Source organism: Plecotus auritus (assembly GCF_963455305.1).
Source record: "Plecotus auritus genome assembly, chromosome: 1".
NCBI lineage: Eukaryota > Metazoa > Chordata > Mammalia > Chiroptera > Vespertilionidae > Plecotus > Plecotus auritus.
In genome coordinates this window covers 231,413,884-231,485,972 of record NC_137770.1, presented here as the reverse complement: position 1 = coordinate 231,485,972, position 72,089 = coordinate 231,413,884, and positions in this window count along the sequence as shown.

The window sequence follows — 72,089 nt, the reverse complement described above, 5'->3', positions numbered from 1 at the left end:
ATTTCCAAGAGTACACTTGTTTTCCTATTCTTATCTCAGTGAATGCATCAGCCCCAATGATGATGAAGCTTTGATTGTCTATTTGTAAGTCCCTGGGAAGGATGAGAAATCAATCACATCCAGAGTGTTGGTATAAATATGAGAAATATCAAAGGCAGGTTTCTGTAAGAATCTCAGAGATTGTGGTGAGGGAGGGAGTCTGATGGTTGAATAGAGCTTCTGACTGTGTTTGAAAAAACCCTTCCAAAGCCTAAGGGGTAAATTGCTTTTATATAAAGCCTTCAAAATGAATGCATAATGCAAAAGGATAAAATCGGTAGACATTAGCAAGTTGGTAGGTGAATAATTATCAAACATGCTTTCCAAAACCTAAAGGTCATCTGAAATGACCATAAATGATATTTTACTTCTGAATTGATTTTGGACAGTTTAAGCAATGCATCAACCAAAAGTATGACTCATTTGAAGAAATCAAATTATTTACAGAGTCCCTACCATAGAGACTCAGCTTCTCATCTCCACCCCTTTAATAGCACTTGCTGAGCCAAGTAGAAGAGGGGAAACCTTGATAAGAGGGAAACAAGCCTAGGCTGGAAGGGTGGACAAAATTTGTTTCTTGAAGCGGACTTTACCAAGAGTCCAATTAGCTGACATTTGTGTTTTGTAGCAGACATTGTTCTAAGGAAGAGGAGGAAGGCAGGGCAGGAAATGTGAAAGACAAACATTCCAACATATATTATGTGCCAAGCAATGCATTAATTGTTTTACTTCAGAATATTAAATTCTGAAGTGTATCTGAAATTAAATTTATAATAGACACCCATATAGGGTTTCATTATATATTTAAGCTACGGATATTAATCATCTATTAACTTGAACAGTATGCCTCAGTTTTGATGCGCTGTTTGTGATTGCTCCAAGATGTATACTGAAGCCTGTGTTCTTTGAACGACACAGCTCTGTGCCTCAGGCCCTGTTTTCCTGACCTCGACTTTGGGTGCTCCCATTAGGTTTGGGCTCAAGAACTCTTTTCATCTAACTGAGAAGTAAACCCGTTTTCTTTTCTTCTCACTTATACACAGATATGAAACAAACAACTTTAGGAAATCAATTTCTATTTAATTATATAGTTCTAATTTGGCAGTTCTTTGACAAAGAGCAGCATTGATAATGTTCTTCCCAAGGTGGTTATGATAATTACAGAATATAATTTAAGTTAGAGGTATTAAAGTATCTAAAAAGAATAGAGGACCTGGGGATTATTTAAGTGCAAGAATCCAGACTACTATATTTTATGCTCTAACTTTCAGAGTTACCATTTAATGATTAACAAGAGATCTCTGTAAAAACAACAGATATACTCCAATTAAAAGAATAGGAGGTGGGTTTTTAAAATAAAATGCGTTTTAACCAACTTTTGGAAATAAGAAGTGAGTGGAAGAATAATGAAACATAGAGGAAAATTGTAGTTCATCATAAAGGTAGAGCAGGGTCCATTTATGTTCTGGGATGTTCATAGATACATCCCAGAAAGGCCCAGAGCCTAAGACGTTCAGTACAAGAGAGCACAGTAGAGAAGCATGGTTAACAGGTGTTAACATTGTGTGTGTATTTTCACACACAATGGGAAATGGGAGAGTTCCCTGAAAATACACACACAATGGTAACACCTCCACACACTTGGTTCAACAACATTCCTTCCATAATACCACTTTCCAATATACAACAGCCCAGCCTTTGGCAAATCAAAAAGAAATAATGATGAATAAAATAGCGAAGAATTCCTTTTCTGGCAACATGTCACTCTAACAATACACAATATCTCAGAATCACACACCTAAAAATGTTATATAAACCATGTTTACAAAAAGATTTTACATGAAGAGCGGAGGTGGCAATAAAAGTAAGGGTAATTCACTGCGCCAGGTGGAGGAGAGTAATTATGCTAAGTGATGAGCTGGTTCTGAATCTGGGCTCTGTCCTGAGAGCATCTTCAGGTCCAAGTGTGGAGTGCTAGAAACAAAGGTAGGGCCCAGGCTCAGCAGAGAGGAGCACTTGGGATTCTACCTGCTGCCAAGAACCAAAGACGATGCACTGTCCACGAAGGGATTTTGAGAAAAGGAAATCTACCCACTGAAGAAGACAGAGGTGCTTGCTGGAACTTTCTTAGATGAGATAAAATAGTATACCTTAAAAACATAACACTAAGCCAGTCCTCCCATAGGTTTTCCTTTTTTTTTTTCTGAAATCAGAAACTCTTAGGGCAGGAATGTTGTTAAAAGTGATTGACAGTTCCTATCCCCTGATGCCTGGCAGAAACAATAAACATACACACTTTACAGTTACATATATCACATAAAATAGATGTCACATAAAAAGTATGTACTATGAAAAGCAAGTCACAGTAGAAGACACACAATATGTCCCTACTTACAAGAAGCTTACAAATACATAAAACACAACATTATTCAAGGATATGCATACATATTGTGATACCCTTCATAACCTCTGGAGGGCAGCATGGGTTGTGATATTATAATCATCACATTGGGGGCTTCAAATGATAAAAATCCCATTGGTGTTGACATCGATGCTCTTTTTTACTATAACTAATAACTAATTTTACACTATGAGAAGTATTTTGTACAGAGGATATGTTATAAGTAATTAAAAATTAACTACCCGAGAGTCAAGGGCATTAAAACAATATGGTGCTGCTGTAGCTACCTGCCACTAAATGGGCCCGCTAGTCAAGCAGCCTCCCCCACATACACAGAGCCTCCCGCTCAGCTCGCTTCTTGCTTTATTTGTAATCATGATTAATCTACAAAGTTTCTCCAGATATTTGAGCAAAGGATGGAACCTGAAAAAAAAAGGCCAAGAAAAGTAAAGAGAAGAACTCACCCCAGGGCCAAGTGATACAGGGAATTAAATTGAATCAAGATTAAAAAAATATTCTAAAATATGTTAGTATCTTCAAAATTCAATAATAAAAATCATCTATAAAATGAGAATGGCATGAAAAATTAGAATACATAGGAAATTAATCCAATTGTTGAAAAAAATGCACTTGCTATATTATGATTATGGCACAAATTCAGGTAATCTAGAAATGAGAGCATAAAAATAAGAAAAAAATCTAAAAGGAAAGTTAAAAGACAAAAGAAGATCAATCCAGATCCATCATTTCATTAGTAGGAAGAACAGAAAAGGAGAAAGATAAGGTAGATTAAAGGAGATTATTACAAAAACGACAAAAGAGAAGTTCTCAAAAATGAAGAACATTGTCTTAAGGCAGGAAACACCCATTTCGTATTCAGAAAACAAAGCAAAACAAAAGAATTATCTACATCTTAAACATAGCATTTTGAAATTTTATAACACACATAAATAAATTACCAGAAAGCACTTGAACAGGAAACAGACCCTAAACTCACCTCAAAGGAATAGAAAGTCAGACTGGAATAAAAAAATTTTCAAACCAAACTAAAAGTAAAGGAACAACACCTTTAATGTTGTGAGACAAAAGGGTTTTTACTAGTAACTTACAATTCCAAACTCACTCACCCTGACAATTTATCCCTCTCACATTTTTACTTAGGAACTTATTTGAGGGTGTGCGCCAGAAAAAGCAGGGATGAAATCATGAAACAAAAAGACAGGGGATCTAAACAATAGTGGAACACCCTCAACGGATGAGTGCTGGGAAGTCCTTGGGAACAGGTGCCAATCTAACCTAGGAAGTGATCAGTGTAGATTAAAGATGAAAGCAAGGAGACATGCATTTTTCTAGGATAGTATGTGGAAACAAAGGAGAATCTGCAGTTTTGATAGTGTCCTTAAAAATGATAAAGGTAGAAAATGCAAGGAAATTTAACAGTGAAAGAAAAACAGAGCCACACAGGTGAATAAGTGCAATCATAGTACGTAGACACTTAGTTCTACAGTAAATGTTTTAATAAAAATCCCAATAATGTAAACATTATTTATAAGGTTTCCAATATAAGAACAGCACAGAAGATAAATATTACTAACTTGGTGCTGTAAAAGTTAAAGGGCGTGTAATGGGGAAACTCTCTTCACTAATATTGGATTTCTCATTGCATCATTGTATTCTTGTTGCCTTCCATCTCTGTGTGAGGTTGAAACTCAGAGGTAGGGAACATTCTTCAATGAGGACAGCAGGGTTCATGATAATAAATATTTCTTCCATAAAGTATAGAAGATATTAGTGACAATAATACATAGCGATATACATATAAGAAGGCATATATGAGTGAAGAAATTCAGAGGGAAGTGTTACTTCATTCTGGGCCTGGAGAAGTATATGTTGGAAGAAGCAAAGATAGAGACCCAGAGAGGTAGGAAGGAAATCAAGTACTTACATATATTCATTCATCATTCATTTAACACATAGTGATTGAATACAGATTATGTTCTAGGCACTATCCCAGGTGCTGAGGTGTAAGCATCAAATAAAATGGACAGCCAAAACCGGTTTGGCTCAGTGGATAGAGCGTCAGCCTGCGGACTGAAGGGTCCCGGGTTCGATTCCGGTCAAGGGCATGTACCTTGGTTGCGGGCACATCCCCAGTGGGGGATGTGCAGGAGGCAGCTGATCGATGTTTCTCTCTCATCGATGTTTCTAGCTCTCTATCCCTCTCCCTTCCTCTCTGTAAAATATCAATAAAATATATTTAAAAAAAATAAAATAAAATGGACAAAAATCTCTCCTCTGATGGAATTAGATTCTAGAGACTAGTGAGTTAACACCACTCTTACTGTGCAGTGGGACTGACTCAAAGCACTTTGTAAGTGCCAACTTGCTTGGTACTGGCTTTTCACTCTCTAGGACAGAACCAGGATTTAGAGATGTGAGTCTTAAATATACTGAAGGTATACTGAAGGCAGGAGCTTTCCCCATTTCCCAGTCAGAAGGAGATGGAGTGTGAACTGCCTTATTCCCCAAATAATCCTCTCATCAACCAATCGAGGCATGGCCCTACTGGCATGGTTGGCAAAGGAAGCAGTTAGTTCTCCCGGCCCAATCGCACTTTCCTTGTGGCATTATGCACTAACTCAGGACAGTCTAAGCTTCATTCAGAAGCACTCACCATGGTTCAGTGGTTTCTTTTTTATGGATGTTTTATTTGCTGCATTAGTGTGTCGAAGCCATGCAGTCACCCAGAAACAGTGGATGGAGACTCCACCCCTGGGAACATACAGAAACTTTAATTACCTTGGAAGGAGAAAAGATATTCTAGAGAATTCTGTATGGACTTCTCAATGCCTAATTTTAGAGGTTAATCATATATTTTCTGCTTATATTTTATTGGACAAAACTATTCACAGAGCCCAATCTACCTGCAAAGTTGGGAATTACAGTGGATTAATGAGAATAGTTAGTGAACAAACAGTAGTGCCCTCTGCCACAGCTACTAAATGAGGAAGCCTCCATGAAATTGAATTTCAAAAGCCAGCAAATTTGAGAGCCAGCATGAGTTCCAGGGACTTTCTAGGTAATAGATGCAATAAAGCAAGTGTTGAGCCAAGTGGCACCTGGAGGCTTGAGTAAAACAGCAGGCACAGGGACAGATGGATGGTAGGAGGTAGCCCGTATAACAGAGAGAGCCAAGATGACACCGAGTTAGCTGCTAGATGGAGATGGCTGATATAGGTCCAAGCCAAAAGATGAGTTTCATCAAAATCCAACCTCACCATCTAAATCCCACAGGTACTCAGAGCCAGTGAAGTTAGGGGAACTCTATGTGCCCCTCAGATGAATTTAAAGATCTCTTAACTTTCTGTAACTCCCTGACTGCTCACTCCCAAATGCAGTAAAATGCTTTCTTAGAGAGGAGCAATAGAGAGGAATGTCATGGGCACCAATTGGCACTGTCCAAATCCCCCTTCAAGGAAGGGTGCTTTGTGCCTGATGTCAGCAGAAAATCTCCAAAAGCCAGTTCTTTGCCTCAGCTGGAGAGAGCCACCTGGCCCAAGAGCATGTCCTACCCAAAGTGGCCCATATCCAATGACTGATGCAGGTAGGGGTTTAAAGAGCCAGGTATTTTGGCTCAACACAGGACACCTCTGATGGGCCATTTATTCTCCAGAGTTTCCTGTGGAATAAGCTGAGGCTTTTGTAGTCTAACAACAAATTAGACTTTTTCCTCTGCCTACTCTTGCTTTCTCTTCTTTCCCTTCCACAAGTATTGATTCCTTATAAACATCTTACATGCCATATTCCAGCTTCTGCTTCTAGAGAATGTAACCTTAAATAGATCTTGCCAGAAGTGGCTCAAGAAAGGAAGTGATAAAATTGGGCTATGGAGCTGAAATACCTTATGCCCCAGTCCCTAGTAGTAGGTGGAACTCAAATGACATCCCCTGGCACAAGGCAGGAGTTTAATTGTTAAAACTCTCACTGAGCCCTAGTCGATTTGGCTCAATTGAGAGAGCATCGGCCCATGGATTGAAGGGTGCCAGGTTCTGTTCCAGTCAAGGGCATGTACCTCAGCTGCAGGCTCGATCTCCGGCCCTGGTTGGGGTGCATTCCGGAGGCAACCAATCAATGTGTCTCTCTCACGTCAATGTTTCTCTCTCTGTCTCTCCCCATCCCTTCCACTCTCTCTAAAAATCAATGGAAAAATACCCTTGGGTGAGGACTTAAAAAAAAAAAAAACACAACACAAACACCTCTCACTGATGGTGAGTTGGGATAGTGTGCATATGGAAGGGAATGCATGGACTGTTATAATTTGTCAGATTGATATGTACAAGCAAAAGGGTAACTATAAAGACAGTGGGTTTGGAAGGCTATTGCTAAGTGCCATTGATACCTAGCTAAAGGTGACAAAAGATCCTAGGGATTCGGGAGCAATTAAAAATTGAGTGTGAAAGCCAGAGGGCCTTCCTGAAGTGTTAGAAAAGAAGTCCTCACCTCCTACAGGACAAACAGAGAAGCAGAGGACCAGGCCTAGAACCAATAGAGTGGCTGCATTCTGAAGTATAATAAATGCCCAAATGAAATTATCTGTTTGCCAAGATCAGAGCCCTAATTAGAAAGTGAATATGAGTAGGGCCATTTAGGTGGATGTCCCCACAGTTTTAAGTCACCTGCTGTCTCTGTAATGTTTGACACTACAGAAATGGCCTACCCCTTCCAGTTAGCACTACCTTTTAGCCTTGAAGACACTTCAAAAGCCTTCCCCCAGCCCACCACATAATATGTTCTCCTCAGGATATGCCCTTGTTAAATTGATGGTTAATCCAGGTGGGCACATGCTGGGACTAAGCAGGGAGAGAAGGGATTAAACACTAAGGAAGTGACATACTTAACCAGGCTGTGCTGGCGGGATCCTGGGGCCTGTGGGTGGGATGTGGGATAGGATTCTCAGGGTGATTGGTTGATCAAAGATTAATGATTATGTGATTAGATAGGAAAGAGTGATTTTGCAGCAGTGTTGTAATTCCACACTTCCCTATTCTCATATGAAAGGCAGATCAGAGATAGCTAGTATTCATGTGGAGAAGATAGTATGTACTTCCAATTTTTCTCCAAAGATATATTAACTCTACTATCCTCTGTCTAGTCTGGACAAAATGAACATTCAAGAGGCTATCATATTGATCCACAACATCAGACTAAATCAAATAGTTTATAAGATAAAAACCTTGATAAGACATACATGCTGCTGAGTGTGGGAGGTAAACCCTATACAAAGTCAGGAGCTTGATAATCAGTAAACATCTTAGGGTTCTGTTAATAGAGGTATAGGAAATTGTCTCCAAAGTAAAGATGAAACTTGACATCCTACAGATTCTTAACAATTAATGTTTAATGATATTCTGAAGGTGGTATTCTCCAGCTGAGAAATCGATCTGACCCCTATGCTGGGAGTAATAGAAGTCGGCCATGTTCAAATGGTGCAAGCTCTGATATACATCTTTGCTGCGGTGCAAACAGCTGTGATGCTTGGTCCATACAGTTTGGAATAATCTATAGTTTTAGAACTATTAGTGAGGGGGCAAAATGTCATGCGGAGCTAGTAGGAAGCCCCAGTGATAGAACTGAAGTGCTCAGGTTCTGGAGCAGGGCCATGCCACCTGCAGCAGCAAATGAGAACTCTTTTGTAGAACAGCTCCCAGAATGCTATTGGGCCCTGGTAGAGGGAGAATGCTTGACCATGCAAAACCAAATTACCACTTATATGGGACGTCCCATTATGATTTGGGTTCTGTCAGATCCACAAAGATCAGAGGAGCTCAGAAGCAATCCATCATATGAAGGAAGGGGTGCATCAGAACCAAGCAAAAACAGCATCAATGAACACACAAAAGCTAGCTGTGTGAGTAATAGCCAAGATCCCCACTACCAAAGCACAACTATACCTCCCTCAGCTTATACCTATGTCCATGTGGGGGTCAACTATAGGAGGAGAAAAATGCCAGAGCTTGGTTTTTGCATGGGTCAGCTTGGTATGTTTTGGTGGAAACCAGAAATAGATGGTCGCTGCATTGTAACCTCACATACTTGGAAGACAGTAGAAAAGGAAAACCCTTTCAACCTGGGCAGCCTTTGTGTGAAAGGAGATGGGTCCTCCTACTCTGGACTCTAAAAGTGATGTCAAGGAGATCCGAACCAAGATGGCAGCATAGGTAAACACCTAAACTGCTGCCTCGCACAACAATTTAAAAACTACAACTAAAAGACAAAACGTCTATCACCCAGAACCATGGGAAAGCTGGCTGAGTGGAAGTTCTACAACTAGAAGGAAAGAGAAAAGAGCATTGAGACGTGCACAAGCTGAAAAGCTGAGGTATAGAGGCACATGAATCGGGCTGGTGGTGGGCCACTGGGTGCGCTGCTTTTTTCAACCCAAAGGGAGACATGCTCCTGATTACTCTAAACTCCAGTTTCTGGGGAGACACTGGGGACCCAAACTCCTACAGGGAGAAGCTGGACTGTCTGCCATCAGGTTGGAAAGTGAGGGTGGCTTTCTTGCAGAGGTGCGTGCAGCAATCATTGTTTACTGCGCTAGGGCGCAGGATGTGGGGACTTGGAAAGGCGGAGACGCAGAGACAGCTGACTGGCAGCCATCGCTGTTTGCCACACCCTAGTCTAGTGACTCCCTGAGACCCCACCTCACACAATCTACAAACCCACCCAAGCTCCATGCAGCAGCTTTTGCATATAAATGGTCTGCCCTATCACAGCTTAACCTAACAAACTGCAGCTCTGGTCAGACAGCTCCAAAACCTCCAAACCCCAAGCAAAGAGGAGAAAACTGTAGTCCTTGCTGTAGCTCCTGCTGGGTGGCCTCAGACAGTAGCTGACCTGCATGCCATTGGAGATCCAGAAGCTAGTGTATCTAGTGGTCAGTGTGAGACGACACCAGACTTTAACTACTCACATCCATAAGTGACACATTCAAAAGGCAGACTCAGTGAGCACCAAAGCCCCACTGAAGCAAGTCCTGCCCCATAAGCGTGTCTCTAGCACAGCAGTTCTTCCATTATAGTCACAGCGGGTCCTCACAGCCAATTGGCCTGGAGGTCAATTCCTCCCAGTATATCAACAGCAATCAAGGCTTAACTACACCAAGACTTTGCACTCAGCCCACAAAGGGGTGCACCAAGAGTGTCCACCTCAGGTGATAGGCTGAACCACTGGTCACCTACCACAGAAAACCACTCCATCAACATAGGGAAGCAGCAAAATGTGGAGACAAAGAAACTTGTCACAAATGAAAGAAATGGAGGAAAGCAAACTACTGGACATAGAGTTTAAAACCACATTTATAAGGTTACTCAAGAATCTTCTAAAAATTGCCGAGAAACTTGATGAGACCTCCGAGGAGCTTAGTGAGACCTTCAAGGACCTTAATGACAATGCTAAAAAAATGGAAAAGGACCAGTCAGAAATTAAGCTTACACTGTCTGAAATAAAGAATATACAGAAATTCAACTGTAGATCAAAGGACCCCAAGAATCAAACCAAAGATCTGAAATATGAGGAAACAAAAAACACCCAATCAGAAAAACAAAAAGAAAAAAGAATCCAAAAATATGAAAATAGTATAAGGAGCCTCTAGAACAACTTTAAGCGTACCAACATCCTAATTATTGGGGTGCCAGAAGAAGAGAGAGAGCAAAATATTGAAAACCTATTAGAAGAAATAATGACAGAAAACTTTCCCTACCTGGTGAAAGAAATAGACTTACAAGTCCAGGAAGCGCAGAGAACCCCAAACCAGAGGAATCCAAAGAGGACCACACCAAGACACATCATAATTAAAATGCCAAGGGCAAAAGACAAAGAGAGAATCTTGAAAGCAGCAAGAGAAAAAGTTAGTTACCTATAAGGGGGTACCCATACGACTGTCAGCTGATTTCTCAACAGAAACTATGTAGGCCAGAAGGGAGTGGCAAGAAATATTCAAAGTGATGAATAGCAAGAACCTACAACCAAGATTACTCTACTCAGCAAAGCTATCATTCAGAATTGAAGGTCAGATAAAGAGCTTCACAGACAAGAAAAAGCTAAAGAAGTTCACCATCACCAAACCAGGATTATATGAAATGCCGAAGGGTATTCTTTAAGAAGAGGAAGAAGAAGAAAAAGGTAAAGATAAAATTATGAACAACAAAATGACAACAAATACATACCTACCAACAAGTGAATCTAAAAATCAATTGAATAAAAAATCTGATGAACAGAATGGACTGATGAATATAATAGAATCAGGGACATATAAAGGGAGTGGACTGACAATTCTCAGTGGGGAGGGAGTGTGAGGGGTGCGGAAAGAGATTGGACAAAAATCTTATACCTATGGATGAAGACAGTGGCTAGGGGTAAGGGCATGGGGTGGGGTGGGGAATCAGGTGGAGGGAAGCAAGGGGGGGGGGGAAAGAGGAACACCTGTAATAATCTGAACAATAAATATTTATTTAAAAAAATAAAATAAAAGTGATGTCAAGCTATGATATGAAGATATGAATGTAATTAAGAAAAACCACCCCCTAAAAAAGAGAGAACTAAAAAAAATAAGTATGATTGCTTCTTGAAGTTATAAACTTATTTGTATCAAGAGACAGCTGATAAATCATTACCTCTACAAATCATTATAATTTAAATATTCATCTTCTTGCCTGCATTAGGCTGAGCAACAGACAGGCACTCACACAGCCTAGCACCTGCCAGGCACACTTGATATTTACCTTACTTTACTCATGTCTTTTCTATTTCCCAAATGTATCATACATGCTACATTGAGTCTTACTCCATCATATATGTCACTGTTGTCCACTAGAGCAACAAGTTGCTAACTAGTTCTCCTGTAAATATTGCTGTCTGTCCTCTTTTTATCACTGCTCTAGACACCCAAGCTCCTCATTGTAGCTAGAGTAATTTTTCAAAAATACTATTTTTAATATTAGTGCTTCCTTATTTTACGGTTTCCTTTTCCAAATAAAGTTCAAATATATAATATATGGCCCATACTCTGCTTCCTTCTCAACCTCCTAGCCTTAGCTCTCACCAAACTTCGGACTGATCTCTCCTGTCCAGTAATTCTGAAATGCATTTAATTCTTGAAGTAAATTTAATGCATTTAATTCTTGAACCTCTTTACCCTTGAATATGCCATTTATTCCTTCTGGAATATGTTCATCACTCTCTTTGCCTCCATTTCTTTAGGTCCTCATTTTAAAAATGACCTTAATCCAGAACCTTCCTTCCTCTGCAAGACTAGGTTGGAGCACCTGCCATATGTCCCTGAACATTTTGAAGGTTCCAATGAGTAACAGCATATCCTTTAGTACTTGTTAAATACATAGCTCAATTCTCCCAACAGTAAGCTTTTTTAGGACAGAAGCAATTTTGTCCATAGACATGTATTATATATTATACTAGGAACCCAGCACGTGATTCAAAATTGCATGGTGCCGCCCACCCTCAAGTCGCCAGTCTGGCCCTGCCTCGCTCCCTGGTCCCCACAGCAGCCATGGCCGCTGCCGGTCTGGCCCTGCCTCGCTCTCAGGCCCTTGAAGCAGCCTGTCCGCTGCTGATCAGGCCCTCCCCCAGCATAGGTGCGTGAAGGCCCCTGCTGCCCCTCCCCCAACATTGTGCGTGCAACCTCCTCCTGTCTGGTCGACCCATTATGGCATCCTGGTTAATTAGCATATTTCTCTATTATATATAGATATATTCTTATAGAGATTATATATGTGTATATAGAGTATACATATATGTACATATGTTCATATTATTTATTTCATATGTGCTCATATGCTTAGAATAAATAATCTTTAGGACAAAGTTATTATTTAAATGTATAGGACAAGTTCAATTCGTAGAAGACTTGAAATCAAAAGCAGAGCTGAAATAAACATAAAGAACTACATTTTAGAGGGCCTACAATGCTTTCCAAATCTGTTTAACAAGTTCTAAATTAAATATATTAATTATTGGAATTATGCTTTGCTGAGTAAATGTTTGATATTTAAGAACTCCTTAACTTAACACTTTAGTTAAACTCTCCTGGTGGAAACGTATTCATATGAAGAAACCCATTTTGTAAGTAAAATAAATAAAAAATAGAAATTTTATACTAGGTATAAATTACTCAAACGACTTAAGTGATGAGTAAATCAAGTATTTTTATAATGTTCTTCAAAATAAAAAAGTTTTACCTTCCTGGAGAATGCAACTGGCAAGTATAGTCACATTTAATTTACATGGTTCACTAAAAATGGAAAAACACACACAACAAAAATGAAAGAAAAAAAAATCAGCTAAATTGGCCTCCGTTCCCTCACACCAGGTGTCCTCAGTTATTTAAATGGAGTGTTTTGGGGATGCAGTCAGTTCTTTCTCTCCATCAGTACTTCCCACCTCACAGCCAACAAGCCACAGCAGAGCTTTCCTTTTCTTTGATTATTATGTGGCTCATCTGAATCTGTATGAAAAGCCCTAGTGATAGATATATATGGGCATCATCACTAATGCTCATTATTACAGTCTTCACTTCTCCTTAGCTTGGTAAAACAGCTCATATTTATTTTCTCCTTGCTGCAATGCATGCATGAATATTATTAGACATATCCCAAAGGCAGGATTTATATCTTATCTTTTCTTGGAGTTGATTTTTAATCTCTTGTGTTAATTTAAGTTCTACAGTCTTTCCTTGACTTTCCTTGTCCTTGTCCGTCCTGACTCCTTCAATGCAGAACACTAGAGTATGTCAGAAGAGTTGTCCATAAAGAGCCCCTTTATGTAAATTTTAGTCCTGCTTTGCTTCTATGTGTTTTTTTTTTAAACACTTTTGCAAGGTTTTTATTTCAATTGAAATTTCTGTTTTTAGGGAGTACAATATCCCTGGTGATTCTACTGAGTTCTAATCCATCCTCAGAGGTCTGAGATAAGATGCATAAAGCAAAACAATTTCTAATATGTTTCTTTAAAAGTGTATTTTTCACAGCTAAGGCAAGATGAAGTCTGAGCATCCAACTGAATTTCAAGGAGGATTGAGAAAAATTAAATTTTGGCCCTTTATGAATTTCTCGAGTGCTTATTATGCTCCCAGTACTTTGCTAACAAGGACTTTTGATAGAATTTAAGCAAGGCCGATGGTCATTCTGCAGTTGTCAAGACCCCAAAGTGAATGTGCTGATCTGAATTTTTGGAATAGGCTGCTGAGATATTTTTAGAACAGAAGATAATTGGCGTCTCTACTTCAATTTGTGTTATATAGGGATGGCTTCAGGGACATTTAATATTAAAAAATTCAGTTCTTTAGAAAAATCACACAAATTAAAATAGTTACTCTGAAAGAGTTTTATGGGAATACATTTTGGGGTTTCAAGATGTTCTGCACACTCTGAGAACCAATAAACTTTGTGATGCCATAGTCAATACCATATGAGCACTTCATGATATATAATGAAAGAATATGTGGGAGATGACTATAGAAGATGGAAACGTGATGGAGTGGAATCAGTAAAGCATGAGTGTAAAGCCTGGCTTATTCACTGAACAGGCCTTAGGGTCATGTGACAGGGTAAAGGTCATTGAGCCTTAGTTTCTCCTTATATTAAATGAGATTATATCACCTAACTCCCAAAGCTCTTGTGAGTGTAACTTCAGTAAAATAACTGTGCCAGTCTCCTGTTTAATAGTCAGCTGGTCAATAAACATCACTTGCCTTCACGAAGATTCACTGGTTACATTTTTTTAGAAGTCATACAAAGGTATGCTAGTGCTTTGGTGATTTTCTTTGAAATAAAGATTTGTTTTCATGTGACTTTTTAGTGACTCCTAAGGCTGCTTCCTGCTGGAATAATAATGTACTGCTCTATGCATTCTCATGTGTCTCATCCAAGCACCCATATATTGGGTGTAAAGTAACTGAAAACTCTTTCTGGGTCCAGCTGGGCTGGGATCCCTTCTCCCTAAGAACTCAGCTTGTAGTGTGATCTGTTATTCTTTATAGGTATCAGGCCAGACAGGTTCCAGAATTTATGAAATGGCATTCTACATGTAGCATCAGTTTTATTTACCACATTCTTCAGGAAGTACTTCATACCGTATTAGAGTTATAGTTTATGTCTCACTGAGAGATGTGGCATGCATCACCTATTTCCTTTTTTCTCAATTTCTACAGGAATGTGGAAAGGCTGAAAGAGTGAAAATACCCGAATAAAAGTCGATATGTAAATTTACTTAATGTCTTTATGCTCCTATGGACGGGTTGTAATATTAAACTAATCTTTTCATTAAACTCCACTGTTTATCAAAGCACTTTTTCATTGTACAAGTACTGTAACAAAAACAAGTGGTTAATAAGTACTGAATCTCCAAGAAGGGGCTCAAGTGAGGTTAATTGTAAGAAAATATTTATCAGATATGTCTTTGAGATATTAATTATGTCAGTTTCCATAGGTTTTGAACATTTTTTTTGTTCTATCTGATTGGATGCAAATTTTTAATAAATATAGAAAAAACAGGTAGATACATATTTATGTATATAAATACAAATGCATATTATTTTTCCTCCTTGTTTTGATAATACTATTTCAATGTTCCCTTGAGGATTTGTTCCTTTATATTGACATCAGAGGACATGACAATAACAGAGTGCAAATATGTGACTAAAGTTAGGCCAAACAGATTCTACTTCCTGGATTTTGTGCACATATGTGTATGTATGTGGCATGTGTTTGTGTGTGTGTGTGTGTGTGTGTATTGAGTCTAACTTCATGCATGTAGCTTAATCATTAAAGTTATCTGTTTTGAAAGTGTGTCAATAGTTCATTTCTTTTTAATGCTATGTAGTATCCTTTTTTCTCTGGGTCTTACACAGCTTACCTATTCAGCAGCTGGAGGCAGATTTCACTTTTTAGCATTAATGAAAATTGCTACCATAAACTTTATTTGGAAATATGTTTTTTGTTTTTATTTGGTAACATTCACAGGAGACCCCAATAAAGGGTGTGAAATAATGAAAAGTAATGTATACATATGTCATTATATATTAATCTATAATATAATTCAGTATAATATTAAGCTACCCATTGAATGAGCTTTATGAGCTTTGTTAGTTTAAGTTGCTCAAGGAATTTGTTGACTACATTTATGTTGTCAGGTTATAGGTGTAAGATTTTTCATAGTATAACCTTGTTATAGTTTACTAGGGTCCCAGTACACGAATTCGTTCACCTTGAAAGAACTGTGGGCCACGAGGCTGCAGTAGGCACAGGGGCGGGTCTTGGACCATCCTCTGTGCCCCTGCCCAGCCCCTCCTGCCACGGCCCCCTGTCTCCTGTCTGCCTACAGCCCCACTCATGCCACTGCCGCTCCCATGCGCTGACAGCACCAACCCTGCTCTCACCCGCTGACAGCACAGAGTGATTGGGGCCAGTGTCCGTGGTGGGTACGAGCAGGGCTGGTGCCATCAGCAGGTGCGAGTGACGGCTGCTGCCCCGATTGCCCCTCAGGAGCAGGGGGAGGTGGAGAAGCCCTCAGGGGCGATGAGAGCCAGCAGCCTCTGCTCGCACCTGCTAATGGTGCCCAGTGATTAGGACCAGCGCCAGGCACCGGCAGTGGGTGCAAGCAGTGACTCTGGCACCTCCAGCAGGTGCAGTGCCAGGCAGGACCACAGTGCTCGGGAGCAAAGAATTTCAGGGACCACCAAAGTCTCGCCCCGATGACAGCAAATGGCACCCCGCCTTGGTCTGGCACCCCACTCACCTGCTCCACTATCTTGCCATTGCCAACGCCTGCCATGTTCCGCATACGCCCCCCTGGTGGTCAGCGCATGTCATAGAAACTGGTTGTTTGGTTGTTTGGTTGTCCCGGTTGTTTCGGTCTATTTGCATAATAGCCTTTTATTATATAGGACTAGAGCCCAGCGCACAATATCACATGGCCCTGCCCACCTGCACACGCCTTGCCCACCCACCTACCGCCCTGCCCGCCCACCGGCCACCAGCCTCACTGTGACCGGAGCCTGTGGGCCACGGGGGAGGGCCCAAGAGGTGCTCCATGCACCTCATGGTGACCGGTCGTTTGGTTGTTTTGGTCGTGACTCCTCTTGACCTTTTATTACTATGATATCCATAGGATCCGAAGCAATGGCTTCTAGAGTTCATTTCTTATCGTGTGTTGATAATTTACATCTTCTTTTTTATTCTAATTTAGTTGATCAATCTGGTTAGAGATGTATCAATTTCATTGATTTAATCAAAGAACCAGACTTTAGTTTCACTCATTTTTCTCTCATATTTTCAATGTCATTGTTTTCTTCAATAACCTTTATTTGGTATGGGCTTAATATGCTTTTGTTTTCTAATTTACTAATACCTAAATTTTGATTTCTAATATAAGAATTTTATTATTTCCCAATGAAAGCACTTATTGCTATAAAATATCCTCTAAGCACTGCTTTACTTACATCAAACAAATTTTGCCTGTTGTGTTTTAATTAAATTAAATTAAGAATATTTCTATTTTTCTTTGCCAGTTCCTCTTTTGTTCCTGGTTATTTAGAAGCATGTGGTTTATTTTTCAAATATTTGGCACTTTTTTCAGATAAATTTCTGTTTTTGCTTTCTATTTTAATTTTGTTATGGTTATTCAATATACCTTATATTATTTTAGTTCTTGAGGTTGGTTGCTATTTGTTTTGGGCTCAAAACATGGTAGCTCTTGGTGAATGTTTCATGTATACCTGAAAAGAATATGTATTCTTTTGTTGTTGATTGAAATGTTTTATAAATACATCTTAGATCCTGTTACTCTGATGGTGTTATTTAGACCTTCTAAATTTTTACTAAGTTTATGTCTACTTGTTCTATCAATTATTTACTTAGAGAAGAGTGTTGAAATCTCCAGATATAGGTATAGATTTTTCCATTTGTTCTAACAGTTATATTATTTTTTTATAGATTATTTTAGAGAGAGAAGGGAGAGGGGAAGAGGGAGAGAGAAAGAGAAAGAATATTGATTTGTTATTGCATTTATTTATGTATTCATTGGTTGATTCTTATATGTGCCCTGAGCAAGGATCGAAACAGAAACCTTGGCATGTCAGGCCAATGCTCCAGTCAATGGTTTTATGAGTTTGTGTTTCTATTTTTAATTGTCTACACATTTAGAATTGTCATTTTTTCTTGGTTAATTGCCCCTTTAAACATTACATAAAGTTTTTCTCTATCACTGGTAGAATTTCTTCTTCTAATCTATACTTTTTTGATATTATGTATACTTTTTTAATATCAAAGGTTCTTTGATTAAATCAATGAAATTGATACATCTGAATTACAATATTCAACTTAATTGATGAATTAAGTTGAATATTGTAAACAATATATATTTTTGAAAGGCTACTAATAATAACCCAACAGTGGCATAAAATGTAAACCATAAACATTATTCAATACAATAGTAGATTGATAAACAAGAAAAAAATCAAGGAAAGATGGAATACAGCAAAAAAAAAAATAAATTAATAAATTTTAAGTCAACCATATCAATAGTTACATAAAGTAGAACTGGCATAAACATACCAATTAAATGATTAAAAATGCCAGATTGAATAAAAAAAGTATCAAGGTCCAACAAAATGTGCCTAGAAGAAATTCACTTTAAATATCAAAACAGAGATAGTTAACAGTATCCAGAGAAAAGAGTAACAAGATATGAGATATGCCATGTAAACACATCAAAATGAAACTGAATTTTCTATTTCCATATTAATCTTCTAATAGTTTCTAACTCTGTTATAATTTCTCATTTGTCTATGTTCTTCAACTTTTTTTATGAAAAACTTAACATATTGTGTTAATTCAAATTCCCTGTCTACTAATTTCAATGTCTGTGTCATGTCTGAGTCTCAATTTGTTGAATATGTTGTGTCTTCACAGGTACTATGTTCTTTTTTTTCTTGATTTTTTTTCATGTGTATATCATTAAGTTTTATGTTAATTGACACTGCATAGAGTAGTAGGGACTGAAGTATGTAGTATTTATGCCTGGAAATGTGCACAATTCTCCTTCTCCTATGTTGTTAGCTTGGGAATTGAGTTAACCTAGACAGGAGTGAGCTAATTCTGTACTATGTTGGTATTATTTCTACATTCAGTTCACAGCAACTTTAAATTATTCTATTCTGTTTCATTCTCAGTATGGGGTAGTTTGTCAGTGTTCCCTCCCCCACAACTTTCCCAGGACCAGCTCTTTGCTTTATGCCTTCTATGTGAGTCTATATTGCAGATAAGCTCTTTCTCTCCCCTCTTGTACTTCTCCAGCCATAGTCCCTGCTTGCTTGTTATTTGCTACTTGCTAAGTTGGTGGTGGGTGGTCAGAGTTCTTTGTTGTCCACATTGGCCTTATTCTTAGGCAGAAACTTTGTCCCTATGCCCACTGGGTGGTAATTTCTCTGTGATTCAGCTCCTTCCCCAGTAGTGGGCAATCTCTAATGGTCATGGCCCAGGACGGTTTTCTGCCCCTCTGCTAGGGTTAGATGGGTTTACACTAGAGGCCTGGTGCCAGAATCTGTGTGTAAGTGAGGTCCCTCGGCCTGGCAGGCGATTGGGGAGAATGGGGCCTTCTCGCCCAGTCCCCATTGGGGCCGACTGGCTGGGGGAAGGGACCGCGGGAGGTTCGCTGTGGGAGCGCACTGACCACCAGGAGGCAGCTCCTGCATTGAGTGTCTGCCCCCTGGTGTTCAGTGTACGTCATAGCTACCGGCCAGTTGTCAGGTCGTAACAGTCGCTTAGGCTTTTATATATATAGATTTCCTCCAACTACAGTAGGTCTTCACTGTGCTCTGGGGAATCCAGGGTTTGCTACCTCTTCCTCACTGGCTTAAGGCTTTTGTTACTTTGGACTTTTGAGGAACTTCATTCCTTTTTGTATTGGTGGGTATTCCCCTGTCTTGACGTGCTTCATCAAGGAGGCTTTCTCCAGTTTCATTCCTACTTCTATTCTTTCTTGTAAGCTCCCATATATTGCTTCAGAAAAGATATGTAGATCTATCATCTCAGGTTATAGAAAGGGTATGAATAAAGGCCTGGGGCAGAGGCAGGCTAGAAGAAGCCAATGGGGGGGAGGGGACATATGTAATACTTTCAACAATAAAGAAAAAGGAAAGCTTAAGAGAGGGCAAGAATCAACTAAAAATGACAAGAGAAAAGATAGGTAAGTGAAGAGAACAACACAAAAGAAATAATATGGTTTTATTGGCAAAATAGGAAACAAGCTCTATTGCAGACAAATTATTATGTATCTCAAAGTGGTCAGTAGAGTTTGGGAATAATTGCAAAATGGGCCATGTTGAGACATAGTCAGTGCTGATATCTCAGCAATACCCTTCCCTAGGAATCTGGGGAGAGGTCTGTAAGCAGTATTTTTGGAGTATAAAATCTCCTCGGAATATATTCCTTCTATAAATATGAATCTATAAAATAGAGTACTTGCAGTGTAACTTGTATGGGAGCTACATACTTCTGCCTGAGCCTGCATTTAGTAGCAGTAGTGCTGTGTCCATCTATGCTAAATAAATAATTAATATGAAATCATTAAACATGTTTTTGAAGGGTTCACAGAGTTTGAATATAGAAAAAAAGTAAAATTTTTTATTCACACACAAAATTTAACAAAGGTGAAGGCAAGGATTTTTATTTTTATTTTTACTTTTTAAAAATATATTTTATTGATTTTTCACAGGGAGGAAGGGAGAGGGATAGAGAATTAGAAATATCAACGAGAAAGAAACATCGATCAGCTGCCTCCTGCACACCCCCTACTGAGGATGTGCCCGCAACCAAGGTACATGCCCTTGACCAGAATTGAACCTGGGACCCTTCAGTCTGCAGGCCGGTGCTCTATCCACTGAGCCAAACCGGTTAGGGATAAGGCAAAGTTTTTAAAATTTGTACATTGATCAATATAAGTGTGTGTGTATGTGTTTGTGTGTGTGCATGTGTTTTGATTAAGAGAATTGCTGAGCAGTAATTTAATCAAATAATAAAATGTGCTGATTTCTCATATTTTTGAGATCTTCAATGCATTTTTACATGTCCAACAAACCTTATAGGTATGTGTATTTTGATTATGTTATGGGTGCCAAAATCACCTGTAATCCTTTTTAGCATCAAAAGAATAGCCTTCCTATGTCAAGGCAAACTCAGAGAAAAATATTTCTCAAAAGATTTGCGGATGAATTTCATTACTGTTTTTTTTTTTTTTCATAATCAGTCCCAAATTTTTACCCCTTTTCATAATGTTACTATTAATAACAACTTTCAATAAAGAACAGCATAACCTATTTAAAAATAAATAGAAGGGAAATATTGATGTTTGGTTTATATGTGAGAGTTTTATCCTCTTCATAAATTAAATTTATCTATTCATTCTTCCATCTGAAAAATTATATTAAGCACCAGAAACTATTCTAGGCAGTGGAGATTTGCCAGTAAATAAATTAACTAAACCTCTGGCTTCATGACTGTCACATTCTACTTGGATGGTGCAGAATATAAACGAAGTATAATATATAATATATTAGTTGAAGATAAGTGTAATGGTGGAGGGGGAAAAAAAGGAGGACAGGAGCTGTGTTTTATGAGGGGGCATTGTATACTTCACTGAAGGATTAATGGAGAAGATAGAATTTTAGCAACATCCTGATGGGTCTGTGGGACCAAACTATGCATATACTTTGAGGAAGAGTGTAAAGGCAGTGGAAAAAAAAAAACCCACAAAAACAGCCAAACAGATTTTGGTTTAGAAGCATGCATAATTTGTTGGATTAAAAAAACGAGTAAATGATTGTCAGAATTTTGGAATTTAGTCTGACTGTGACAGGGAGGGGTTAAAAGGACTGTACATAGTGTAAAGGGATACACATGACTGTGTCTGTGGGATCACTCTGGTCGCTTCATGGAGCACAGTCTGTTGGCAACCAAGAGCAGAAACAGAGACCATTTAGCCAGCTAATGAGTCATGGTAATGGCCTATTTTAGTGTGTCTGTGTGGGGGCAGTGATAGATGTTCAAATTATAAATATGTTAGGAAGATAGAGGCAGCAGCTAACTTGATTGGTAGGATGTGAGGGAAAAAAACAAAGATAATTTGAAGTTTTTTCTTCCCTGGTAACTGGAAGTGTAGCGTTCCCATTAACAAAATAGAAAAGGCTATATAATAGCAGGTTTGTGAAGAAAATGTCAATAGTTAAATTTTGTATACATTAATTTTGAGTGCTAAAAGCAACTGAGTGCATGAGCAGATAGATATAAAAATCTCAAATCTTAAGGGAAATCTAGACTGAAGGTATAACATTGGCAGGGTCATCATCATCATCATCATCATCATATACAGTGTGGGGCAAAAGTAGATTTATAGTTCTTCATATGGAAAATAATATAATAATTAAATACTAATACAAGAATAAATTATGTTTTGCATGCTCACAGCTGTAAACCTACTCTTGCCCCACCCTGTATTTAGCATTAAAATCATTATGTTAGAGAAGGCTCTCAAGTTAGTGAGTATAAATTTTCAAGGAAGGAGAAACAAGCTGAAGAGGTCCAAGGGCAGAACATATTGGAGAGTCAGGAGAAAAAGAATCATCATCACATTATAATGAGAAGCAAAGAATCAAATTCTACCCACTGTCACTGATTATGTCTAAATTGCCAGGCATTTAATATGTGATTTAACTTAATCCTTAAAAAATGGTGTATAGGAAAGAATATTATAATCATGATATAAATGAGGGAAATAATTTTGGGGAAACATCTTACTCAAGGATATATATTTTAAGCAGTAGGATTGCATTTGAATCCTGGCGTTGGGATTTCAAAACAGGTCACTTTGCTCTGTTCTAAGTCACGGCCCTGTAGCATGTGCACATGCCCAGGTTGTGGGTTCAGTAGGGGTACATACTGGAGTCAGCCAATTGATGCTTCTCTTCTCTCTCTCTCTCTCTCTCTACTCTCTTCCCCCTCTCTCCTTTCTCTCTCTCTCTCTCTCTCTTCTCTCCCCCTCCCTTCCTCTCTCTCTAAAATCAATAAAAAACATAAAAAGATGCAATAAATTCCTGAAGTATAGAATAGAACACAATCAAAGGTTAGATGCGAGATGAATAGGGAAAAAAAAGGCAAAGAACACAATAGCAGTTTTAACAAAAGTTCAATAAACACTCATTAAATACCTGCTAGTTTATAGTCCATGCTGGCTCAGTCCTGTGATATGGGCACAATTCTTGTTTTTATGTTTCCCATTAATTACCAATTGCCATATTTCTCTCCTGGAAGGAATTTCAGAATACCATTTTATCCATTTTAGAGCTTCCTCATCCCTGTGAGTGTTTAATGTTAACTTTTATTAGTACTTATAAATAGAACCCTAATATTATAATAAATATGGCACATGCTCCAAAGTTTTGCTGTGTCATTTGGTTTCTGCAGCACATAAGCTTACCTCCCCCTCTGCCATCTTGGCTTCTACTGCACATGTGTCCAGCAGAGGAATTCCCCCACCTTTTAAAAAATATGTTTGTATTGATTTCAGAGAGGGAAGGAGAATGAGAGAGAGACAGAAACATCAATGATGAGAGAGAATCATTGATTGGCTGCCTCCTACAAGGCCCTGCTGGGGACTGAGCTGCAACCTGGGCATATGCCCTAACCAGAATCAAATCATGACCTCCTGGTTCATAGGTCAACGCTCAACCACTGAGGCATGCCCAGTTTGTGAGTGGACCAGTTATCCCCAGGGTGACTGGAAGGTGGGTCCTTGGTAAAGATTCCCCTGGGGTGTCTGAAACTGCAACTTCAGGGCTTAATCAGGCCTAGGCTTAGCCAGTTTTGTTCCCTTCTCTTTTGCTAATATCTAACTAGCTGCCTACACTAACAGTACTAGTATTAGTCCAGTTTTACAGACTGGGACACTGTGACACACAGTTGTATACGGTGTCCAACAGACTGTGAGGGCAGAGCCAGGTTTGAAATCCAGTCATTTCCTGAGACTGAAGTCTTTACACCTCTCTCCTAAAGTTATTCAAGGATATAAACTTCAATATGATAAACACCATATTCAGCTATTATTTATAATATCGTCTAGGAAAGGTCATAAAGATTCTTTCTGTAGTAATGCTCAGAAATTCTTCGGCGTTCCACTTTGATGGGAGGATGAGTGTTAGGGGAACATATTTAGCTGTAATCATTTCTTGTGAACTTGCCTGGGCACTTTTACATGCAGTGTCTAGCACAGTTAATATTTATACCCTGGAACAGTGGTCGGCAAACTGCGGCTATGTTGACTAATGAGTTTGCCAACCACTGCTCTGGAACATCTGTTAATCTCCTTGAAAATAATGTAGAACTAATGCCCAGATTTATTTTTTCTCTTTCCATCCTAGAAGTTAATCAGATAATCTCTTCCCAGGACTTCCAGGATAGATCTTGGGCTATACAAAGGAAATCATTCTTTTTATATCTCCCACTGCAGCATTTAACATCCCCAGTGTCTTCCCTCAAGTACACCTCCATTGTTGCAGAATTAAGGTCCTGGAAGTTAATTAGCCATCTTCAGAAAATGAAATCTTTTTTTTTTTAATTTTAGCATTGGAGAGTAATAATTTGCTTTGATTAATACAATATCATGAAGTGTTATTAGAAGAGGCTGTGAAAGCCATGTGGTCATCATGACTTAATAGAGAAAGACACTGAGACTCAGAGAGTTTATGAATTGTTCAAGGTCACGTAGCTAATTAATTGTACAACATGGATTGGAACATAGAGCTTCTGATTCCAAGTCTAGTGGTCTTCATCAGTATTATGTGATGTCCAACAAAGGGAACATTTATTACCATAATCACATTTCATGACATTCTCCACATGGTGGGTGTCATAGGGACTAGATTTAAAAATTTATCCTCCTTTCCCTTGACTTTCTTAAAATAAAGAGCTGCAGTGAAAGAAAATTATATTCCTTGTTTTTTAATTTAATGCTTTCTCTCATTTGAATAACAATCACAAAGCCATAAAAACAGAAGCTCTTCTTGAACTTAATTATAGATACACTAGTAGTTCTTTGCAGTCAGCTCTTCATTTGCATGCATTATGTTTTCACATTTAAATGTGTTAAGAGAAGAAAAAATGATTGTTAAGTCTACATACATTAAGCAGAGGTATGGTTTGAAAATACCCCTCTCTGTATTGGGGTTTAAATGAGTGACAACATTTATTAATTCACAAAGACTTTGTGATTATGAACAGGGAAAAATAAGAGAAAAAGTAAAGCTAACAAGAAATCTTTAAAGTAAGCAAAATTTCCATGTCAGTCAAGAACATTAAAACTTGATGCTTTGAAACTCCAATCGCTAAGCCTTGGGCATAAAACAAGAAAGCAATGAGGTTGGTTGAATAAAAAGACACACATTCACGAATAGTTGGCAGGTTTTGAAAAGATTAAGATATGAATGTTGGGCTTTCTATACACATAAATATGTATTAATGCTTGTCTATAGGTATTTTAAATTTCTTAGAGGTACCATTCTTCAGGAAAATAGGAAATACAAAAAATATGTATAAACCAAAACTGCAATAAAAGAAACACTAAATGCAATATTTGGGACAAAGTATTGACACTTGTGAAGACCATTAAATATCTACAACATGTTAACAGTACATTTCTTGACATTGGATATTGAGGTAGAGTTTGAAATTTAACTTTAGCTTTTAATGCAGAAAGGCATTTCCTTTTTCTTAATCAAATGCAGTGTTATGCCTACCAAGCAACACTCAGAAAAGGCAGGACTGTCATCAGAAAGCTAATTAGAGAGGGTGAGGCTGACTTGCTACTTGTAAAGAGAGCCTGGGAGGACAAATGCAGGATCTTGCAGCCAGGATTTTAGAGGTGGACCTTGAGTGGAAAGGCTCATTAGAGCCATTATCAATGCATCTATCTGTCACTTTGATAGATGCCAATTCTTGAGGAATATTTACTTATTTATGTATGTATTAAACTAAAAAAAAAATCAACTAGACTTATTCTGGTGATCATCTCACAATATATATAAATGTTAAGTCATTGGGTTGTACACATGAATCTAATACAATTCATATGCCAATTACACTTCAATAAAAAAAGAAAAAATTAATCAAGAAAGCTATAGAAAAGTACTAATTTCATTGCTTTCCCTCCAAAGGCAAATGTTTTTGGACTAAATTAAGAATGCTGTGAGAGATGGTGTGTGTGTGTGTGTGTGTGTGTGTGTGTGTGTGTGTGTGTGTGTGTTTAATGTGAGAGTCTCACCAGGCACTGGACTGGCCCCTCTTGATCCCACCACCTCTCCTTCCTTTGCATTGTTACTGTTTCTTAATTCTCCCCACTTTACTCCTCATTTCCTTCTGAATTTTTACTAGTATTTATTTATGGACTGTACCCTCATAGCTTCCTTCTGAAATAGTCTCATACTTGAACTGATCCTCTCCCTTCATCGTCCTTATATGAGGTTATTAACACCATATTCCTAGATATGTAATGGAGAGAATGAGTGTGAGTTAAAAACACACACATCACAGATGTCCCTTAAACCATAAGTTTGCAAGGAAATGCAGATAAATGAGCGCTATGCTAAACTGTTGTTGGTATTTTTACATATTTTGCTTCATAAAATTTCATAGTTTATCCATCATTCTTGGATTCAGCACTGGTGTTGAACATTTTACCAGATTAATGAGAAGAATTTCCAGATTAAAACAGCAACCAAATGACTCTGTCTTTGAATCGTATCCTCACATACTATTGGAAAAGACATTATAACTTATCCAATCTATTTTTCTTTCCAAAGTAGAAATCCTTAATTACCTCACGAAGGGTCAGCATCTTCTTCAAGGGTAAAAATGACAGAGATTTTCAATACTTCTCAAGAAAACCTTTCCCATTTCTGGTTCAATGTCAGAGTGTTCTTTTCATTGGTTTCCTTATAAATCTTGTATATTTGGTTATACTTTTACCAAATGGGACAAGATGCAAGTGAAACAACTTTGCATTATTTGAGTGTGCTTGGAATGCCTCTAATTACTTCTCGAACTTTTCCCTAAATTAACATTACCTGATGCCTCCACTGTTTTGGGTATAGTGATGCATTGACACTTTTATTATTGTCCAAGTATTTAATACTGGCACAGTTCCTCTCAATTAAGGAATTCTCTTTATTTAAAATATATGTACCCTGATAGTATTAGTTTAAAACAGCAATTTTCAACCTTTTTTATAAAACTCATGGGACACAAAACTAATTATTAAAATTCTGGGCTCACCAAAAAATATATGTTGTGCTTATCTGACAAAAAATAGGTATAATTTTTTTAAAAAAATTTTATTGATTGCAGAGAGGAAGGAAGAGGGAGAGAGATATAGAAACATCAATGATTAGAGAGAATCATCCATCGGCTGACTCCTGCACACCCCACACTGGGGATGGAGCCTGCAACCTGAGCATGTTTCCTGACCAGGAATCAAACCACAACCTCCTGGTTCATAGGTCTATGCTTAACCACTGAGCTAATGCCCGCTGAGCAAAATAGGTATAATTTTGATTCATTCACACTGGGCGGCTATAGTTGTTTTGGCTGTGCTAATTTTTCTTTTAATTTGACAATCTAAGGGAAAAGAGGTCAGTGCCTCTGACTAAATAGTCAGGTACTGCATGTTTTAAAAGTTCTTGCAGTATACTGGTTGAATATCGCTGGTTTAGAAGATAGGACCTCACGGGCTATGTTGACTGAAGGCCAGTTGGAAGAGAAATATTTGTGGCTGTTCTGCACACAAGAGAGAAATGAGTTTTACCCAAAGGATGAAGCTTTTATTGAGTGGAAGAGGGAGCCAGCAAGAGTAAGGGAAGCTGAAACAAGGTGACATAACACCAGTGAACTAGTATTACTCTCCTCCCCTCACAATGCACTAAATAATAATAATAATAAAAAAGACATTTTAAGAACTACAATGACTCCAGTTCAGGTTTCAAAGTATTTTCAGATACCAAGTAAAACTGCCTCCCTGTGCTTCTTGAGGTTGTCTTTAAATCTTGCTATGTGTTCCTATGTGGTGGGGTATTAATGTTTTGTGGAATATAAAATGGGTGCTGAATTTTACACCTGAGTATATGCTATGCAGCAGGAAGAACACATTCATATCAGAAAGTTATAGAAAACCATGTGAATATGAGTGCACTGGGAAATGGTAGAAATGTTATGAGAATACTACATTTTTATATTCCACCTAAAGTTTTTTAAATTAAATTATTTTATGTAATGCTATTTAAAAAAATCCATATTTTCCTTCTTTGCACCTCACTTAAAATGTGGTAGCCAAAAATAATGCGAAAGTGAAATAAAATGAGCCAATAGGCTCAGAGTTCTCATTTATTCTGCAGTTAATTGATTTCATTTATGTTTCCAGGTATTGAATTCTAAAAATCCAAATATGAAAATAAAGTCTAACAAATTTATGTGAATGCTCTCTCTGAATTTTGAGAATTTCTTATTTATCCTGTTCAGCTCCAAAAATAAGTTAGCATCTCTCACAACTCTTATTTAAATGATCATTGTACCCAATGATCATGTATGCATTGAGCAAATTATCTATTTACTCATTCAACAAATATTTACTCTTTGCCTCCTACATGGCAAACACTGTTGTAAAAGTTAAGTTTACAAAAATGAGAAAAACAGATTTTTGTTATATATATATATATATATATATATATATATATATATATATTCATGAACTTGTAGGATGAGAAGTGAACAAATTAATTTTTTACTTATTAAAGCAAATTTCAGATCAATACATGTAGTACAATCTAATTTGTTGAAAATTTTAAAAAGTCATAGATAGGAATTCTTGAATGAAAATGCTGAATAGATACATAAAACACTGTAAAATAATGGAAATAGGGCCAGGTTCGGGAGGGAGGAAAACTATTCCCAAAGGATGAAGCTGCTGCTGAGGCTTGAGGAGCTGATGGAAGCTGCAGGGCGTGCCTGCGACCTACCCGCCCCAGTGTGAGCGCCCCGAGCGGGCAGCACATTCCATCAGCAGCCACTGTGGCACACGCACATGGAGGTGAAGTCGCCGGTGCCTGCTTTCCCATAGGCCTGAGCTCCAGAGCAGCCGGGGATGAGCTTGTGATCCCAATGGCCTGACAGCCAGCCAGGTCCTCCCGCCATCCCCTCCAATTCCCCCGTTCACCATCGCTAATCCGTCAGAGCCTGCAGGCCAGGGGCAGTGACCAAGAGGTCAGCCATTCAGCCAGCTCGCCAGTCCCCAGTCCTGCCCCGCCCCGCTTGTGGGCAGTCAGGAGAGACCGAGAGGTGCTCAATGCACCTCATGGTGACTGGTTGTTTGGTCATCCTGGTCGTCACAGACACTGGCTTTTTATATATATAGATAACATATTATATAATATATAAATAATTGTTCTGGAATACCATTCAGGACATCAAATTGCAAATAGTCATGTGTCTTCTTAGGCTCTACTTGTCTGTGACATTTTCTCAGGCTTTACTTTGTTTTTGTGGATTTTGACCGTTTTGAGGATTACTAGTCAGATATTTTGTAGAACATCCCTCTATTGGCCTTTGTTCCTCTCAGGATTAGACTTGGGTTATGGATTGGGGGAGGAAGGCACAGAGGTGAAGTGCCATCCTCACGGCAACATGTCAAAGGTGCACGCTGTCAGCATGGCATCTCTGTTGATGTTAATCATTTCCCTGAGATGGTTTTGTCAGGTTTCTCTACTACGAAGTTACTCTTTTTCTCCCCTTGCCATAGCGTGATCTTTGGAAGGAAGCCAGTATGCACAGACCATGCTTGAAAACCTGTGCAGCTCCTGGAGGTGAAGCCCAGACAAGTACGTGTTGGGTGAGAGGGCTAAGACTGTGGCTCCCAGGAGTTGCTCATTGTCACTGAGGTCACACTAAGCCCCTGGCTATTTGCCAAAATTGTCGTTTCAGTGTGTCCATTGGTGTATGCCTCTAGCAGCTTCTGCTTCACATAAGGAGACCTCAGCTTTCTCGATCTCAGGCTATGCTTTCCCCACCATCTCGGTTTATTGATAGGTCTGAGAAAAGTCGATGAATTCTGGTTTGTCCAGCTTTCTCTTATTATAAGGACTTATTTTCTAGAGCTGCCAGACTGGGTGGCTTATACAACAGAAATTTATTGTCTCATAATTCTATAGATTAGAAGTCTGAGATCAAGACATCAGCAGGGTTGGTTTCTTCTGAGACATCCCTCTTTAGATGACAAATATCACTGTCTTCTCCCTGAGTCTTCACACAGTTTTCCCTCTGCATGACTCTGTAATCTCCTCTTCTGCTAAGGATGCCAACCAGTCATATTGGATTAGGACCCGCCCTAATGATATCATTTTCTTTGTTACCTTAGCTTCAGATACAGTTAAAATTTTGAGGTACTGGGAGTCAGAATTTCAACATATGAATTTTGCAGTGACATAGCTCACCTCTTAACAGGTGCCAATAACAGTTTTTAAGCTCTTTCCATGTTGAAGCTGAAACAAGTTAGGTGCCTAAGCAAACTTCCAATGTCAATGTTTTATGTGTAGTGTTTGGGTATGCTAACTAAATTATATTATACTAGAAGCCCAGTGCATGAATTCATGCACGGGTGGGGTCTGGCAGGCCTGGCCCCAATCGTGGCAGATCAGTGCTGGGCCTGTTGGGAGGAGGAGATGGCAGGAGGTTGGCCAGCTGGCCTGCCATGATCAGGGCCCAATCAGGGCCAGGCCAGCCATGGGGAGGGGTGGTGGGTGGTAGGCTGGCCGACCCCACCCCTGAATGGTGTGAGGGGGGCCAATTGGGGGCCAGTGGCTGGGGGAGGGGCCATGGGAGGTTGGCCTGCCAGTCCCACCCCTGATTGGTGTGGGGGCCGAGTGGGGGCTGAGCTGGCTGTGGGGAGGGGCTGTGGGCCGATCAGGGTGGTGGGAGCTGATAAGGGTGAGGCCAACTGTGGGGAGGGGCTGTGGGCGGTGGGCCAGCTGACACTGCTCCCAAATGGGGTGGAGGGGCTTATTGGGGGCCAGCGGCATGGGGGAGGGGCCATGGGTGGTTGGCCAGCTGTCCCTGCCCCTGATCAGAGTGTGGGGGGGCGATCAGGGGCACAGCTAGCTGGGGGGAGGGGCTGCAGGAGATTGAACAGCCGGCTCTGCCCCTGCCCCCTATTGGAATATGGGGGGCAATCAGGGGCGGGGCTAGCCGATGTGGGTGGGGTGGGCTGGTCTGGGGTGGGGCCAACTGGGGGAGGGGCCACCCCCTGATCGGGCGGTTCTCTGGCTGCAATAGGCATCATAGCTACTGGTCATTCTGGTCATTACAGCATTCTAGTCGCTGGCTTTTTATATGTATAGATTATTATGGAAAGTCTTTTTACTACTTTTAGAATCACTCAAACTCTCACCATTACATGAAATCTTTTAAATTTTTAATTGGTGTAGTTTTATTTAAACTATTTTTCTGATTTGAGGGATTTTCACTTTATATATACAAGGGATGCATTCCCGGAAATGGAAGTATTCACCACTCTATGGATTTCCTCTATTTATGTCAGGGTGGCCTTTGCACTTCATTGTAGCTAAAATGGATGAAAGATTGTTCATAAAAGAGCTTGACATTGAGAGAGATTTATTAATTGAGTACAACATTTGGAATGAGGGCTATCTTATGTTCCAATTATATTTTCACTTCTACCAAGTTAATTACAACCCCATGTGAATAAAAATGACCTTATATAAAAGACATGCATTGCATATAAGAGTAACCAACGGATGCAAAACATTGGGGGGTTAGGGCATGTATGGGAGTGGGGTCGGGGGGGGGGCAATGGTAAAATATGTACACATGTAATACCTTAATAAAAAATTTTTAAAAAGAATATTTTTGAGAAATACAAAAAAAAAAGACATGCATGATCAGAACTATGTTAGAAAGACCAACTGCAAATATTTTCATTTTTATAAGAAAATAAAAGGATGATGTTTCTTCCTCGTATAAAATTCTTCAATATCTAACACTTTTATTCAGGGTAAAATTCTTCATTCTTATAATTGCTTCATGTTCTTGTCCACCTATACCTCAACTTTCAGCATCCTTTGGCTCATAGAACATGTTCAACCTATGCTGAAGTTAAGCTCAGTTATATCTTCTAACATTTGGTTTACAAATAGAACCAGCGTTAGAGTAGATTGCTGTTTCTTTCATCACACACCAGATCAGACATAAAAACAACATTGAATCCACAAGTCCATTAACTGGCATTGCCCTTGTGTTTTATACTTAAAAGAAGAGTAAATCCTTTTTTAGTGGGGACAGTGGGATAACTCTCAAATTTTCTGTTTACATTCCTCGAATCAGTAAAAATTCATCCTGATTCCTCTATAAAGGACCCATGCATGACATGATAATTCATGTTTACTGTTATCTCCATTACCTACAAGATCCATACTCATAAAAAATAACAAACTTGAATTTTTTTTTAGTTATGTATGATAAGAAAGGCAGTGGATAATGATGGCAAAAACAAGACATTCCGGTGAATTCCTATACAATAAGTATACTACATACATGTAGACATATATGCTATATATGCATATGATACATATGTATAGTCTGGAAGTGTATGTTTTGCATGTACTCATACACTCACACTCACAAATAAGGCCATAGTACTGCACTCTAGAGTGTTCTGGTTAACAAAGTTATAAATTTTACTCTGATTATGATCAGTTGGTGAGACCCTGACAGTGTTCTTAAAAAGGTTGGACCAGTGGCCCACTACAAGCAGTAACATGTTATAATAAAGATAGCATGACCTGGTATCCAGAAAGCATAAATACTGATCATGACTGACACTAAAGTCTGTGTGACTTAAAGCAGGCAATAACTTCACTTCTCTGTGGTTCAGTTTCCTTCTTCATAAATTAAGGGTGTTGGAAATGTGTGGTTCAAAATGGATTTTTTCTAATGTCCTATCAGCTCACATTGTCTAAAATTTAGTACTTTAATTTTAAGAGTTTCCAAGCAGGTGTAAAATTATTCTTAAATAAAGTTTTTCAGGTAAGTTGTAAAACATTTGCTCAGGGTGTGGGAGTCTAAGGTTGACTTGAAATTTTTAAAACAAAGTACAGGAGTTTAAAAAAGTAGCAAATTTTTCAAGAGATGACATTAATGTGGGAGGAAGAATAAATGATAGAAAAAAAAAACAGCCAAGCTACATGAGGTTGTAGATATTTAAATGTTAAAAGATGAAAGCTAGTTCAATATAGCTCCAAATAAGAACAGAGACACATCTCTGCCAAAAGGAATATCAACACTTGCTTATTGTGAAGTCTAAGATATCAAAAATTAAAAGTATAAAGGTGATTCTGTGTATATTATTAAATGTGAGTGATTTGTAATAATAAGTAATAAGATTTTTGAAAAGATGTACAGTAAAAGAAAGAGCAGCTGTAATTAAGTAGGGCAGAAAGAATCAAAAGAAACACTGAACATTGATAATCTCAATAATAGAAAAATGTAAAAAGAAACTAGGAGAAAGAATGTCAGAAATGCTACTATTAATAAAACCATAATTGATTTCCATTAGGCATAATTTATTTTAGAAAAAAAAAAAAGGAAAACCTGGTCTATTTGCCAAAGTCTAGGAACCTCCCTAGAATTATTGTTCGTATTGATGTATAATCTCAGAATGATTGAGTATGTGAGTATAGCAGGAAAGCTCTGGCTATCTTATGTTCTGAAAGAAGATTCACAGATTTGTTATCTTTCACTAGTATGGATTATCAGAGACTAATTGCTAATAGTCAGTTGGAGGCTGTACCTAAACTAAGTCCTAACATTCATTGTACCCCAGATCCTCCCTGGGATAATCCTATAAAATATATCAGGAAATAACTGGGAACAGATCATATCAGAGTTGACATATGCTTCTGCATGTTTTAGAGTGTGCAGGTGTGAGTATGTTTGGGGAGCTGAACCTGAAATTAGATGCATTTTCCCTGAGAACTTTCACACCTACTCATTATTGGGAGGTTGAAGATTAATCATTTGTCTTCCTCTTAAATCACTCCTGAGTTTTGAGCCAATTGAGAAATAAGTCATGAAGAGCAGAAGGACAAAGATCAATTTATGGATTTCATTAGTGATAAAATTAATGAAAGGCAGAGACTTAGATCAGTAGGCAAATGATCTCCCTAATTAGTGCTTTCCACACTCTTCCCCCTCACTGTCTGGAAGATCTGCACACTGGAACAGGGGAGAAGAAAACAGAGGGACTCAGTAGTGTGAGTTCTCTCCTTTGCCCAACCAGATGAAGAAGGGTGGGGGTTAGAGGAGGCTGAGAGTGGTTTTCCCAATCCACTTTTCTAGGCAGTGGAATAGATTGATTCCATCATAACTATGAAGAACATGAAGTACTTTCCCACCCCTACTCCCCCAAATTTAGGACTAACCCATTTGGGGATATCTCAGGACATCAAGACAACACTGTAGTGGCATTATCACTTGTGTGAAACTGACTCCAACTGCTTTGACATTTTTATTTTTCCTTTAAAAAAATCACTTTACTTTTAACCTTTCTGTCATCTGTAAAGTGTGACTCTTGTAAGGAGCACCTTTATTCAATCATCTATATACTAGGATATAAAAGCCCAGTGACTGGAACGACCTGAATGACCAGAACAACTGGAATGACCTGTTGCTATGACGTGAACTGCAGCTGGCCAACCAGCCTGATCGGGGTTGGGGCTGGCCAGCCAACTTCCCATGGCCCCTCCCCCCAGCTAGCCCAGCCCCTGATTAGCCCTCCCACCCAAATCGGGGAGGAGGGGCAGCCAGCCAACCTCCCAGGCCCCTTCCCCCAACCAGCCTACCTCCCACTTCCCCTCCCTCCCAGCCCACCTGGCCCCTGACCAGCCCCCTCCAACTGGGGACGGGGCCAGCCAGCCAACCTCCTGCATCCCCACCCCACTGGTCCTGCCGCTATTGGGCCCCGATTGGGTGGTGCTGGCTGGACCCCACCTATGTATGAATTCCTACATTGGGCCTCTAGTATCTAATAATTGTTTCTCTAATTATAATAGACAATTTACTTTCAATATAATCAATATTATACTGAGCTTTGGTCTACCATCTATATTGTGGTTTTCTATTTATCTTACATATATTATGTCCCATACTCTCATATTGTTTTGGATTAATTGAGGTTATTTCATCATTTCTGTCAATTAGCTTGCTAGGGTTACATTATTGAACTATTGTTTTCTAGATAATCCTAGGGACTTATAACACTTAACTCTGCTTACATCTTCCCTGGCTTTCATTTATTGTAGTCATTATTTTAATCTTACATATATTTATTCATTTTTAGGAATATTACTATTATTATAAATGTTTCTTTATATCTATCCACATATTAAACTTTTATTTTTTGTTTTATTTTTCCTACGTTTTCACATTTCTACCTAGAGTAATTTTGCTTCTGCCTAAAGATATCTTGAAGTATTTCTGTTAGACTAGATCTGCTGATGACAAAACATATCAGTTTTTTATTCATCTAGAATCACCTTTATTTTGTCATTATTCTATGTAATATTTTCCCTGGAAAGGTTTCTATCTTGGCAGGTTTTATTCTAGCACGTTAAAAATGTCATGCAATTGTTCTCTGGATTTCATTGTTTCTGCTTTGAAGTCATTTCCTATTTGTTTTCAGTATATAATGACATCCACTTACCATTATAGTAATATACAGAATAGCTTCACTGCCCTTTTAAAACTCCTTTGAGCTCTATCTGTTAATCCCACCCTCTCCCCTGGCACTCTAGCTCCTGGTACTACTGACCTTGTTATTAGTTTTGCCTTTCCAGGAATGTAATATAGCAGGAATCATATAGTATGTAGCCTTTTAAGATTGTCTTCTTTCCCTTAGCAGTATTCATTTTATTTTATATTCTTATTGATTTCAGAGAGGAAGGGAGAGGGAGAGAGAGACAGGAACATCAATGATGAGAGAGAATCATTGATTGGCTGCTTCCTGCATGCCCCCCACTGGGAATGGAACCTGAAACTCAGGCATGTGCCCTTGACTGGGATTGAACTTGGGACCCTTCAATCCTCAGGCCAACGCTCTATCCACTGAGCCAACCCAGCCAGGACTTAGCAGTATTCATTTTAGAGGTCTTCATGTTTTTTCATGCTTTGATAGTTCATTTTTAGTGGTGGATACTATTCTATTGTATGGTAGTTCCAGGTTTATTTATTCTTTCATTCAGTGAATATTTTGGTTGCTTCTAAGTTTAGGCAATTATGAGTCAAACTGCTATTAGCGTATGCCTGGAGGTTTTTGTGGACACATAAGATTTAAGTGAATTTAGGTAAACACCAAATAGAAAAATTCTCTTTGTATGGCAGTGTGTGTGTGTGTGTGTGTGTGTGTGTGTGTGTGTGTGTGTGTGTGAGAGAGAGAGAGAGAGAGAGAGAGAGAGAGAGAGAGAGATTCTTCTCATCTAGTGCTTTTTCCCTATTTTCTCTCAATAGCATATTCTGGGACACAATATAAATGTGGGTTAGACCTTTTTTAACTTTATCCCAAATGTTTGTTACACTTTCCCCCGCTTTCTCTCTATAGTCCTAAGCCTGTATATTTTCTACTGATCTATCTTCCATTGCTAACATTTTCTTCTGCTGTGTCCGAACTGCAGCAAAACCCATACACTGACTTATTTTCAATCAGAGACTTATTTTCCTTTTAGATGTTTCATTTATTTGATTTATTTAATTTTTAAAAGATTTCAGTTAGTGAAATTTCCATCTTGTCATTTATTCTCTTGAACATATTTATTACAATTATTTTAAAGAACTATGCTTTCCAAACCTAATGCCTGGGTCTCCTTGGGTCTGCTTTTATTTTCAATTTTTTATGGTGATATAAATGAAAATTTTTATTAAATGTCTAGCATTGTGTATAAAATTATCTAGTCTCTACATGTATAATACCTCTCAAGACTTGAGTCTATCTTGCACTTTAATAGGTAGGTTGGGTAGGTGATGAGCACCTTCATCTAGTAAGAGACTGAACTGGCTTGTGAGTTGGGTTAAATTGTCCATGAGGCTTGGTCCATTCTTATTTCTTCGGTACCACGTTGTCTCTGGCTCACTGCCACTAATCCAAAAGAAATGATAAAATATAGAATGTTATATATGGGAAGTACCTTACAGATCACTAACCAAGTGCTTTCAATTTTATGGTAGAAGGAATGGCAAAGAAATCTGTATTAGTTGGCAAGATTTTGCACAGGTATTAAGTGGAAATTCCAAAACTGGAACCCAGATACCATGTAGCTCAGTGCACTGTTCTTAAAAAATCAACTGAAGTGGTCAATATTGTGCTCTCCTGATATGCCTTTCAAGATCTTGTTGCCTTATTTTGAAATGAACCTCTGTTAACTTAAGCTGATATGCAGTTTACTAGAGTTTTATATTCTAGTTCATAAATTTACTGGAAGGCTCAGGGCATGCTCAGGATCTAAGAAAGGCAGCAGAGAGTATGGACTGTATCAGTTGCAGGGGCCATCTAGTTAGGGCTCATTGCTGGTACCTGCAATGGTGGGCCTCCTGGATCCTGCTGAGGCTGCCAGGGTAAACACACTCAAAATACTTCATTGGTCTTTGCCTCACTTACTATTCAGAGTTCTGGCCAAAAGTTCCTTATAATCCAAGCTTTGGTCACATGACTTTTCCATAGGAGTCCAGAGTCTCATTAAAATATGTTTATATCTGAACCATTATTTTAGTGTGATGTTCAGAGATCTCTCAGAGGAGAGACTTGTTTTTTCATCTAGAACCAAAGTGTTAACACATTTAAATGATTAAGAGGACCACTCTATGTTCCTTTTTTCTTATCTATAAAATAGGGGAAACAATTCTTGCCTTTTTCTAACTCACAGAGATGTTGCAACAACCTTAAAAGTCATACCAACTACATGAAATACATAAACATAATTTTTTGGTATATGGTACCACAAGATAATAGCAGTCTTACTAAAAATGAATAAAGACATCATAAATTTTTATAGCTGTCTTACCTATAAATTAAAAATAAACCTTTTGGAAAAATCAGCAAAGCTTTATGAAAATTGGAGTAATAGATTCAAGTTGATTTTTAAAATATGTTCAGTGCACACACAATAACCACCATCTATGGTTAAGCTGAATGTTATTTGTAGGCGAATGAAGCCCATATTTTTTGTTTCGTTTGAAGTCCCATATCCAAAATTCTTTTCAATATTAAAGAAGCAGCATATCAATTTTTGGATTTCATTTTGTTCCATCGGTTGCTAGTAAGAAATTTTAGTTTTGAGGCCATCATTCTTAAATCCTCTATACATTGTCCACTATAAATATGTCTGTGTGACCAATTGCAAAGCAGAGTAGATCTCTGTGGCAATGGGATATTTATATATAAGATGAGACTATTCATCCTGTAGACACTCTAAGCAGAGAAGTCAATATGAAATTGAATATTAGACTGAACTCTTTTTTTCTCTGTCAGGTGTTTGCTGTGTCCAGACTGAGATTCATCAGCATTGTTGTAAAACAAAATTGCAGTACCATTACTACAAGTTGCTTGGTATTTACTTTTCAGATTCTTAGATTGAAAAGAATGGCTTATTTTTTTTCCTTTTAACTATAATATCTACTAAACTATAATATTATGTGGCAGAAAAGAAAATAGAAATAATGGAATAATAATGTACTCCGTATCATAGGCAACAAAAGTTTTAAAAGCTTTTCTGTATAAAAGATTTTCAAGAACAAACTGAAAGCTGTTACCTCAAAATAACCCTAGAATGTGAAACAAGTGATTGATGACTTTTCCTTGGCTTAATGAGTCATTAAAGTGACAGAAAGAAAGTGATATAATGAAATCCATATCATATTAACAATCCCTGTTTAACAGTTAACATTATGCCAGTAGATGAATACATTATTTTCTGAAACATTAAAATATTCCTACTACATTTTTAACAACATGGATAAAATATTGATATATTTCATTTGTTATAATAAAACATTGTCAATTTCTTTTTAAAAATATTTTTCTTGATTTTTAGAGAGAGAAAGCGAGAGGGAGAGAGAAACATCGATGCAAGAAGAAAACATCAACCTGCAGCCTCCCACAGACCCTCCACCAGGGACTGAGCCCACGAACCTGGCATGTGCCCTGACTGGGAATGGAACCAGCAACCTCTTAGTGCATGGTCGATGGCCAACCAACTGAGCCACACTAGCTAGGGAACAGGTTTTTTATTTTTATATGAAATCAATATGAAACAGAATTATTGGAAAATTTGGTTGAAAGTAAGAGTGTGTTTTGGGGAGTGCGGAGGCTACTTTTATTTTAATATTTAGTGGTAATGACTCAGCTGATATCTAGTATATACCTCAGAATACATAGCATAACATATAGGTTCAATGCTTAGAGGTGAAAGATGTACTCAAAAAACAACAAAAACCGAAGACATAAACTCCAAGGCGTTATTGCCAGAAATGTCTGTGATGAAGTACAAGTAAGCTAAGAATGTGTCTTCTAAGCCTCACTGCATCAAACTGAGATCATACCTTGTCTAGTCATTTGAAGCTATAATTATACTTCCTTAGTATGAAAACCAGTTCCAGGAAAAGAATTCAGAAGTTTCTCAAAGTTCGAGATTTTGTAAATAAATGGATAACTTAAGAGTCCACATCTGAAAATTCTACTTTGTATTAAAGATTGGATGGAGTTCAAGCCCTTCAAAAAGAACTAACAACTAAATGAAAAGGCTCAAAATTCTGAAAATATCACTGGCCCTAAATTTGACTTAGAATGCCAAGCAAGTCTCATCCTCCATCACACATTAAATGACTTTATGAATAAACATAAGTGATGATTTTTATAGAGATTTTTGAACTGAAAATGGTCCCTCTACATCACTGAGTCAGTTTAAGTAACATTGAAAAATACTTTTGACCATACCTGTCTAACTGCAGACCTTGACCTCCTGCATGGGACGGGGAACAACTCTTAGTGCCTGCCTCTAATCCTACTTTGCATATATTGTAATGCTTTGGGGATTATGTTCTAAGCCTTCTATGAAATCATACATCTATGAGATAAGAAGACTTTAATATGGTCTCATATTATGGCCTCATGGGATTTTCCTAGTGAAGTATTCTATTCCAGTACTGGGTAATGAGATTGTGCCAAATTTACTTGGGGCCACTAATAGTGCATGTCTTTGCATAAGATTATCTTCTGGGTTTCAGTAATCCTCAGATTATGGAAGCAACTTGCCTGGAGATTCAGCAGTATAGGATCTAATGAATCATGGTTCACCTGGTAGAGAATCTGCTTTGCATTCCAAGGCATTTCCTGTCTTGTTTACTTTTTAACTCAGTAGCTGATGAAAAATTAGAAAGACTGAATGAATTTTAAACCATTCAGAAAAACCAAGATGAATTTTGTTGTTGTTCTAGTATTTACTTTTTCATGTAAGGAATGTCCATGGTTCTGGGGTGGGCAAGAAAAGAAAATAATTTTGATGTTATTCTCATGTTTGGGGCATACGTAATGATCTGGAAATTGTGAAGATACTCATTAGAGCTGGAAATAAATAATCAAAGTGGAGATTTTCCTTGGAGTGTAAGGCACAATTTAGCCATTTTCTCACATTGTGTTTTTGTCAGAGGAATGAGAATATACATTCACAAATACATGACATGCAATCATTGGATGGACTTGACTCTGAGAAAATTAGCCATGTATCTCAGACATGAATTTCTCAAGTTACATATTTATTCTACTGAAATTCTGAGAAAAGAACTTGGATGTAATTTACTAGCAGTTGGGACTGGCTGGTGTTTGTGGTCTGTGCAGGTGCAAGAACTTGGGATTCGGAGATCAAGTTGCATTTCTAGCTGTTATATATTAGCTGTGTTTTTGGAGAAGTTCCTTAGACGATAGGAGCTTTGGTTTTGTCATCTGTCCAGAAGAGTTAACTTTGTACCTTGTTGGGCTAAGATGAATATCAAATAAATTGATATTTTTAATGGAAAAGCATCATATGACCATTACCTATACAGCCATGAAAAATGAATTTTGAATACACCATAATCATAAGGGTATCAGCATTGTTTAACTGTTTTCATTCAATCATTAAAAGGATTAAAATTGACTAAAAATCTGCAATCTTCTGACTGCCAACACAGGCAGCTTTGGCATTTTGAGACTTGGGGGTATTTTCATTCAGTTTGATCAAACATCAGTTGTTGAGCACTTTCTAAGTATACATAAAACCTGCACTAAATATGGGAAGAGAAAGAGGAGAGAGAGAGGGCCACAGGGTGAGGGAGAGAGAAAGCTTTTTAGCATAAAAATATCTGGAGATATAGAACCCAAATAGATGCCAATAAAATGATAATGATAATACCACCAGTTTGCATTTATTGTGTGCTTAGATAATGCCACCTAACTGCATTCTATTTTCCTTATAACCCTGATTCTTCACAGTAAATCTATGTTTGAGGTACAAATACATGCACAGTCTATGAGGAGAAAACTAAATTGTTAAAGATTGCACAGTTAGCATGGTCAATTAAACTGGCATGGGTTGTACCATTAGTGAGTGCTAAAACATGGCTCTTTCAGTAACTTTGGTTTGAAAGTTCAAAGGTCAGGTTTCAAAACCAAGCAAGGAAAGACTTGTGAAGGAGTAGATGGTTAAATTTGACTCCTAAAGGGAAAACAAGAAGCGAATGTGGAAGGGTGTGGTTGTAAGCTTGAAAAGTGTAAGAGCAGAGTCACTGGCTAAAGGATAAATTTATGTACCCGGGGTGGGGGCACGGTGCTTGGTGCTCCTGGTGATAAAGTGGGAAAGCTTGAATGGGTAAGATTTGCTAATGCCAGTTTATGAAGTGGTGTGCCCTGTTTGGAAGCTTCAACTTCAGCTCAAGGACAATAATGATGAGCTTAAAGCTATTTAATTTGAGAAAAGTGACAGTTGAATTTGCGTATTTAGCTTGAGCTCTGTCAGTTTTAGGGAGGATGAATTTAAAGGTGATGAGATTGGAGTTAGGGGGAATAATTAGAAAGATTTTCAAGTTGTCCAGTGGAGAAATGATTGGGATCTAATCTGAAACAATGATAGTAGACTTGGAAAGAAGAAAATGAATTTGAGAAATAGTGAGGAAGTCAAATCATCAGGATTCGTTGACGGTGTTGCGAATGCTCAGCTTGGGAGAGAAAGGTCTGCCGTAGTACTGTTATTATCATCTAAAATATTATGGTTTCTATTCCAGTGATTTATTTTGAAATGCCTTTCCTATTCTTTTGAATCTGTTTCTAATTTTGTATTCACAGTTTAAAGGGGGAAAAAAATCCCCCTGTTTAATATTACTGGTTTGAGAAACTGAGCCACTTTTAGTTAATAATTTTTAAAAAGAGCTCTTCAAAACTTGATATATGCAATATGAGTACCCAAGAGGGGGAAGTGATAGGCTACTTTACAAATGTGTTTGACCACAAGACCTTTCTGCTTGAATGCTTATTAAAATCTCAAAAAAAAGTTTGGGAACATTGCCTAAAGCTACAGCGGAGTTTACCTGAGAATTTTTTTGCATGTCATTTTCAGTTTGCTGTAATGTATCTATGCTTAAGCTATTGAAAAGCGAAGTGTTTAAAGTGTTGTGGGAGTGAGGGGAGTCCCAGGAGTGTACCTGGTCTCAAATCCTGACTTCACTATCTAGTGTTTGCATGTGCTTTAGCAAACTGCTTAGCTCTCCTGAATTTAATATTACTCATCTGTAAAAATAGCATAATGGTTTCTATCTCAAACCATTGTTAGGATTCAGCAAGGTGATCCAAGTAAAGCAGTTCAGCATGTTACCTAGGATAGTAAATAAACATTCAGTAATTCAACCTTTTAACTATTGTGAATTTTGTCCTTTTTAATTGACTCTGTTATTTGCCCAGGAAGTCTGAAATCTATGTTTGGTTTTAAGTTTTATATATTTAATAGTGGCCCAGTGCACAAAATTCATGCAGGGGGGGTGTCCCTCAGCCCAGCCTGCACCCTTTCCAATCTGGGACCCCTTGGGGGATGTCTGACTGCTGGTTTAGGCCCAATCTCACAGGACTGCTGGCTCCTAACCGTTCACCTGCCTGCCTGCCTTATCGCCCCTAACCACTCTGCCTGCCAGCCTGCTCGCCCCCAACTGCTCCCCCTGCCAGCCTTCTTGCCCCCAACTTTCCCCTCTGCTGGCCTTCTTGCCCCCAACTGCCTGACACTCCCCCCAACTGCGCACCCCCTGCCCTGGCCTGATTGCCCCTAACCACCTCTGCCTCAGCCCCGCCACCATGGCTTTGTCCAGAAGGACATCTGGAAGGTCTCCCGGTCTGATTAGCATATTACCCTTTTATTAGTATAGATGTATATCTAGGCAGTCCTTAAGTATTACACTGAGGCTTCTTACAATTAGAAGAGAAAATTTATAAAAGTGACATCCCTTCAAGGGCCTTTATGGAGACAATACTCAATACTAGGATTGACTCAGCTGCCTCCTCAATCCCATTCCAAGTGGTACTTTCAGCTCTGAGTACTTTTATGGGTTCTCAACTCTACTAATATTGTTTTTATTTCCCTATATTTATTTATTCCTTCTGGGTTATAGCTTGTAGTCATTTATTTATATTAAAGGGTACAGCTTTCAACTAACTTAAAAACACTATGAATGCAAAAACAATGCCATTTTATACTTTGTTACTTATTCATAACTTAAAAGGTAACTAACAAATGTAAATGTTAAGTACTTTTCAAAATAATAACACAAACATCTAAACCTTGTAAAATATTTCCACATTAAATATCGCTACAAAATGGTTAGCATAATTCTACATTTTCTGAATTTTTAGCTTGTCAAATACAAAAAGTACTTGAATTATTGATTACATTTCATGTGATTCTGTGCTATTACACTGTATTGGAGAGAGCCATGAGAATGGAATTGTAGGGAGATATGATATGGTTTTATGACTAGGATTTTAGAAAAAGAAATGGACCAAAGTGGAAGGATTCAGGATAAGGCTTGGATCTTGAGTCTTTAGGATTTTTTTCTGATAAACTTGATATAAGGTAAGGAATAGAGGGAATCTGGGATTTTTAGAGATATTTTACTTGAGTGACTTAATGGGCATTTGTATCTTTTACAAGATGGCAAAGACTAAAATAGAAGCCTTTTGGGTGGAGGTGAATTAGGAGTACTTTTTGGTATTGTTAATTTTGAGTTGCCTAATAAACAACCACATGGATATGTCAAGTAGACAAATGAGTACGCTGGAGTCTGGAATCCCAACCAAAGTTGAGGCTGAAATTCAGTTTTTAGGGTCATCGGCATCTAGATGACCTTAACGGTCACAAATTTGAATAGCCACTTAAAGTGACTATGTTCATTAAAATATAAGGGCTCCAAGAACAAAGTCCTATGTGAGTGTTTTGCAAAAATAGAGGCTGAATAGGAAAAAGGTAACTCAGAGTCAAAAACGTGGGTAAAGCTGATACCAAAGTGAAGAGTATGGCTTCCCAAAAATCAGACAAGAAAGCGTGTCATGGCAAAGGATGCGGCATCATGTATTGGATGCAGCACAGATGTTGATAAAATTTGAACAGAAAGGTGACAACTGGATTTGACCACATTCGTGTCTTTGATGGTCATGAGCAAAGTTGTTTCACTAGAATGTCTGAGCATGAAGTCTGGAGAGATTTGCTGAGAAAATGCCAGGTGCAGGAGGTAACAATGAAGGACCTGTTCTCAGGGCGTTTCCTTGCGTCGTGTGCCCGCCTCTGCCTATTGATAGCGAATGTGGCTGGATCAGTCCTTGTAGTTTTTGGTATGACTGTAAGGTGCCCTTAGAAATAACCTTTGGAAACTCAGAAAAAAGGGGGGGGGTATGACTTACAAGTTCTGGAAACTGCACGGCGCACAAGGAAGAGCCAAGTGAAGCAGGGAATGGAGGAAAGGTTGCATGCTCGCTGGCCTGGGGTTCTGCTTTTATTGGGGTTGAGCGAGGGAGCCTAGGGTTTGGGGATCACTTTTCATTGGTGAACTTAAAGGTAAGGGCAGGAAGAGGGGAGAAGCAGCCCCGTGGTCAGTTAACCAAGTCATTCAAGATCTCTGAAACAAATGAGGCCTGTGGGTGTGGGGGACGCAGCCCAGCTCTTCACCTAGTCTTGGGGCAGGCAGTGCTTTCCTTCCAGGTAGTCAGCCTTGCAATGCATGCTGGGCAATCGAAGCTGAAGTTAGGCGCTATCATTACAAACAAGAGAAAAGCCACTTGTCAGGATGCCAAGTTAAATGTGAATTTCAAATAAACCGTAAGTACTCTTTTTGGGTAAGTGTGGGACTTTATTTATTATTCATTTATTTAGTGTGTCTCATACTTACCGTCTATTTTTATTTGCTAACTCTGGCAAACTTAAGTTAAAGATTATTTTGTGTTTTCAGGTTATGAAATAAAGTATATATTGTGATTAGAGGTGGTCCTGTAGAGAGAGAGAGATCAGTGAAAAAATAGAATTGCAGAAGTTAGATCTTTTAGATAATTAAATTTAGACCCAAGGCACAAAAGGTGGGTTGTTTATTGAAGGGAAAGAAATAACATTTGCTCTGACTAAATACCCAATTTCCCCAAAAGGCTAACACTTTCTTTTTAGGTCAAATGAATTCAATGATATACTTGTATGATGTTAAATAGATCTGGGTTTGAAACCTGACTCCTTCAGGGAAGTAATTTCTCTGAACTTCAGTTTGTCAATTGTTAAAACAGGCATGAAAACACTATGTAGGCTCAGTTTAAGGATTACTAAGAGAATGAAGGAAGAGCCGAGCAGAGTGCCTGGTCTCTAAATTGGCATGTGATGGGGCATAATAAAAAACGTTAGTAATTCCTAGTCTGAGCCTGCTAGGGGACAGGTACTATTTAAATACTGCATATACATTAATTTAATCCTTGTTAAATTACCAGACTAGTTCTATATGGACAGAGACTGATGACTTGTCTGTTCATTTGTCCTCTGGCACATAATAAAAAGTATTTTGGTGAATGAGTGATCATGTTACAGAAAAACCGGAAAAGAACCAAGCAAAGCTCAGAGAGATGGAGTTACATTTATTATTATTATTATTATTATTATTATTATTATTATTATTATTACATGTGGGCCCAGAGAAAAATGTCTCTCAAATTCTGGGCAAAAAACATGGAGGAAGTTTCCCTATTTATATGTTTTTACCCTCTTTGTCTCCCAAATATGGGGTTTTCCGGTCCCCTTTGCAAGTTCTTAAAGAGCCCTATGTGCTGGGGCTTTGAGACCTCAACCAAAGGCCTGGCCTGGTGCCAGCACTGATAACTTCGTCTGGGGAAGGTTTATGGCCTCTCTGGAATGGGAGTAGTCTTATTTCCTTATTATTCAAGCAAGCAAGCATCTACAGAAGCCAAAATAGCAGGGTTAAAATTTCAAACAGCAGTTTTTATATAAGATGGATGCTTCACTCAAAGTAAACAAGCCTGTGGAGGCATTGTTGTCCGGTATCATACAGAGGAGGAAACCTAGCAGGTGACTGTGTTCTTTCAGCCACCTAGCGATGGAGCAAGAATCTGGAAATGGCTAGTTAACCATCATGCTGATAAGCCCACAATTAATAGGAAAAATTACCTGGTTGGAAATGCAAGCTTTCATTCTTTGTGCATGTACAACGTCCTCTTTTCTCCAATAATGTTCCCAAGACTTGTTTATCTTTTGGGGCAGCAGTGGTGAGGGGAGTGGATTGCGTGGGAGGTGAAGGCTGGGACAGATTGATGTTGATGAGATGAAAGATCCTCTGTCCTCAATTTAGACAGTTCTGAGGGCAATTTGGGGGGTTTTGTTCTTTTCTATGTCTGTGACATTTTTGAATTATACTAAAAATTGCACACTGCCCAGGAACATTTAGGAAATATGTTTAGAGGTGCAGGAAGGGATGTGCAGTAGCTTCGTTTTGAGTAATGGGCATGGGAGTAGCTTACTCTGGGAGCCTTGTCTGTGTTTTGGTTACCTGATAACCATCCTATTTATAAATTGCATAAAGGTAGGAACTTGAAGTCCCAGGGCCATATTTTTACTTACACAGTGCCCCCGTGGTCTACTTTTTTTTGTCCCTGCTCTGCCCGGAAACATGAGAGGCAGTGTGGCACAGCAAAAAGCATATCAGCTATGGAGTTACACAGATGGAGGTAGTACATTTTTTATTTTTGTATTGATAATGGGAATCAAATTTTTAAAGTACCTGAGAGATTTTCTTATTTTCAGTACACATCCAGCCACAAAATAGAAAGTCAGAGTTTGTCTACTTAGCTATCTATTGAAGTATTTATTTGGCAGTTAGAAAAGAGTAATTTAGAGTATACTAGAATTTGGCATTTTTTCCCTAAATATTTATCTCACGAGCTCATAAGAAAGATGGCAAGAGCAAATTCATAGCAAAAATACACTATGATTACATATAATTGGTCATCAATCAGCAATGCCATTTCCCAGATATATCAGGTAAAATTATGTCTATTATTCTTAGGAGACATTATAAAATATTTCATATTGATGCAACCCTGTCAAGGAGATAGAAAGCATGTTTACTTCTGCATACATACACACACTCATACACACTGCAATTGTGGCTAAGCAGCACATTAAGAGAAGAAAATTAATGAGGTCATTTAACCAATGGGTTATTTAGAAATCAGTATGTTGCTAATTGACAATTTACTTGTTTGGTTCAGTTTAACTGTTTATCTTCAAAATAAACACTTAAAAGTCAATTCCCATTTTCTACCATGCTGATTTTTTGTGCAGAGACAAATTAAAGTGCAAAACTCATAATTAAGCTTGATGAATTGGCTCTGTGACTTTGGGCCATCTTTAACCTTCTTAAAAATGAATGTACCTGAATAGTGTAACAGAGTGATTAGTAACATAGTCATTTTGCCAGGGTGAATGGATCAATAAATCAATATAATAATGAATATTTGCTGATTGATTGACTTAGGCTTAACACTGTGCATGAAATAACATTGTTTTGTTTAAATTCTCCACATAGATCACCAGAGAAGAAAACAGAAGCCCTGATATTTTCGTCTAACTTTTCTACCAACAACTGTGTAGTCACTTATTTTTGCATGTTCACAGTTTTATCAATCATTAAATATCAATCTATGACAAGATAATCATAGCTTTTCTAAATGTTCTAATATTCTAAGAGATTCTATACATGATAGTCATGATTATCCTATATAATAAAAAGCCAGCCACCATAAGCTGTAACGACTGGAACGATCACGGCCCCTCGTCAGGCTGGCCCCGCCCCCAAGCAAGCGGTTAGGGGTGATCAGGCAGGCAGGCGGAGTGGTTAGGGTAATCAGGTAGGCAGGCAAGCGGTTAGGGGTGATCAGGTAGGCAGACAGCCCCTCACAGGGCTAGCCCCACTCCCCAGCAAAGAAAGTGGGAGGCCCAGGCCACTGGCAGCGACTCTTTGGCAGGTGTGTGGCCAGCCAATGATTGCCCCACAAAGGGAGGCCCAGGCCAGCCAAGCCATCGCACCCCATGCCTGTCACCTGCAGAGGGAGGCCACCAGTGGCAGGGGCGGGGGCGGGGGGGAGCAGTGCTGCACAGATGGCAAGCAGTGGCAGTGGCAGGGGTGGGGCCAGCTGCCTGCAGCCAGGGGAAGGAAAGGCCCAATAGGCCCTGATCTCAGGCCAGGCTTAGGGACCCTACCCAAGGGGTCCTGGATTGTGAGAGGGTGCAGGCCGGGCTGAGGGACTCTCCCCCCCCCCCCCCCCCGCACCAAGTGCATGAATTTTCATGCACCAGGCCTCTAGTCTATAATAATAAAAGCTTAATATGCTAATTAGACCAGATGTCCTTCTGAGATGAAGCTGTGGCTGTGAGGGAGGGATCCAGGCAGCCGCCCATGGCTGCTAGGGAGGGATAGAAGCATCCGCGGCTGTGAAGGCCTACTCTTGCACAAATTTCATACATCAGGCCTCTAGTAAGATAATAATAGTAACTAATGCATATTGAATGTTTATTATGTGCCATAGTATTATTATAAGCATGTTGCATGTATTCCAGTATTTAATCTTCACAAAAAAATCTCAGGATATAAGAATTGTTAGCTTTCTCATTATAGATAAGGAAACTAAATTTGGAAAACCACTAATAATTTAACAAATGTTTGCAGCTAGTAAGTGCCAGCACAAAGCTTAAACCCATTTCTGCTCACACACATTCTAAGTTCCTCTCCCTCTATTCTATGGCCACTCTCCACAAACATCATCCATGACAAAGTCTCTTGTTACAGGCATCAATAAAACAGAGGTCACTCGCTCAAAACTTAGCAAAAAATATAAAATAAAATAAGTCTACCATTAACTTGACCTTGAGTCAGTGACTTGTCAATCAGAATTACAGGAGTAGAAAAACTCTCACAAGTGGGGTAGGAATTGCCTCCTTGCCCAGCTTTTACTAAATGTGCATTATTCAAAAAAGACCACTGTCTACCAGACAATGGTACAGGCTTGGGAAACTTTAGAAACCAAGACACCACTGTGGGATTGAAACTCATTAAACTTAACGACTCTAACCAAGTGGTTTGACAGCAGCTCCTTCTCCAAACTCAGACTAATTAGGCCAAACATGAGGCTGCTTTGTAAAGAAGGCTTTCTCTGCTATTCACCGCTGATCTAGAATTTGAAGGCTGCTCATACAGATACTGGCAGAGCAAACTTGGCTCAGCTGATAGGTCTTCCCCGCTTTGCACAGGGCCGATCAGCATAACACCCAGCACTTCTGCCAATTCCCGAGGCGGCACAGACATTGGGAAGAGAGACATAACTTTTACCACCTACAGGTTTCCACTGGAAAGTGGGGAATGGAAATGAACCACTGAGACCAAGAGGAGGAAAAGATTAACAAGTGCTGTCATCACACGGAAAAATATTTTTCCAAACAACAGCTATACAAAGCGTTTCTAGGACACGTGTACGATATTCTTTCTTTCTTTTTTTCTACAAAAGGAAAAAGAAGTCAAAACAGAGAAGCAAAAAGGACTGGAAAAAATAGATAAATAAAATAACAAGTCAAGCTCCTGGAGTTGTTGTTAAAAAAAAGAAAAAGAAAAAATGAAAGAAGAAAATTTAGTTTCTTATTTTTTCATGTATTATGCATATGTGCAGGTATTTGTGAGTAGGGCCTTGTGGATATTGTGTATCTTGGTAGGAAACAGCTCTGCTTATACAAACAGATTATGCACACAGGAGTTTATGCACTCCCAATCACTTGTGTGCTACAGCCTGGCAAGGGGAGGCTGGCAAAAACACAGATTCCAAAGCAAGACTAAAAAGAAAATGGCAACCAATTAATTGATTTACAAAAAAGAGAAACAAAATGTTTATCTTTCTAATTGCTCCACACCAATAATTCATTGTTTATATTTTTCCGTGGCATGTATTAGTTTTCCTCTCAAAATATGTCTCTCTCTCTCTCTCTCTCTCTCTCTCTCTCTCTCTCTCTCTATCTCTCAGTGTGTGTGTGTGTGTGTGTGTGTGTGTGTGTGTGTGTGTGTGCACTGTGTCTTGCAGTTTTAAAATCGAGGGTGATTAGTTCTATATATTATTCTGGAAGATTCTATGGGACAATAACTTACAAAAACATTACATTTATTTTAATATAAACGTTCACTGGAGTGTGTTTCCCTATTACATTTTAAAAGGTATCCTGAAATTGTCATTAGAGATTTCGTCTATGCTTTGCAGAATCTAGTGTTTTAAAAACACATACTGCAATTGGTATATTTAGAATGAAATAAGATGTCCACATTTAATCTAATATGGCCCACCTCTTTTTCTGTCATCAACCCACAGTGACAGTTTCTCTGTTGATGCAAATGAGGTTGCCTGTCTCTGATGCCGTTTTTTAAAACTTGAGAACTATGGCTAGTTCTGGTTGTTTACCCTCTCATTGTATACATTATAATCACTTGATAGTCTAGTTCATTTATTAAAATATATGAAGTGGCTTAAATGATAATTCTAGGTGCTATGAATAATGATCTTGGGAGGGAAAGAAACAGCTTCCAGAAGCCTTAGAACAGACTTTACTTGCTAGTCTGCCCACGGAAGCGATGCTACAGGAAGAGAAAAGTGACATTCCACTGATTTAATTGCTGTTCCACCCCTCATTGCATATGTGGCTTAATATAGCGCACAGAACTGCCTAATTGACAGTATAGACAGTCATCATCCTCCTGTAAAAACCTCCAGCATATCACACTCATAAATAAAACCCTCAATTTATTGTGGCTACAGAAATGCCCACATTTCCCTGGAAAGAGAAAGTGATACCCATACACTATATTGCCAGTTTCGTTCACATGGTACGCAGAGGAAATGACTACACATTTCAATGATATTTTAAGTATTTACATAATAAGAGCCGACATGTAGCCATGCTAAGTATGTCCTTAGGAGTGATCTCAGCACTCTATAGAGCTGTAGACTTGCAAGGGGCATGAGATGTTATCAGATCTCCTCTATACATTAGTGAATGAAGGGGCGTGTGAATCTACCCTCAGTAATTGACACCGGTTGCTGAGTATCCTTCTTGTTTGTAACTGAACTTTCTCATGTTGCTGCTTTAAACTTATTTCCTGCCTTCAGATGTCTGCAAATGATTTGCCAGTCTGTCTCAGATTCCTCTGCTACTTTCATCGTTTTAAGAAAGGTTCTGATAATGCTACATTTTATCAAAAAAGAAAGTGTCTGCCTTTTCAGTGCCTACTAAATAAAGTAGTGATGATCACACTGTTTGCCTAGCCTAGAATTTTCAAGCATTGTCTGCTTCCATTGCTCTCTGTATGCGAGCAAATCCAACTTTTTCTTCAAGAATTCTTCCAAACTGCAACAGACTTAGTTTCCTTATTCTACCTATTAATTTAACCAGCATTCATAGTCATCTAGCATGTAGCATGTACAGCATTTATAGTGATGAATCAATGAATTCAGCCTTTGTTCCCCTTGTACTTAGAGACTAGGAATATTTTCAGCCATTTCTTCTTCCTTTCTATTTTTCTAGAAATGCAATTATAATTTTGTGACCATTTCTTACTTTTTAAAATCTATAGTCCATCTTGCTTTCTATCTCAGACATGTATATGTAACAAACATATACTCTAACATTATATTTAAATTCACATTTCAATGCATCTATTCTACTTATATATTGCTGTCTAAAACACTACACCAAAGCTATGTCTTAAAACTTCAATCATTTTCTGTCTCATGATTTCATAAAACAGGAGTTTGGTCAGGCCATGCCAGTGACAGCTGGTTTCTTTTCTATGCTGTCTAATGACTCAACTGAGGTGGATCAAACGCCAAGGAGCTGGAAAACCCAGGGATTAGCCAAGCATCTGGTTTGTTCTCCACGTAGTCTCTCCACCAGGAAGCTAGCTTGAGCTTCCCCGTTTATGATGACCTCAGGGAAGTTAGAGGTCTTCAGGGTCCACAGGGGAATATTCTAAAACGCTCAAGTATAAACAGAAGCTTTCTATAGACAGGCATCAAAAGCCACTCATTCCACATTCCATTGTTGAGGCAAGTCAAGAAGGCCAGCCCAGATTATGTGGAGTTTAAAGTCTTAAAACATCAATCAAGGAATCTTGTTGCCGATGCAAGGATTTTGGAAGTTGCCACCAAATCCTAACAACAAGGAAAAAGCTGAACAAAGGCATGTCATTTTCAAACTACAAAAAAATCAAAACCAAAAATAATACTGAAAAAAAAAGCCTGAATTTATTTTAAAAAAACAACCTTATCTATAAAGGAACAAAGATAAAAATTATATTTGCCTTCTGGTCAGAAATCATGCAAACAAGAAGAGGTAGTGTGAAATATTTAAAGTGTTGAGGAAAAAAACCCCACCAACTTAGAATTCTCTGCAAAAGTATACTTCAAAAGTGAAGGAGTCTTGCCGGCGTGGCTCAGTGGTTGAGTGTCAACCTATGAACCAGGAGGTCATGGTTCGAATCCAGGTCAGGGCACATGCCCAGGTTACGGGCTCAATCCCCAGTGTGGGGTGTGCAGGAGGCAGCTGATCAATGAATCTCTCTCATTATTGATGTTCCTCTCTCTCTCTCTCTCCCTCTCCCTTCTTCTCTGCAATCAGTAAAAATATATATTTTTTAAAGTGAATGAAAAATAGACTTGCTTAGACAAACAACAAGTGAGGGAATTTGGTGCCAGTAGATCTACCATGCAAGAAATGTTAAACGAAATTCTCTAGAGAGAAGGAAAATTGATAACCTAAGCATCATTAAAATTAAAGATTTGTGCTTTGTAAAAGACATTGTTAAGAAAATGGGAAGGTAAGCCACAGTTTGGAAGAAAATATTTACTGAAGCACATCTGATAATGGGCAGCTATCCAAAATATACTAAGAAATCTTAAAAATCAGCTATAAGAAAACAAACAACTCCATTTAAAAATCGGCCAGATATCCTAACAGACACCTCATTAAAGAAGATATACAAATGGCAAATGAGCATGTCAAAAGAAGCTCACATCATAAGTCAGCAGAGAAATACAAAATTAAACAATACAGAAGTCATTATGAAGTTATTGGAATGGCCAAAATTCAGAACATTGACAATACCAAATGCTGCTGAGGAGTAGCAGGAGCTCTCATTTATTGCTGGTGAGAAGGCAAAATGGCACATTTTGCTGGTGACCCAATAATCCTGCTCCTTGGCAGTTACTGAAAGGAGTTGAATACATATGTCCACTCAAAATCCTGCACACTGATGTTTATAGTGGCTTTATTCATAACTGACAAGACTTAGAAGCAACCAAGAACCATCCCTTTAGTAGGTCAGTGCATAAATAAAATGTGGTACATTTGGACAATGGAATATTATTCGGCGCTGAAAAAAATGGGGTGTAACGCCATGAAAGACATGGAGGAACCTTACACGCATATTACTAAGTGATAGAAACCAACCTGAAAAGGCTACATACCTTAAATTCCCACTAGATGATATTCTTAAAAAAGCAAAACTATGGAGACAATATTTTTTTTTAGAAAAAAAAAAAGTCAGTGGTTGTCAGGGGTTGGGAGCAGGGGAATGCATAGGCAGAGCACAGAGGTTTTTAGGGCAGTAAAATTCTCTCTATGATACACAAATGATGGATGCCTGCTATTACATTTTTGTTCACATCTGTGGAATGACCACACCAAGAATGAATCCTAAAGTGAACTATGGACTTTGGTTCATCAGTGTAACAAATGTACCACTCTGCTAGGGGGTGTTGAAAATGCGGGAGGATATGCCTGTGTGTGGGATGGAGGGTATATGTGAAAGCTGTCCCTTTTCATTAATTGTGCTCTGAACCTTTACTTGTACTAAAAAATAGTGTTAAAAATCAACGGTTTTACGTTTCATGATTCTGTGAAACAGGCATTTGGTCAGGGCACAGCGGTGATGACATCGCTCAGTGATAAGAGCACCACAGAATTGTTAGCTATCCTTAAAGTACCATAGCATGTATCTGTGTGTCCCAAAAGACAAATACCTTTGTGCAGGCTCTGCCTGATTCATCTTTGTTTCATCTCAAGGTGACTAATCAGTACAGTCATTAGCATTCACTCCCACAACAGAGTTCACAGTCTCAAGGACAAAGTTAATTTTTCATTTACAGTAAATTCCAGTGCTGGTTATGAGCTTCTCTTCGGGGCTCCCCTCCAAGGAGTGACTCAACTCTGTGCTTTGCTTCAGTCTTATAGTTAGGCCACCCAGAGCACGTGGCCTCTGTGTAACCACAATAGGGGAGTGGTGAGCTAAAAGATTGTGTGGCATTTTGTGGGGCTCATCTGAAAGTAGCTAGTATCATTTTACCCTCATCCCATTGACTACAATATGGTCACATGGTCTCTTAGTGAATAGGAGACTGAGACTGGAAAATATCAAAGAACACTCAAGTATTTAGAATAGCAGTTTCTGTTACAGACCTTTTTTTTTTTTTTTTTTTTTTTACCTGCATAGTCACTGTGTCTAATCTAATATCAAGACTGTCTGGGTGATGTACAATCTTTCCATCAGCCTAATCAGCTTGTGAAAATTTGTTCCTCCTCTTAATCCAGTGATATATGAACTAAAAGTAGAACATAATATATGTCTCTTCTTACGCCCAGTGCATACCACTAATATATACTGATGGAGCAGGACAATGAACCTCCCATTTGGGAAAGGGAGTATGAGAAACATGCCAGAGGAAGCACGTTTATTTCTTTTATCTCAGTAGTCCCTGGCTCTAGCCTCTGAGTTCTTCCTTTGCTACTGTCATTTTGGCCAAATCTGGAGGATTGGAGGTGCATTGCAAACAAGGTTTTATGCATATCCAGTACTTTTCCTTCCTCAACCTTGAACATTTTTGTGGTTTTTAGTTTGGGGCTATTGTGAAGGCAGCTGCTATGAACATTCATGTACATGTGTTTTGGTGGACATATACACATATTTCTATTTTGTATATACCTAGGAGTGGAAATGCTGACTCACAAATATATGTATATTCAGTTTTAGAAGATATTGCCAGTTTCCCAAGATGGTTGTACTAAATTACACTCCTAGAAGTGTATCAGAATTCTCTTTTCTTCAAGGCCCGGAATCTCTGTTGTCAATAATATCATTATTACCTTCGATTTCTGTTTGCACTCTAGATGCTATTTCTTGATTCTATGAGTTTTCTTCAATACCTTGCCAAATGCACCAAAACATATTACAACATTCTGTTATTTGATGTACTTTCTCTACATCTACTATCCCAGAAGTACATGGTTTATCTCTTTATTTAGGTCAGACAATGAGTTTCCAAATATTTGTCTACAGCTTATCACTGGTGACCATTTTCTAGCTGCCAGTATCAGTCAGACATTGAAGTCAATGCTACATGTTTGTAATATTTATATGTTTGCTATATATACACATAAATATATATATATATATATAAAGCAGTAACCAACTTCAAGAAATTGATTTCAGTACTCAGTAACAAACTGTAACTTGGAACTGCAATAAAGGAAACCTGAAATCTTAATAGATTAACATAACAAAGGTTTACTTTTTGCTCACATCATAGTCTGCTACAAAACAGTTGGCTCTCCATTTTTGAGTTGTGTGGCCTCTAAAATCACCAAAACCAGGGATGAGAAAACAGGAGGTTCATGTGAGACATTTTTTGGATTTTTGATAGAAGTGACTTGCATCATTTTCAGATAAATCCTATTTTTGAGTACTCAGTCCCACTGATTTCAATCCAAGTGCAAGCTGAAAAGTTAAGGAGTATATGAATAGTTGGTAGCAATAACAATCTCTGCACAAGGCATTCTGTCAAAACTTTATAAACATAAGGTGAATGAATGGACATGAAAACATAAATATCCTTTATGTTATACCTCAATACAGCTGTGAGAAATGGAAGACAAGTAATTTCTCAAACTACTACCTATTTCCCACTTTTAATTTTACATATATATATATGTGTGTGTGTGTATATATATATATATATATATATATATATATACACACATTACCAGGTATATATATATAGATACTTATATGTTTGCTATGTAATATTTATATGTTTGCTATATATACACACACATATCTATCTATCTATCTATCTAGATAGATAGATAGATAGATAGATAGATATGACTAGAGGCCTGGTGCATGAATTCATACACCATTGGGGTCCCTCGGCCTGGCCTGCGAGATCGGGCCGAAACCAGCTCTCTGACATCCCCGGAGGGGTCCCAGATTGCGAGAGGGTGCAGGCCAGGCTGAGGGACCCGACCAGTGCACTACCGGAGCCAGGGAGGGACATGGGAAGTTGGCCAGCTGGGGAGGGACTGCAGGAGGGCTCCAGGGCATGTCTGGCCCATCTCGCTCAGTTCCGATCTGCTGGACCCCAGCAGCAAACTAACCTACCAGTCGGAGCGTCTGTCCCCTGGTGGTCAGTGCACGTTATAGTGAGCGCTTGAGCGGTCTTAGTATATCATTAGCATATTAAGCTTTGATTGGTTGAATGGACAACAGAGCGACCAGACACTTAGCATATTAGGCTTTTATTATATAGCATAGTACATACATTTCAATATCAGGTAATCAACAACATGATAATGGTATCTACTAGTAAGCTTCAAATGATAATATCATGATGACTTTGTTTTTCTACAAAAGCACACATTAATGTTTATAATTCCCACAGGCAAATAAATGAGATAAAGGAATGTTCCTGCAACATATTAGTCCTAAATTTCGCTAAGAGAAAGTCAATGTGAACTGATCTCAATTAATAGGCTAGATCAGGGGTGGGAAAACTTTTTGACTCGAGGGCCACAATGGGTTCTTAAACTGGACAGGAGGGCTGGAACAAAAGCATGGATGGAGTGTTTGTGTGAACTAATATAAATTCAAAGTAAACATCATTACAAAAAAGGGTACGGTCTTTTTTTTTATTTCAATAGTTTTATTCATTTCAAACATTTTAACAAGAAGAATGTAAACACTAATTATTTGAAACTTCAAAAAATGGAGGAATCATAGCACAATAACATACTTTATATTGAAGATGGCGGCAAAGGCAAAATAAAATTGCCTAACAAAGGAAAGGTACAAAAGCCTTTCAAATTAAACTTAAATATAATAAAATAATTTAAAACTAAAACAAATAGAAAAGAACAAAATGTGTAAACAGTAAATTAAACATTTTCTTAGTGCAACTTCCAAATTATGCCCGGGATGTAGATGTAGATGGCAATGTAGACTGGGTTGAAAGGTTTTTGGTCTTTAAAACATCAACTTCAGTGGGAACAGTGTTGTTGGTCTCCGTTTTAGCTAATGCTCTGATACTGTGCTCTCCAGGGGCGTGTCTCCCTACATCACCACGATAACGTGTCTACGCATTCCCAGGGTGATGTCGGGGGACGCGTCCGCGGGCATTACAAGGAGCCTCTGGAAGATTGAGAGGTTGTTCCTTCTACTGAATGGGCAGATATAAATCCGCCCACTCAGAAGAAGGAGCTGCGGCTGTGTTTTCCGACGTTGCCATGTTAACACTGCTGCTGGTGAAGGAGCAGAGGGGAGAGCAAGAGAACCCTCTGCTCTTTCGGCTCCGCGGGCCGGATAGAACAGCCGAACGGGCTGGATCCGGCCCGTGGGCCGTAGTTTGCCCATGGCTGGGCTAGATTCTTCTGAATACTTTTCTTCATGTGCTACCTGTAGGAATTAATTCATACGCTTCAACTCTCTACCTAATTGGCAGAGCTATCCAAACCTGATGGTTCTCCTGAGAGCCCCTTTATAATTCAACCATGTTTTAATTACTATTTGTCAGTGCTTAGGCATTCATTTAAAATATCTTTTTAAAAGAGCTTCTCTTTATAAATTCTACTGATTTTACTGCTGAGGTCTTCATATCACTGTCTTTTCTTAAATACTGCCATATTTTAATTAACTATTAGTCATTTCCACCCAATAATTGTGCCTTTCTATAATGTGCTAATGTTTTTCTCTATTTCATATATCTTTAGCCACAGTGATGCTTGCGCAGTGGTATATTAATACATGTTTTAAATATATGCAAACTAATGGTTTCCATGTATTTGCCAGTTTTTAATAGTGTTGTAGGATTTGAATTCAGTTCAGTTGTAAGTAAATAAAACATAATAGTGGATAGTTGTCCTTTCTTTTAAAAGATGGCAGGATAAACAGTCCACAGGTGCTTTGGCAGTACTTCAATTTTTTTTCAGGTCTCAGGCCATTTTCTCTTTCTACTCCGCTGTCCTTAAAGTGTGGCTCTTGTTCGTATGGTTTAAGATGGTTGGTAGCATGTCACTATCACATCCACATTGCAGGTACCATTGTGGAGGAAGATACAAGGGGGAAATAGACAAAGGACTCCTGCAAACTCTCTTTTGCAGTTGTTCAGAAAAGGCCACACACATTTGACTTACATCTTTCTGAATAAAGCATATTTACAAGGTCACGCCTACTTCCAAGGGGGTTCAGAATATGCAACATTAATTCAGAAGGTCAATGCTAGGTTTTAAAAAAAAAAGTGGGGTTTTATAGCCGAGGAAAACTTTTGTTCATGTACAGGTCTAGGAAACCTTCAATCTGCCAAAACCAGAAGCAGAAAAGCTAGAATCCCTGAGAAGTTAAGAAAAACAGCTTATTACCACGGGCTTAGAAGTCAGAATGCACTAGGCTTGAAATTAGGCTTGGTTGTTTATTAGCTGTGTGAACTTGAATAATCAGTTCCTTAAGCTTCAGTTTTCAAATGTGTCAGTATAAAATTTCTCTAATATTTTTGTCTGTGAGATTTCAATAAGATTATGTAAAGTATAAAGAGTTCTAGTCATTCAGATAAATTTTCTTTTCAGTCTCATTATGGTTTTCTTACTTTAACAGCCATTGTTTTATGTAGTAGGGGAAAAATGGACATAGTAAGAAGACATGGTGAGATTCCAGCATATACCAATCATATCATCTTTCTGAAGATCAATGTTCTTATCTGTAATATTGGTCAACCAGTTCTCTTTCTTATTATTGTGTTGATAACTAAATAGAGTATTTAATATAACATTTCCCTATATAGGATATTTTCCTGTACAAAGCCGGTATTCTTAGTAAATGTTGATTCATTATTTATCCTCATTTGAAATCATATGTATTTTTTTCTTTTATATATATTGATTTAAATAAATTTATTGAAACTCTCAAAACCCACAAATTGATTTATTGAATCCTCTAAACCAAGAAATAGATTTATTTAATCCCCCAAGCCCAGAATATGCTGAAACTTTGGTAGTGGCTGCTTACCTGACTGGTGTGCAAATATTTAGAGTGTGGATTAGGTATATCAAAAATTTACTGTTCTATTGGGGTTTTCCTCTGAAATTCAGGAGTGTGAGTTTTAGAATAGAGTGAGTTACTTCCTATCTTGCCTTTGAAATAAATTCTTATTAGAGATCAAGAAGTGACCTTTGCTGCACTAAGTTAATATACATTGGCAAAAATACCAGAAGAAAAATGTCTGGTGTGGCACTTAGTAGGGGCTCAATAAATATTTGATGAGTGAATTAATTAATAATAGGATGGATCAATGAATATATTTCTGTCCTCTTCATAGCTTCATCCCATGGGTCTTTTCTACCTAGGAATCTTCAAGAACTGATGAGTTGGCCTCTGCATGGATGCAGTTATGTTTCTTGTGTTTATTAGATTCTAAGTCATACTGGCAACTCTCCTCTTTACTGTTAGGTTTGGGGAATGTTACAGATTCGACTAAATGAACCATAGCAAATATAAAATAAATCTTTGCCAAGGGGATGGTATAAATTGAGACAATTACTTCTTAGTCACATCAGTTTCTCAGCAAAAACCACATAGCCTTGGCGAATAGCACTGCGATAAAAGAGGCTTGTTTTCCAGAAGACGCTCAAAGTACCTTGACAATCATTGGATGGTTGGTTAAATTGACTTGAGAATTCCGTATCTTTTCTTGCAGCTCAATGGTTTATTAATGATTTTTCCAATTAAATTCAGCTTCATGATATTAAGCAGATAAATTGACTTCTGTGGTTCTAGTTTCTCATCTGTAAATGAGAGGAACACAAAGGTATTACCCAAAATTGCTTTAATCTCTAACATTCTGTGATTCTAACAATATGTTTTGGAAACCTCATAGCTGCCTCCAAATTCAATCTTCCACTTACTGCAGGAACCCCCCCACCCCATTTTTAAAGTGTTTTCTACAGACTCATGCAATTTTAATTTGAACAAGCTCTTATTATAGAATACCTTTTAGGTAAGATAACTCCACTGACTAATTCTTCTAAATTATGAGATAGCTTCTCATTTTGAGACACAGTATCCTTCTAGGTAATGTCTACCCATTTGTTTAACTTTTGCTTCCTTGGAGAAAAGTATATACAGTGCCTCTTTGCTCTACCAGTCTATCAAATATCCATACCTGTCAAGGCTACCATGGGCTTCTCATAAACTTATATGACAAGATTTCCAGTCCTCTGGGATTTAACAATCTCTTCTAAATCCAGAATTAATGAGCTTCAATAAATTTTCCAAAAATCTGTCCCTCTGAAAACAAACAAATAAAAACACAGCACAAATGGCATGAGTAGTAAAGACAGATGCTTTATATATTTAGTCCTTTATTTTGCCAAGAGAGTATAGTGTGATTTTGAAGTTAGATAACTAGCTCTTGATTTCACTTTATAAAACACTAGAAACCCGGTACATGAATTCATGCACCAGAAGGGTCCCTCGGCCTGGCCTGCAGGATAGGGCCAAAACCGGCTCTCTGATAGTCCCTGAGGGGTCCCATATTGTGAGAGGGTGCAGGCCAAGCCAAGGGAACCCACCAGTGCACGATTGGGTCGGGGATAGATGCAGGAGGTTGGACAGCAGGGGAGGGATCACAGGAGGGCTCCAGGGTGTGTCAGGCCCATCTTGCTCAGTCCCAATCGGCTGGACCCCAGCAGCAAGCTAACCTATTGGTCAGAGTGTCTGCCCCCTGGTGGTCAGTGCAAGTCATACGGACTGGTCAACTGTCTGCCTCCTGGTGGTCAGTGCACATCATAGCAAGCAGTTGAGTGGCCTTAGCATATCATTAGCATATTTCACTTTTATTGGTTGAATGGCTGACTGGTTGACCTGACACTTAGCATATTAAGCTTTTATTATATAGGATTAGTTGCAAACTTTTCCAAGTCACTTACCCTTTCTGAGAATGGTTTCTCAACTGTAAGATCATGGTCATCATCATCATCATCATCATGACTCACACCACATCTGTTATTTTGATAAAATGTAAAATGTTTTGAAATTTTAAAGTTTTATACATATGTAACTGTATAACTTTAACAGTAATTTTTGTGTTTGTGCATAACATCATTGCCACCTAAATCCCTTTTAAAAACAAATTAAAAAATAATTGAAATAGGAATTTTTTCTTGATCTGTTAATTTTTGAGAAGGTAGGGAGAGTATTTCAGCTGTATACATACATCCAAACACTAACACATACATACTTTAAAGTTTTAATAAATATATTTATAATTATTTTGTTTAGATATAATTGAGAATCATTAAAATGCTGAAATTAACAATCATCATAAAAATCACAATGTTTATACTGACTTTTGAAAATAATAATGATTACTACCTTGATACCATTGATATAAACTCTGGAATATACAATAATTTTTGTATCAAATTTAAAAGCTCAGAAAATTATGCAAGTAGCATTTTTGTTTGTATTTTTGTTAATCCTCACTCAAGGATATTTTTCCATTGATTTTTAGGGAGAGTGGAAGGAAGAGGGAGAGACAGAGAGAAACATTGATGTGAGAGAGACACATTGATTGGTTGCCCCCTGCATGCACCCAACTAGGGCTGGGGAACCTGCAACCAAGGTACATGCCCTTGACAGGAAATGAACCCGGGGCACATCATTCCATGGGCCAATGCTCTATCAACTGAGCCAAACTGGCTAGGGCCAAGTAGCATTTTAAATAAAATAAAAGAAAGGTTTGCAAATCCTTTGTGTGTGAATTCTTGTGTAAGTTGTAGAATAGTCTATATTCTGTGTATAAGTACTATAAAGATGATTTTTTTAACTGCTACTCATCTCAAGTTTGGTTGGTATCTGTCTATTCTCTTGGCAGTTCATAGCTCATTGAAGGGGAAAAAATGTTCCAAATTAATCTCTAATCCTATATAATAAAAGGGTAATATGCAAATTGACCCTAACAGCAGAATGACCGACCGGGAACAACTGGTCACTATGACACGGACTGACCACCAGGGTGCAGACACTCAATGCAGGAGCTGCCCCTGGTGGTCAGTGTGCTTCCACAGGGGGAGCTCCACTCAGCCACAAGCCAGGCTTACAGCTTCGGGCACAGCGGAATCCCACCACTGTGGCAGTGCTAAGGATGTCTGGCTGCGGCTTAGGCCTGCTCCCTGGGGGGAGCAGGCCTAAGCCACAGTCGGACATCCCCCAAGGGCTCCTGGGCTGCCAGAGGGATGTCTGACTGCTAGCTTAGGCCTGCTTCCAGGGGCCTAAGCTGGCAGGTGGACATCCCCTGAGGGCTCCCGGACTACAAGAGGGTGCAGGCCTGGCTGAGGGACGCCCTGCCCCATGCACAAATTTTCATGCACCAGGCCTCTAGTCTATAATAATAAAAGTGTAATATGCTACTTAGACCGGATGGCCAAATGACCTTCCAGAAGACATTCCAGATGACTTTCTGGATGAAACTAAGGCTGCAAGGGCCAAGGCAAGTGCAGCTGTGAGGGCCAAGCCCCTTGCACAAATTTGATGCATTGGGCCTCTAGTTTTTCTAATAAAACTAGAGATATATCTTCCAAAGGAGAGAAAAATCTCATCTCTTGAATATCAAATCAGCATAGAACATAACAGATAATGATAAGAATACTGCAGTACATTCAGTAAATGCATTTACCGAGAATTTGGGTTTGACTGCAAAATTCTGAGTGGATTATGTTTTCTAATTTTTATTCTTTGTGCAAATTTTCGGTCTATATAAATCATTTAGGTTAAAAAAAAGTCACCCCTCATTTTTTTTTTATTGTAATGAAACCATCAATTGGGCTTTAAATGAGCTGATCAATTTGCATTAACACCCCAAACAGACTCCACCACACATAGTTTTTTTTCTTTAAAACTTATTTTCAGTAGCATATTATGAGTAACTTTGCTGTTTTGCAGTCTGGTCAGTATGAGAGCAACAAAAGAATCTCTCTTTTCCAGGCAAAAATGAATCAGTTCTGTGGGAATGGCTGAATGGAAATTTGGGACAGCAACTGATTCATGAGTTCAGATAGGTTTTCCTTCAAGAAATGGGAACTCAGCCAAAACTGGTTTGGCTCAGTGGATAGAGCGTTGGCCTGCAGACTGAAAGGTCCCGGGTTCGATTCCGGTCAAGGGCATGTACCTTGGTTGTGGGCACATCCTCAGTGGGAGGTGTGCAGGAAGCAGCTGATTGATGTTTCTCTCTCATGATGTTTCTAACTCTCTATTCCTCTCCCTTCCTCTCTGTAAAAAATCAATAAAATATATTTAAAAAAAAAAAAAAGAAATGGGAACTCCATCAACATTTTAGGTGACTTATGCAGAGCTCATTAAAATACGCACCCTTTGAATACTTATCTCTTTAAGTCTGTGAAAAGTGTTTTCAATAGGATAGCTAAACAGTGTCAACAATTGTCAGACGAGGCAGTTAGTTATTAACTAAAGATAAAGGAGCAAACTGAGCCACCACGTGGGGTGGGGGGTAAGAGGCATCATTTACCACGGATTAAGGGAGGGGTAAGGATGTGGGAGAACACTACAAGGGGAAATTCCTTTCGATGAGTACTTGCCTAGTAGAAGCCAAATGATGAACCCAAACTTTGAGTCCTATGTAGTAGGAGCCAAAATGGAGACTGTAAGAGCCGGGATGCACTAGCCTGGGAAAGTTTGGGAAAATGTTGGGATTGGAGAAGAGCACAAGCCCCGTAAAATCGAAGAAGGAGATCGGATGGGGGCGGGGGGCGGAGGGGTACAAGTAGAGGCCCAAGAAAAGCCAGGAAAGAGGTTGGAAAGGTTGGAAGAAAGACTGCTCTTTCCACAAACCCAAGGAAACGTATGGAGGCTAAGCAAGGACCTCAGAGCAGCCACTGCCCTATAGCCTGCCTGTTCTCTCTGGCTCTTGAGACTGTACTGTCACTTGTCACTTTTTGCTCTAACCAATCTTGCCCCTATGGCTTAAAACGCCTCCTCCATGGGTGTCCCTGAAATTCTTTTCCCCTGCCACCACAGAAGAGCCCATTTCCTCTGGTAGCAAAATGGTCTTTTCCCTTTTCTTAATAAATTGGTGATTTGCTTATGAGCATCTTTCTGTTGTTGTAACTTTCTCAGCCATTTTCTAACCCGAACTTTGGAAAGGACCTCAATGTTTCCTGAGCCTTAATCAAGGTTTTTTGATTGTTTGTGAGTGGCTCAGTTGCTGTTTGGCCTTACAATGAATTGCAGTTCATTTTTTCCTTCCACAAATCAATATTTTGATTTTGGTGATGCTAGAAAGAAACACTTTGCAATATGTGGTTTCAGGGGTGGGAGTGAGATGCAATAAAAAGGAACAGAGGCCAGACTTTTCTCCTATTTCAAATAATTAATAGTATACTTACACATTATATTCTATAAAGCTATAGAGCAAATTATAAACCTCTTTTTAAAAATCGAGTGAATTCATATAAAGTATATGTACTACTAGTGGCCAGGTGCACAAAATTCATACACATTAAAAGGGAATTAATTAGAGGAAATATTTTTAATATTGCTATTTGCCCTTTCTCTATAATAGAAGTGTGAAAGATGAAAGGAAATTAGTAAAATGTATATGAAAATAATATATAAATTTATTAATAAATAAACAGTAACAAAAGGATATAAACAACAGAGGCATGATATAAAAACAATAAAAACATGTTATAAAAACAACAGTGATGCAAACAATGACTGATAAAGTGATTAAACTTATTCTAATATCTCCCTGTACATTAAGAGTGAAAACACTTTCAGAGTGCTCGACTAATTTCCCTTGTGATGAAGTATTTAGAACTTTAACATCACATGCTCTTCGAATTTGAGAGAAAGCAACTTATAACTGACCATGTGCGAAAACAGGTTCAGGTGGGAATATTCCTACTCTGTCTAGAGTTTGTCCTTGTGATTTATTAATAGTCATCACAAATGCTGGCATCATGGCAAACTGTCATCGAATCAATCTAAATGGGAAGCCAGTGTCAGATGGGATCAAATCAATTCTTGGAATCAGAACAGCCTCTCCCTCTGCAGATCCTGTTAATACTTCAACCTCGATAATGTTAGGTCATAATCTTTTGATAATAAATCTGGTACCATTACAAAGACCCCATTTACTATTAAGATTTGTCAATAGCATGATGATTGCACCCACTTTCAATTTTAATTTATGATACGGCATTCCTGAAGAAGTAATGCTATTAAGAAATTCGATGGGAAAATTTTCCTTTTCAGCATCATCTGTTGAGTCAATGGAATCATCACTCAAATATGTGTGAAAATCTCCGTCAAGTATATCCAAAATTTCTTCATTTCATTTTTGAACGTGCTCATTTTTTGGACAAAGAATCACACGTTTAGATATATTTTTAATATTATCTATAGATATACTATTTCCAAAGGTAGCTTCAATAATAGATCCATTACAAATCATTTCACAGGGGATTTCAACAATATCCATTCCTAAATGAAAACTGCTATCAAGTTTGCCACCTCCAAGTTTTACTAACCATTCACTATAAGCATAATCCTCTGGTCTCATATTTGTTGTAAGAGACAACTTTCTGAAACATCCCCAAACAGTACAGTACTTTAAACTCGTTTGTACTATGGCCGATCACATAGCATGCGGTACAATACTAAGACATTGTCAAAAATCCCCTCCTAGAAGGAGAACTTTCCCACCAAATACACATTGGAATTAATAATTTCTCTTAGTAATCTATCTATGGCGTTTATAGTATGACTGGATGCCATGGTGCATTCATCAATAATGAGAAGTTGGGCCTTCTTAATAGTTTTAGCAACTTCACTGTTTATATCAAGTATAGAAATTGAAGTTTCATTGAATGGAATTGGTAATTTATATTGGGAATGAAAGGTTCTTCCAGCGAGAAGTAAATTTGCAGCAATTCCTGTAGATGCTGTGGGTAAACAGTACCACCATGACCTCTAATATAATGTATTAAAACTTTATACAGATGTGGGGAGCAGCTAGTGTTTGGATAGGTTCAAGCCTTGGACTGATGAGAGGGCACAGTCCTCTCACTGCCACGTGCAAGTCCCAGCTTGGAAGGCAGGCCCTCCCAGCATAATTATAGCCAACAGCTGTGGTTGTGGGCTTGAACCTATGGTCTGAACACGTGCCTAAGTGATGTGGGCTTAATAGAGTTCAGATGCATGTAGTTGAGTAGGATTGAAACCCACAAGAATGTTGTAAACATCTTGATCACGCCCTTACTTTGCCTCGTGGCATCTGCTATAAAATAAAGATATAAAATAAAGACACGGCTTGTGGACGCAGTCGCTGTCTCTCAGGGAGCAGCGTCCCACCGAGACCCAGCTTTCATTCTCTTGTCTGTCTTTTCTAAGCCTTTCACCACCCCCACTCAGGGTCACCCTTGGCTGTGCTGGCACGGTACATACAGATATGCAGGTGAATAAGATTCCTAGCTTGCAGGCCCCTGACAGCAAGCGGGCCACCTGTCGATTCCGTGAGGAATGGGGCTCCCTCCTCCCTCCTGTCAGGGTCCGGGGTGCAGGTGAATGGGGTTCCTGGCTGGCAGGCCACTGACAGCAAGCTATCCAACAGCGGATTCTGTGAGGAATGGGGCTCCCTCCTCCCTCCTGTCAGGGTCTGGTTTGAAGGCCGCCACGCCACCTGTTGGGCTAGACCCAGAGTTCTACCACGCTGTGGCTTCTGCCTGGGCAATCCAGGATGGACTGCTGCTGGGTGCTCCGGGTGCTCCTAGGGTGGGATCTTCTCTCAGGCCTCGAGGGAAACAGCTCCAGGAGGGCGCAGCCGTTGCCAAAGCAACCCCGGCAGGACTGACTTCCTTCTGGTTGGTGGAACTTCTGTCATGATGGTGTTACACCCAAGGTTTTTATATAAATAGATAAGGGGGGAAAGTTGGGAATTATAAAACTTAAAGGGGTAATTAAGTATAAATTCTGTGTGTGTATTTTGACTTCATTTTTTTAAAAGCAGTTTTAGTTTCACAGCAAAATTAGGGTAAAGGAACAAAGATTTCTCATGAAACCCCTGTCCCCACCATGCGTAGCCTCCCCAATTACCAACATCCCCCAGCAGAGCTGCACATTTGTTATAATTAATGACCCTACACTGACACATCATACTCACCCAAAGTCCATAGTTTACATTATGGTTCACTCTTGGTTTTGTACATTCAATAATTAGATATCCAGAAGTGGGCATTTAACCCTCACACACAGGTGTGATCCATGAAACTGAATAAAAGAGAACATAATTTCCTGGGTGAATTTTTCTCCCCATTTTCTCAAAACAGTGTAGTGTGAGAAGGATGAGATGCCATTGAAACAGGAATTTTTAGGGGTAAAAAAAGACAGATTTTAGAAAATTTTAGAAATTAAGGGGACCATGGAGGAGACACAGGGCTGCAGAGCAGCCGAAGGTATATTTCCATAGAATAGGGAAAATGAAAAGCTGCAACAGGTACATTTCCATAGAATGAGGGAGCTTGGACAGCAAAGGGTCTATATTTACAAAATAAACAGAAGGAAGCCCTCCATCCAGACGGAGAGGAAGAAAGCCCAAAGGGAACAGAAAAACAATAAGGATGGACGGGGGAGAACTTCACATGTCCCATGTGAGGTTCACCTTTGAGCCCAGGAGTTACTATAGTAACCAGTCCAAAGGAATAGTGACCAATCAGAGGGGATATCAAGGCACTGGGATCTGCAGCCTTTATAAGCCATAGGGAAAGGGAACTCAGTGGGACTCTTCCCCCTCCCTACATGGGAGTCCGTTCTGTGGGACTCTTTCGCCCTCCCCACGTGGGAGTCGGTACTTTGCTATACCACCTTCTGTCCGTGGATTCATTATTTGACTCCAGTGGACAAAGAATCTGGGACATCCTGCCCAGAAGAACACCTTGTATTCCAGTCCAGAAATTCTGCTTCATCATGTTATTTTGAACATACTGATACCTTTTATTTTGACCTTCCAGGATTTTAATGACTTCTGATCCAACAGGCCTAAATCATAGAAAGGCATTGCTCTTTAAATAGGTACTTTAAGATTTCTTCAGATATAATGGGGTCTTTGATGATGGTCTAAAGCCTTAGACATGGTCCTTTATTCACCTTTTTTAAAAAAATATATTTGTATTGTTATGCCCAGATTTCATGATCCCCAAAGACCACCAGGGAGCCGAGTCCAATGCAAAAGCAAAGAGCCTTTATTCGAGCTAGCTAGAGCTCAGTCCCACACACACACACACTGGCACAGCGGCAAGGTGGAGAGAGAGAGAGAGCTTCAACAGGACAAAGGTTTTATAGGAGTCTGGGGCAGGGGGAGGGTCCCCTGAGTTGGCTGACCCTGATTGGTCAGTTCCAGGTCACCTGAAGGGACTAGCAAGGCTGTCCCCTACCCACACAGTTTTCCCAGGCTTGTTTGGATGGCGGTTATCATTAGAATGAGAGCAACCTTTCATAGCTTACAAAGAAGTCTGTAACTATTTACTGAGATTTGCTGTACTGAGGATTTGTCCCTCTGCTTTGTCTCTCCCTTAGAGATTAAGAGGAACAAAGAATACATTTCTCTTGACAGACCTCCTATTTAGTGTTTTGTGCACAAAAGGCATTACGCAGTTAATAAACTTGCTGCAATCTCTCGATGATCTGTAGTCCTCCTGATCCCGCTCTCCTGTCTTTCTTTCTTTTCTCAATTCCTACCTCCCTACCTCAGCCCGGTTCAACCTGTCAGGCTGGCCCTGGCACCTGATGGGTGAAGGAGCATGCTACGGTATAGCCCAATTTGAGCCTAGCTGCTTTCTTGTAGTTTTTCTCGGAAGGGAGGTTATTCTGGGGACAGGAGGAAGGGCCTAGCACAAAAATGGAGTCTCTGCCCTTTCAGTATTGCTTTCAGAGAGGAAGGGAGAGGGAAAGAGAGAGACAGAAACATCAGTAATGAGAGAAGCATCAATTGGCTGCCTCCTGCACACTCCCTACTGGGGATTGAGCCCACAATCCAGGCATATGCCCTGACTAGGAATCAAACAGTGACCTCCTGGTTCATAGGTCGATGCTCAACCACTGAGCCACGCTGACCAGGCTTACCTTCTTATAGAACAGTTCAGCCTGCTCAGAAGTAGAGTAGCTGACCAAATCTTTAAATTTCTCTTTGACTTCAGTAAGCAGGTTGGCCACACAGTTCTAGAGGAAGCAGTGATGACCAGTTAACTTGTCATTACTTAGGTGTTTCTGTTAGGGGCAGAAAAATTAATCATGTTCTGTTAACTGTGATTGTTCTGTTCTGATTAGAGAAAGCACATTCTAACCTGGCTGAGAGTTGTATGCCCCAGGACATGGGAGTATCTGAGAACTGTCTATTATCATGGAAAGATTAACCTTGTTTCTGGAAAGAAAACACTGGAATCCCAATTGAGCCTGCCCTTTGCAAACCCCAGCCCACATTGCCTATAATTTGTAACCATTATACTCATTCTTATTATTTTTGCCCACTTCCCCATGTATTCCTTCTACCCTATATAAATAGCTGACTAATGGGGGAGGAGGGTGCAGAGCAGATTTTTGTGGGTGACCTGCTGCTCTTTCATATTGCCAGCATCCTATCTAATAAAAGAGAAACATACAAATTGACCGTACCTCCGCTATGCCCACAAGCCATGCACACCAGCCAATCAGGAGCGAGTATGCAAATTAACCCAACAAATATGGCGGCGGCCATGGAGCTGGAACAAGCAGGAGGCTTGGGTTGCCCCCGACAATGGAGGAAGCTAAGCTTCCCACCCACCCTGGCCTTCGCTCAAGGCTACAAAGTTTCAATTATAGAAGATAAATAAATCCCAGATACCAGGGCCTCCACTTGGGTTGCCGGGGGGTGTGGCCGGCCTACAAACCACCACAAGCCCCTCACCCAGGCCACCCCACATCCCAAGGGAACCCCACCCTGATCTGGGACACCCTTCAGGGCAAACCAGCCAGCCCCCACCCATGCACCAGGCCTCTATCCTATCTAATAAAAGAGTAATATGCAAATTGACCATCACTCTAACACACAAGATGGCTGCCCCCATGTGGACACAAGATGGCTGCCACAAGATGGCCAGCAGAGGAGGGAAGTTGGGAGTGACTGGGCCTGCAGGGAAGGGCAGTTGGGGGGGACCCAGGCCTGCAGGGGAGAGCAGATTGGGGGGGACCAGGCCTGCAGAGGAGGGCAGTTAGGGGTGACCAGGCCTGCAGGGCAGGGCAGTTAGGAGTGACCAGGCCTGCAGGAGAGAGCAGTTGGGGGAGACCAGGTCTACAGGGGAGGGCAGTTAGGGGTGACCAGGCTTGCAGGGGAGGGCAGTTGGGGTGGGTGACCAGGCCTGCAGGGGAGGGCAGTTAGGGGCAAACAGGCTGGCAGGGGAGTGGTTAGGGGGTGATCAGGCTGGCAGGCAGAAGCGGTTAGGGGCAATCAGGAAGGCAGGTAGGCGAGCAGTTGGGAGCCAGCAGTCCTGGATTGTGAGAGGGATGTCCGACTGCCCATTTAGGCCCAATCCTGGTAGAATCTGGCCTAAATGGGCAGTCGGACATCCCTCGAGGGGTCCTAGATTGGAGAGGGTGCAGGCTTGGCTGAGGGACACACACTCCTATGCACAAATTTCATGCACCGGGCCTCTAGTTATTAGAATAAATGCTCATATATGATTCAACCCCATCTCTGCCTAATAGGCTCAAGTAGTGGCAGGCAACCTGGACCCATTTGTTGTCAGTTTCATTTCAATGCTGCCAGTGTGAGGGGCCTTTGCATATTGAAAAATTTAAGTTGAAGGAGTTTGAGAATACAGCAGAAGTCGGAAGGGCACTGACCTCCTCTTGCCCTCCCTTTCTTCCCTGAACCAAGCCATATAACTCTCCTGTGAGAGCTGCCACCCCAGTACCCCGAGGAAAGGAACATCTTTATCTCTGAAAACAAAGGAACACCAAGAAGAATCCTAACAAACAGGCCTTGCTAAGTTTCCCTCCCTTTACTACTATTAACTCATACTCCTATCTATCGCATTCCTCCATGAATGTCCATCTTTCATCAATCCTAGCATAAAATACAGTGGTCTGTCTCTTTGGGTCTGTATTTCCTCATGAAGGCTTCTGTGTCATCAGATTTAAATAAATGTGTATGCTTTTCTCTTGTGAATCAATTTTTGTTATTTTAATTTTTAGACACAGCCAGGGACTCTAAGATGGTGAAGAAAACGTTTCTTTTCCCCTACAATGTTGTTTATTCAATGTTGTTTAGACACTGGGAGGTCGTAGATGTAGAAGTTAACTTTTAAAGTTGTGTTAATCTTTGCAAAGAAGTAGGAAGTAAACTGAGAATGGTGATAGAAGAGATTTGGAATTTTGAGGAAAGAGAAAAAGATATGACAGTTATCTATCAGAGAAGGAGAATGAATGGGTCATGAAACTATAGTCTGATTATTAGGTAG